General features: G+C 38.3%; 2 protein-coding genes across 4 annotated transcripts; one reads left to right on the top strand and one right to left on the bottom strand.

The window, feature by feature from the left end:
• Positions 1 to 3,022: 3,022 nt before the first annotated feature.
• Positions 3,023 to 7,548, bottom strand: SERP1 (stress associated endoplasmic reticulum protein 1). The gene is made up of 3 exons (XM_016942157.4): positions 7,070 to 7,548; positions 6,721 to 6,796; positions 3,023 to 5,519 (listed from the first exon to the last, which is right to left on the bottom strand). Exons 1-3 carry the CDS (start codon positions 7,151 to 7,153, stop codon positions 5,479 to 5,481), a joined length of 201 nt encoding a protein of 66 aa, XP_016797646.1. The 5' UTR covers positions 7,154 to 7,548; the 3' UTR covers positions 3,023 to 5,478.
• On the top strand, positions 7,148 to 45,343 carry EIF2A (eukaryotic translation initiation factor 2A). Of its 3 annotated transcripts, XM_001143578.7 has the most exons (14): positions 7,148 to 7,848; positions 13,412 to 13,481; positions 19,411 to 19,485; positions 23,581 to 23,699; positions 24,565 to 24,664; positions 25,343 to 25,425; positions 28,724 to 28,797; positions 28,933 to 29,077; positions 29,212 to 29,328; positions 32,996 to 33,567; positions 36,707 to 36,820; positions 42,719 to 42,847; positions 44,305 to 44,370; positions 44,947 to 45,343. In XM_001143578.7, exons 1-14 carry the CDS (start codon positions 7,821 to 7,823, stop codon positions 45,010 to 45,012), a joined length of 1,758 nt encoding a protein of 585 aa, XP_001143578.1. In that variant the 5' UTR covers positions 7,148 to 7,820; the 3' UTR covers positions 45,013 to 45,343. The 3 variants fall into 3 exon arrangements, with proteins under 3 accessions (XP_001143578.1, XP_009444958.1, XP_063663342.1); XM_009446683.4 differs by lacking the exon at positions 36,707 to 36,820 and having other exon boundaries at positions 7,709 to 7,848; XM_063807272.1 differs by lacking the exons at positions 36,707 to 36,820; positions 44,305 to 44,370 and having other exon boundaries at positions 7,709 to 7,848.
• The last annotated feature ends 11,209 nt before the right edge of the window (positions 45,344 to 56,552 follow it).

Below are 56,552 nucleotides of genomic sequence, written 5' to 3' on the forward strand. Positions count from 1 at the left end.
TGAGACAGAGGGCAGCTGACAGCCCACAAGCACCTGCTCTAACAGCAAGTATGGCTGTTTGACTCTTTCCTTATAACTGGACTGACCAGTGTGGTAAAGTGTCAGCTTTCTTTGATAAAGTGCTTTTTTGTTTTCTCAATGACACATTATGAACCGTTCTCAAATACAACTGAAAGACAATTATCACACTGTTGAAGTACTTCCAAATATCAAGCCTATCCTGGAGGAGTTTGTTTAAAGGGTAAAGAAACTGAATTCTGGTGCTGAGCCCAGTCATCAACCAGAGGTCACCAAGCTTGGAAGTAGTTGGGACGACTGTTATACCAGGGTTAGGGGATTTTACAAAAAGACCTGCTTCTTAAAGATTATTCTGATATAAGGCATTCATCGATCTTTTTCACTTTATCCCTCAACTAATATGTTGAACTCCCACTATATGTGTAAAGCTCTGTACTAGCCAAGGGAGTGATGACGGTAGATGAAGAAATAAAGAAAAGATATGGCCTTTGTCCTTGAGGATTCCATGTCTGAGAAACTAAGAAACAAAAATAATAAACATGTGAACGTAATAAAGCTAACTGGTCCAGAGCTGTAAGCCCCAAAGAGAGTCTTCCTGAATCCCACATCAAGAGAAAGCTTTACAGGAGAGGTGAAATTAAAGCTGGAAAGGGTAGGTAGTATTGTAACGCAGGAAAAGTGGGCAAAACAACCTTAAGTTCAAGGTATCTGAAAAATCAGGGCTAGAACAGTTCTATGGAGGGAAGCTGTGGGGGACAAGGCTGATAGGTAGGTTGTGAAGCCTCCTGAAAACCAAGGCAAAAAGAATTATTTCTTCCCAATGGCAGTGGAAAGCCATTTGAGGTTAATAAATGTTCAGATTTTACCACCATGGAGAACTCATTGAGTTTCGTTAGATTAATACATAATCTTCAAAGGTAAAAGGAAAACATTACATTCTTAATATAAGTGTTTTAAATTGCTAAAAAAAAAATAGAGGAGACATGCTTAAAGCATCATAATTCCTTGACATTCAACATACTAAGTGCCAATTTCATCATTACAAAACCAGTTTTCTAATCCTTGCTCTGCCATTGCTTTATTGGTGTTAGGAAGGACAGTATCTCTAGGCCATATGTCCTCAAATGTAAAATAAAAGGCCCAATCAAGATCATTTCTAAAGCTCCTAAATCAATTATTTCAGTTCAAAATAAATTATTCTCATTCTCCGTTTGGCAGGCTTTCTCCATAACACACTGTTAGAAAATAAAAATTTGTTGTTAGTCCATGTAATGATACTGTAATGTTTTAATAATTTAAATACACAGATGTATTCTATCTGCACTGCAAAGTAGAAATCTGCACACTGGAAAATCTTCATTAAACCCTTTGTTATAAAAAGTATCTCTGGGGAGCACATTGCTTCATTTTTCAGACTACTGGACTGCCTATTAAAAATTTTTATTTTGGCCAGGCATGGTGCCTCTTGCCTGTCATCTCAGCACTTTGGGAGGCTGAGACAGGAGGATCACTTGAGCCTAGGAGTTTAAGAGTAGCCTGGGCAACATAGCAAGACCCCACCTCTATTTTTTTAAAAATTAAAAACAAAATAAAATAATTTATTTTACACTTTTCAACAACACAGATTAAAAATTTTTTAATTTTTTTTTTTTTTTGAGATGGAGTTTCTACTCTTGTTGCCCTGGCTGGAGAGCAATGCTGCAATCCTGGCACACTGCAACCTCCGCCTCCCAGGTTCAAGACATTCTCCTGCCTCAGCCTCCCAAGTAGCTGGGATCACAGGCATGCGCCATCACACCCGGCTAATATTTTATTTTTAGTAGAGACTGGGTTTCACCATGTTGGCCAAGCTGGTCTCGAACTCCTGACTTGAGGTGATCCACCCACCTCGGCCTCCCAAAGTGCTGGGATTACAAGCGTGAGGCACCGCGCCTGGCCCAGATGAAAAATTATTAAAAACTCTAGCAAAATAATTTTTAAAAATGTAACCTTAAATGTATCACAGTGGTAACATTACTAGCCCTTGCATTTTTGTGCTGTACAGGGAGCACCAATAGTAAATTTGTCACTAGTTTTTTTTTTTAAATGCACCCATAAAAGGACAGATTCCTTTTTCCTTCAAATTGGCAATTTAAAAAAAATTAAAGAATTTCTGTAAAAGCAGAAGCAAAGAGCTCGTGAAAACAGAAGTGTTCTAAGTGTAAGTTTTGCAATCATTCCTATTACCATAAAGTACAAGAAACTTTGGTTCATTTCTGCTCTCCCCCAATTAGCTCTGTGATTGAAAAAAACAAAAAACAACAAAAAAAATTTATCTGGTTTTACTTGTCCTTTGACATACTTATTACAATTGTAGTTATGCTTTCATTTTGTCTGTTCCTTCTCTACTGGTCTGAGATATTTCAGTGTCAGGACTATGTATTCACAGTTCCATACCTGGCATATAAATTGTTCACTGACTAAAATGCATGTTTTTGTTTATCTGTGAATTGAAGCAGTTGGATTAAATTTTCCATGTCCCTTCTTTGTTTCTGTGATATATATTTACTTTGAATTACCTAAGCCTAGGCAGTTAATTTTTCCCTTAATTTCTAGCCTTTTATTGCTCATTAATCCTCTTTCTAAATAAGGACATGTGTCCTAATTCAATTTGAAAATAAAGTAGTACAAGTAGCTACTGTGGTACTAAGTAAGTTTAGACAGGAAATGCTTCTCTGAGGGAGTGCCATAGAGTTTGCTGTTGAAGCCAATCAACTCCTACCTCTTGAAGTTAGGGTTTGCATCTAAAAAATAAATTAAAAAACTACAAAGGCAACTAAAGGCAAATCAAACTTAAGAACAATTTCTAAATGGAGAATCTGATGCTCTAAGTTTCACAAATAAAGCACAATAAAGTTTTGCTGGTGAACCTACTAAGCCCAGGAACATAATCCAGCTCTCCATGGTCGTCCTTTGTACCAACAGAACTCCAGTAACCTCAGTGAGAAGAGTCATGGCCCTGCAGTTGACTATCCACATTTCTTTAATGTAAGTCAAAAGCCCATTACAATGCATCCTGTTACAATGGAAATCTTATTTTTGGAAGTCCACTTAATTATTTTGAGCAACATTATATACAACCCAACAGATACAATAATTGACAACTTGTTGAAATGTTAGAGCTAAACCACAAAGAGTAACTGAGTAATGTTGACAACCCCAATATTTATTCTCATACTGTGCTCAACATTAGATGATCTATAAAATTCAACTGGCAAAGGGAGATCAAAGAATTGTGCTTCATCTTGAGCTTGAATTGGATGACAAGGAGATTAGGAAATCCTAAGTGGAAAAATATTCAAATCATTGTGCTTTCTATATATTTTTCTTACCACCTATTTCCAGTTATAAACCTTACATCTGTGCCTCTGCATACCATTTAAGTACAATACTAAACATTCTTTAAAATCATTTTCTACTAACTATAAAAGGTACACTCAGATAACTGTAAAATCATTTCCTTTTGGAAGAAAAGCATCAAATATTCAGGGAACTTTATTTTTAAAGAATAAATCAAGTAAGACACAGCTTTCGTTTACCTAAACATGCATAATCCAACCTGAATATAAAATGCACTTAATTGGTGAATTACACATGAAATACAAAGGGAATGCAATTTTACATATGTAAAATGATTGCTAGCTATAGCAATTTAACAGTCAAATTTATCAGAACATTGTACATTAAAAAACACAACAACTTAAAGCCAAATATCTATAGTAAACCAAGGAAAATTCTGATATGGAATGGTTTGACTAAAAGCAAAGAATAAGGCACCTGCTATGAATTTAGCACAACCATAAAACAGAATTAGTTAACCAAGACACTTGTTTCAAAAAGGGAAACAAGTACAGAGACTGATTAACTGGGTGAGAAAGGCAAGTAACAATTTAGTTAAAAACCTGCTGGCCCAAGGTCAGTTGATTCATTTCTTATTCCAGAATAGTTAAGTTCCTGAAAGTCCTTAACCACTCTGCTCCCTTACTGTTCTCCATGTTTGAGGGTATCAGAAGCCCCCTGTGAGGTTCACGCTGTGTATAGACTAGGTAGCAGATTTCCCTTCTGTTCCTCTTAAAACAGCTTATTTTAAAAGAAATATCCTGAGGCAATTAACAAAGCAAACACAAGCAGCTTTCTTTCCAACGCATTAATACATAGACACTGCTCAGGTTTTTTTTCACCAAGTTATGGCTAAGTATACAAACAGCCAATACTTGCAGTTTTCAACAGTACTAGAAAACCCAAAACCTGCCCTATGACCCTCACCCTTACCATTAGTAAAACGTAAATTTGATCAATCATAACCTATAAAGTCATATAACAAAGGGAAGACTAAAGACTGATCATTATCAGTAAATCCATTCAATTCCAGATGCCACTTTAGGCTGATGTGTCTAGTACCCTAATGATTGAAAAAATCATTAATCTAGAAAAAGCACTTCCAAACTAAGGATAACTTCGCAGTTGATGTGCCTTTTTTTGCTATTAAAAGTGCTATTTAACATGCTAAAATGTCTTATGGCACATTGGACTCAACAGCATGTTCTGATGAGGCATCCATTTTTAGCAGTATTTTTCCCTAGAATTTTGTTTGGCATAGTAAACCCCTTTGATATATTAAAATAGTTCTGGTGAAATAAATGTAACATAAACAAACCTTCCCTGACTGACTTCACTCCACCACGGTAGCTTTTAGTGAAACCACAGTAACTGATTAAGTCAGAAAACGATCAAGTTTTTTTTTATGGCATCTTGGGTTACTATACTCATTCATGCAAAATCCAAGGTAGTGTAATGGAAACAATATTGGTAAAATAGATGTTGTGGCTATAAGCATCTCCCTTTATATTAGACATTTAGAAGCTTTTAAAAATTTTTAGATGCTAAAGGTTGTGGCAAAACTAGGCTGTGTAGTTGTTCCATTTATAAGCACCTTATTACAGGACAGTTACATGAACCTATAAGGGAGTGTGCTTTCAGTTCAAAAGAGTAATAAAGTGCCTAGCTATATAAAAACCACAAGACTTCAAATTGTAATTTAAGCTAACTGCAGTTATACATTAGGGTTAACAAAATCTAGACCCTGTCTATGCAGAGTTAGACTAATTGTTCATACTGTTTTAATAACCACATAAAAAAACTTACTCTTAATTGACTGAATAAGTAGGGTCCACTACTGTATCTTAACAATCAAATTTTATTGCTTTATTCATGTGGTGTTTTTTGCAAGGCACTGTGGTATGGACTAGAAAACTTGGAATGACTCATGAAGAAACCTTGGAATGACACATGAAGCATGATAGGAAAGTCATTCTGAGGCAGGATGCTTTACTGAATTGTTTTCAACCAGGGTATCAAACATCAGGAATGAGTTCAAGTTAAAATTCACAGGAGAATGGAAACATCTTAAGGTCAGTCACTTCACATGCCCATCCTGATACTTTGAATAATCTGGAAAATTGCTGTAAAAAGAAAGAGCAAATATTAAAATAAGCTTTGAATAAAACAGGTCTGGTGTCTAACAAATATTTATTAAGGTAGCTGAAGAATCCAAAGGTACTCTTACATTTGCAAATGGTACATAACTTCAGTATAATAAGAAGTGAAGACAGGCCTGTCTGAATAAATAAAACAATGAAATATCCCTGAGTTATTTTTTTATCTTAGCTTCGCTGAACTTTATGTCTAAGTATCCAAGAGAACTTGCAGATAAGTAATCATTTTACAAAGAACTTAAAGCACCAAAGCCAACAGGTTTTTCCAGCATAGAATTATTTTGGTTTATAAGCATCCTTTTAAGGCCTGGCCTGTAACACATGCATGTTTCCTCATTCTCACAAAGCTGAAATTCAATCATCTTCAGGTTATATAAACTGCTTGGCTCTCATCCATTTATCAGGAAAGCTTCCAATTGGTAAGTGAAGAAGAAAGGCAAAGTGAAACGTTAAACAGAAATCTCAGTAATTTTAGAATGTGGAAAACAAACATCTACTTCAATATTAACAGCTTGCATATTAAAATGATAAATGAAGAGAGGAAAGACCTTTTTTTTGTAATCTATTTGCAAAGGCAAGTGTCTGTTACTCTTACAGCAGGCTACCCCGACACTTTTTTTTTTAAACCATGTATCAAACGTTTCTTTTATTAACCTAAAAACATTTGACTCACACATTAAAATGCCAATCAGGTACATTTCCTCTATAGTGAATCAATTCTTTGCACAAGCTTTATTTTATAAAATATACTCAATTTTGACATTAAGACATTAGATTCTGGTATATGTTAAATCAAGTTCTAACATCTATAGTACATATTTATAATTTTCTTTGCAAAGACTGATAATGGAGTTACAAAACATTCTAAATTCTCATTTCGTTAGGTTTTGTCCGGTCTTAACATTTATTCCAACTGGATCATTACCAAGACCTGACCTCCTTTTTGATCTCCTGTGAGTACAAATTAAGCTGGGAGAAGTTTCTGGAGCACCACCCTCTGTGCATATGTGGAACAAGTAATTTGGTTCAGACGAAACAGAATTATGTGGAGTCCTCGGCAGGTGGGTTGAGAACTACGCAGGTAGGACTCACTACTGACCGGTCACCACGTCATCCCAAGTCCTTTCAACCCAAGACTCTACCTGATGGGAGCCCCCAAGCCACTTACCAGAACCACAGACAACAAAAATGAAGAGAGCCAATAACCAGGGTCCTACAGACGCCTTCTCTTCGGGGGCATTTCTCTGCAAAAGCGAAAATCCACCATTTCAGATGCAGAGAAACCACTCGGACCCCAGGCTCCCACGCCTGCACGCCGGTCGCCGGCCCCCTCAACTCACAGGTCTCCCCTTCCGTTCCCGAACCCCCACATTCTGGCGGCTCGCACACTCGGGCCCCTACCCCTCCACGGCACCAGCCCACGGTCGGCCGGATCCGGGAGAAAACGCGACGCGGTCCCAGGGACCCGGACTCAGCTCCGGCTGCGGAACGCAGAGGGGCGCCCGCTCTTTCCTTACCGAGGTCTTGGCGACGTTGCCGCGCTGGGTGATGTTCTTGCTGTGCTTCTCGTTGGCCATACGGATCCTCTGCTTGGCGACCATCTTCGCGGCGCCACCACCTGCCCCGGCCACCCCTCGGACTCGCTCACTCGCCTGCCTCCTCTGGAGCCGCTGCGAGGCGAGGCTCGTGGTGCCCGCACCGCCGGAGCGCCGAGGTTCTCAGGCCAGACGCTAGCTACGGCCGCTGGGCCTGGGCGCCGCAAGCGCGACGTCTGAGCACAAGCCGGGCGCCGGCCGCCGACTGACTGACCGAGCGGGGCAGGTGCGCAGGAGGAAGAGAACTGGCCGCCGGGTCGTTCTCGCGCCGCCGTCGCCGCCGCTTTGGCCGCCGCCGTGAGCGCGGAGTGAAAGAGGAAGGAAACGCAACGCAACAACGGGAATGTGCAGCCCGCCGCCTCGATCTACTTTGGGTTCGGCTGCCAACGTCAGCACTAGACGGACTCCGCCCCGCGGAAGTGCGCGCCCCTCCCGCTGGAGAAGGAGGGCGAAAGCAGGCGCACCCTCCCAAGCTCTGTCAAGCGTCGCCCTAGATTTGCGCGTGCGCGTTCGGGCGCCTTTTCCGCGTCACTCCGTAACCGGAAGTGAATTGGCCCCGAGGCTGATGGCTCCGGAAACACCAATTCGCTGTCTCCACGCATGAGGAGACGTGTAGGGGCCGGGTTCGGCCCTGGTGAACTCTCACCCGAGCGGTTTCTCTTTCCGGGACAACATGGCGCCGTCCACGCCGCTCTTGACAGGTGAGTTCTGAAGAAGCGAGGGACTCTCTTTCTTCAGACTAGTTTCTTATTTTTGTCTTTGCCTTTGAGAACTACCCGAGGAGCCGGGGAGTCTGATCTGCCTTTTCTTGTGGCTTGCGGAAAGGCCAGACTGTTGGCTTTTTTGATGTAGCGTGGCAATCGGAAGTGAAGTCTCCGCCTCTGGGCTTTCGTATTCCCCCTCCCTTTCACCCATCCATCATTCTTGCCTGCGGATTCATCTTCTACAGAAATAGAAGAAGGGGGAGAAAAACAATGTGCTAATTGAATTTGTGGCACATGGGTCTGCAATACTGGTGTTACACAGGCCCTTGTGAAGTCATTTAGGTCTACAATAAGAACAAAGACAAACATGAGTTAGTCCTCTAGAATGATCACGCACTTTAAATACACCTGGACTTAAGTAATTCCAGATTCTGGCCTTCCTGCCTTAATGAGGTTTGTAGGACTGAATAGGGAGAGTGGAGCTGTAATGCAGGTTTCAAATGATGAAGGTGTGGTTGGGAGAGGGTGTAGCAGTGAGCATGATAGAGATATTCTAGCAACATTTGATTTTGAAATGGTTATGAGCATATTAGAAATAGAACATTAGAGGACTCTTGAAATTTTGAAGCTAAAGACTGTAGTGTTGGAGGAGATAATAAACTTAGATTGGAAAATGCTGGGGAAGTTGCTTTACTAGGGTGTGGCTAAGAGTCTGCATATGAGTATTACGTAAGGAAAAGAGAGTCGGGAAGGAAAAGAAGGCTTTGGTTAAGTTCTGATAACTATATAGAAGGAAAAAGTCATTAAGAGAAAGGTTGTCTGCATTTAAGGAGGGAGGCTATTCCCTCCCTTCGCCCCCCCGAAAGGAACCTTAAAACATTTTTGCACTTTTTGCCAGTCTACATTTCTATTTTTACATCTTAAAATCTTTGTTATTAAGCGCCATGCCCACTGATGCTCAGTCTGTCTTCTGCAGTTTAGTCATCATTTATCAAACGCCGAGTATAATCTGCTAGATAATATGCCAGGCAAAGACTGTTTAAAAGGCAAAGTTATATAATAAATTTTTTTTTAGGTTCGTAAAGGTAGCTTGTTATTCACAATTTTTAATACTAAATGCTTATTTGAACTCTAATGAAAAAATTACATTCTAAAATCTGATAAATAACCCCTCCTTTAAAAATGCCTACAGTAGGTAGTTCCTCTCTGCTTACAGGGTAGATTCCATCCTATGTAGCATAGTTATGTAACCATTTATAATCCTTGAATTGCTCTTGAGACTCATTTATTTCCTTGCCATCCCATCTTATTTTGTGCTCCATCAATACTGAACTGCTTCTGAGTCCCTTTGAACAACCTGTTTCTTCAGTCTAGTACTATCCTATGCCTCTTGTTGATTTGGCAAACTCTTTTTCATCTGTTGAAATTAAAATTCATTTTAGATGTCATTGCTCTGTGAAGCCTTTCGTCACTCTACCCAGATAGAGTCAGTCACTTCCTGGGCTATTTTTGTACCTGAAATATATTTGAAATTTTATTTCACTTACTAAGTAGGATAATTAGACATTCACTTGCCTTTCTCCCCTGCTAGACTGTGAGTCCTTCAGTGTCAGCGACAGGGTCTTATTCATATCTGTCTTCTCAGTACTAGTGAAGTGCCTGGTAGACAATAGATACTCTAAATCAGGGGTCCCCAACCCCCTGGGCCGGACTGGTACTGGGCAAGCATTACCACTTGAGCTTCCCCTCCTGTCAGATCAGTGGGGGCATTAGAGCCTCATAAGAGCGCAAACCCTATTTTGAACTGTGCATACAAGAGATCTAGATTAGATTTGTCTGTTTAGACTATCCTTTTAAATTAATGAAGGATAGCCACTTTATAGTAAATTAACCAAGGATGACAATTGTCTTACAGTGCTTAAAATCAGGGACTTTGTAAGAGCTTAAATGTTGTCTGTTCAGTCTACTCTTCATATTCTCATATTCTTAGAGGCCCAGAGAGATTAAGTGGTCCGATTCACACTGCAAATTGGCAGGATTAGGATTATACTTATTCAGATTGTTCAACTCTGTGGTCCATTTTTCTTTCACTAGAACAAACTGTTTAATCTTTTAAACATTCTCAATGTACATATTTCATTCAACAATAGATTATTTTACTTCCAAAATCTTTTGTTAAATTTAGACTCGTGGGATTTTAGAGCTGTGAATAATTTGCAGATTAGCCAGTAAATTTTGTTAACCCCAACTCTTAATTGGGAGTGACAAGCCAAAGCAGGTGAAAAGGGGATTTTTTTTTTTAAACTCGTATAACCTAAAAGCCTCAGTACTGCTAGATCCAGATACGCACATGGCTTCAGAAATCTGTTTTTCTTTCTTTCTTTCTTTCTTTCTTTTTTTTTTTTGAGATAGTTTCGCTCTTGTTGCCCAGGCTGGAGTGCAATGGCGTGATCTTGGCTCACTGCAACCTCCACCTCCCAAGTTCAAGCAATTCTTCTGCCTCAGCCTCCTGAGTAGCTGGGATTACAGGCGTGCACCACCACGCCCAGCTAATTTTGCATTTTTAGTAGAGTTGGGGTTTCACCATGTTGGTCAGGTTGGTCTTGAACTCCTGTCCTCGGGTGAGCCACCCGCCTCTGCCTCCCAAAGTGCTGGGATTACAGGTGTGAGCCACCATACCTGGCCAGAAATCTGTTTTTCTTCATCTGTAGGTTCTTGCTTTCCTCCAGATTAAATTCATCTTTAAACTGACATTCAACCAAATGCCCAGCTCCAAAGGAAAGAACACATTTTTGCCAGTAGTCTCAGCAAAAATCTCAAGGCTAGCTGCCTTTGACTTTGCTTGGCTCACCTTTGTATCAGTCAGCTTTTAATCATGTAGTCAGGACTAAATTATCTTCCCACTCCTCGATACTCCTGAAAAGAAAATGAGCGCCTCCTAAAGAAGAGGAGCTGGGTGCTAGGCACATAAAACAGCAATGTCCATTACGTGAAATTCACATTGTCTAATCTGCTTGACCAGTTGAAGTCACAGAGATAATTTATTCAAAATTGAGTGATTTTCCTAAACTAATACATAGTTCAGTGAATGTAAGAGTTGGGAAAAGTATCGTATTTTAAAGATGACTACACCCCTGCCATGGGATCCTTGTTTATTGAAGCCCTGTGTTTTTCTCTCTCTAACTCAGGCCTAGAGTAATAAATAGTATATGAATGTCTAAAAAGGCTAGTAAGCTTGGAAAAGATTATGTAGATGTTTAATGTATTTCACACAGCTACTGTGTGAAACTGGCGTTTATTTGTCGTCTTAATGAAAAGAACTGCTTGCATTCTAGATTTTTCTTTCTGCTAGAACATATTGCCAATCCTATTTGATTGAAGAGGGAAATCACTAAAAACAGGGAATCACACAAACTCAGAATATACTATATTAAGCTAACTACGCATTGTATTTAGTTTCACAGATACTTGTAACTAAAAAGGATTCCTTGTTAGAAAGTTACATGTAGAAAAAAATTGTTTCAGTATTGAGAAGTTTTTTAGTCCCTATTTATTTTTGCTTTTATTAGTTTAAAACAGTTTATGTTCTGTTATGGACCTGATTTTGTGTTTTTTCTAATAAACTTTGTATCACAGCTTATCAGGAGTAAATTAAACTGTATATGCTTTTATTAAATTTATTTAATAGAAAAACTAATTAAATCTAGCAAGGCATCTTAGAAGTACAAAATGTCAGTTTGGGCCAGGTGGCTTACAGCTGTAATCCCAGCACTTTGGAAGGCTGAGGGAAGCAGATTGGATTGCTTGAGCTGAGGAGTTTAAGACCAGCCTAGGCAATGTAGTGAAACCTCGTCTCTACAAGAAATATAAAACTTAACATGGCTTGGTGGTGGGTGACATGATCATGGTTCACTGTGGCCTTGACTTCCCAAGTCCAGGTGATCCTCCTGCCTCAGCCGTGCGAATAGCTGGGACTACAGGCATGTGCCACCGTGCCCAGCTAATTTTTGTAGAGACAGCATCTCCCTATGTTGCCCAGGCTGGTCTTGAATTCCTGGGCTCAAGCCATCTGCCTGCCTCGGCCTCCCAAAGTACTGGGATTACAGGTGTGAGCCACCACGCCTAGCCTGAGCCCTATTTTGTTTTCCAGCTTCATCATCCTCTAGCCACACAGGCCTTCTTTCCATCCCCTTGACGCTCTGTCATTTTTCTTTCCATGGGGTTTTTGCACTTGTTACTGTTCTCCTTGCTTGTTAACTGCCATTGATCCTTTACATCTCAGTATACAAAACACGTAAGGATGCTTTCCCTAACCTTCCATTTTTAGGTTAAAACTCTCTTTTATACCCTCAGTGGTACCATATACCTTTCCTTTGAAGGACTAAACACAGGTATACGATTCCGTATATTTGGCCAATTATTTGATTACTGTTTGCAAAGTTCAATGAGGTCAGAGACAAGGCTGATTTTCTTTCCTATTATTTCGCCAATGTTCAACACAGGGCCTAGGAGGTAGTTTGTTCGTTTTTTTCCCACTAAGCATTTGTTGACTAAATGAATCTATTTATTTGGTTCAGCTTTAGAAGCATTTAATTCAACCATTTAAAAAAGTATAGTCTAGGCTAGGTGCGGTGGCTCACACCTGTAATCTCAGCACTTTGAGAGGCTGAGGAGGGAGGATTGCCTTAGCCCAGGAGTTCGAGATCAGCCTGGGCAACAGTGAGACTCTGTCTCTACCAAAAAAAAAAAAAAAAAAAAAAAAAAAAATAGCCAAGCAGGGTGGCACATGCCTGTAGTCCCAGCTACTTGGGAAACTGAGCCAGGAGCATCACTTAAGTCCAGGAGTTTGAAGTTGCAGTGAGCCTTGATCATGCCACTGTACTCCAGCCTGGGTGACAGCCTGGGTGACAGCAAGACCCTGTCTCAAAAAAATAAAATAAATAAATTTAAACATAGAAATAAGAAGTATAGTCTAGTTCTGTAGATGATTATTTAATCTTGAACTTTGTTTCCACTTAATTTTTTAGGCTATTACTGTCATTGGGGCCTTAATAAATGAATATGTCTCATTCCACTTGTTCTCTTAGTTTGAGAAATTGTGAATATATTAATATTGCCTTATATTTCTAGAAACTTTAAACATATACTTTTTTTGTTACTTTATATAAAGCATACAGCTATCCTGTGTTCTAATATTTCCATTTTACAGATTAGGTCACAGATTCAGAGGTGGTAACGTATCCAAGGTTCCACAGGCAGTTATAAACTTAGGTCAGGCTCTGAATTCATGTCCTCTTTACCACAAGACAACTGCCTTTCTTTCAGTGGTGACAAAGTTTCGAGTTTTATTTAAAAAGTTACATATTTCTCAGCAATTATATGATTTTATGTAACAGAGTAAGAAAATATGCCCTTTTGTTGCTAATATTCTATAGTTCAATGAAATATTTAATGATTTCATTAATATTTTGACTAAAGCTGCTTTTTTAAAAAAGACATTTGTGTTAACTGAGTCTTTATTAACAAAGTAATTGTGGTTCTTTTTATTTTACTTCTTTAGTCCGAGGATCAGAAGGACTGTACATGGTGAATGGACCACCACATTTTACAGAAAGCACAGTGTTTCCAAGGTATGATTTATTTTGTTAAGTAATGTTATAGGGAACATACAGTACAATCTAAAATGGTTTTGTTGGTGGTGTATTTTGAACAAGAAAGGAAAAGAACAGATGAACTCATTTTTATTGTATAATATTAACCGAAGATGAAAAGAATACATATTCTCTATCAAGGAAAATGATCTTCAGATCTGAAAATAGTAACTTAAGCCTATTTATAAGGTAGGGGGAACAATACTAAGAAAAAGTGTAGACACTAGTGTAATTGAATACAAGCCTTTATTTTACAAGAGTTTTATCTTAAGGAATGAGAAAAACTTGCAAATTTGATAGCCAAATCACGGCCAGTAATCTTAGTGAAATCATAATGAAAAAGATATTAAAAAGGGAGGACATATATATGCACATAGTGTATAGCTAGCTAGATTAATTTTTTTTCCCCAAAGAAACAATGGACAAGTAAACCAAAAACTAGTTAAAAATGCTTATCTATAGGGGGAGAGAGTTACAGGATGCAGGGGACACATCTGTGAAAGAGCTTTGGTATAGTTTTGACTTTGGACCATATAATTGTTTTAAATTTAAAAATTAAATTAAAGGCTGGGCCCGGTGGCTCATGCCTGTAATCCCAGCACTATGGGAGGCCAAGGCAGGCCAGATCACCTGAGGTCATGTTGCCAGCCTGGCCAACATGGCAAAACCCCATCTCGGCTAAAAATACAAAAATTAGCCGGGTGTGGGGGCAGGCGCCTGTAATCCCAGCTACTCTACTCGGGAGGCTGATGCAGCAGAATCGCTTGAAACCCGGAGGTGGAGGTTGCAGTGAGCCAAAATCAGGGCACTGCACTCCAGCCTGGGCAAAAAGATGAGACTCCGTCTCAAAAAAAAAAAAAAATTGGGAAACTAAAATAAGTGATTCTAGCTTTATATCAGTTTGGTGGCATAACCATGTGAAGACCTGCAAAATTCTTTTTTTTTGAGACTGAGTTTTGCCCTTGTTGCCCAGGCTAGAGTGCAGTGATGCAATCTCGGCTTAATGCAACCTCTGCCCCCCAGGTTCAAGCGATTCTCCTGCCTCAGCCTCCCAAGTAGGTGGGATTACAGGTGCCTGCCACCATGCCTGGCTAATTTTTTTGTATTTGTAGTAGTGACAGAGTTTCACCGTGTTGGCCAGGCTAGTCTCAAACTCCTGACCTCAGGTGATCCACCTGTCTCATCCTCCCAAAGTGCTGGGATTACAGGCGTGAGCCACCATGCCTGGCCTAATAGTTTTCTTTTTAACTGAAAGTTGATATTGTCATTTGAATCTACTATAGGATAGAGTAAATTAATTGTATTAATGTCATTAGGCACCAAGATTTTTCAGCATTAGAGTGAAAAGATAGACTTGCCTATATCAGTATGAACTCATGATTTCTTTTCATAAAACATTTGCATTTCCTAGTTCTGGCCAATGAAAAGGCCTGGAAGCAGCGATAACACAGTAGCAGTGAATACCCCATCCTCACAGATTGTGATCTCTAAATACAATTCTTCACTAAAAGGAACCACTTCCTTGGAGAAGTGGTCAACTCTAGGTCTGGGACAGAAAATGTACAAGTTGAGGTAGCGACTTTTGTGCCAGAAAGCAAAGCTATAAAAGACTAATGAGATTTTGTTAAAGGGTTGTAGGAAGCAACTTGAAGAGATTCACACCAACCTAAGATGGGAACATTAAGAATTATGAATAGAAAGATAAAACATGTCAAGTATATAAATGCTCCCCCAAAAAATCCCCCCTCCATTTAAACCTAACTGGTCAGCATTGGTGGTTGATGGAGTCCTCACTCATTACTTTGAAAATTGATAAATAAAGGGAAGGAGTCAAGCATTTATCTTGCCTTTCTTATACAAACTGTTTCTCAGAGTAACCAAGTGGTTGATGAGAAAAAGAATTTTATAGACGAATTCCAGTTAATAAATGGAGAATGGATGCTGGATCAGACAATTACCATTTTGTAATCCTCAAGAAATGGATCTAGGCCACTGGTTCTCAAACTTTACCAAGCATCAGAATCATCTGAAAAGCTCGTTAAAATCCAGATTGCAGCTCTCTTTCCAAATGTTCGGATTCATTAGATCAGCGGTAGGGCCCAATAATTTGCATTTTTAACAAATTCCCCAGTGATACTGATGCTGCAAATCTGGGGACCCCCCTTTAAGAACCACTGATCTAGGCAGATGATCATCAAAAGATGCTGAAACCTTTAGCTGAACTGTTTGATGACTGTTAATGGGGAACTTTATAATCAGGCTGTTGTCATCTGACTACTGACCAATTTTTATTAGGCCCAGTTCTCTAGAACCTTGCTACAGGAAGCATGGGCCCAACCAAGACCAACTATATTGGCATCACTCCTGAGCCAGTACAGAAATGCATCTCAGGCCCTACCCAACTTACTGAATCAGAATCTGTATTTTAGCTAGATCTTCAGATGATTTATATGCACTTTTTTTTTTTTCCAGAGTCTTGCTCTGCCGCCCAGGCTAGAATGGAGTGGTGTAATCATGGCCCACTGTAGCCTCAATCTCCCAGGCTCAAACAATACTCCTGCCTCAGTATCCCAAGTAGCTGGGACTATAGGCGCATGCCACCATGCCTGGCTAATTTTTGTATGTTTTGTAGAGATGGGGGTCTCACTATGTTGCCCAGGCTGCTCTCCAACTCCTGGGCTCAAGAGATCCAACTGCCTTGGCCTCCCAAAGTGCTGGGATTACAGGCCTCAGCCACCATGCCTGGCCTGTATGCACATTATTTATTTATTTACTTATTTATTTATTTATTTTTGAGATGGAGTTTCACTCTTGTTGCCCAGGCTGGAGTGCAATGGTACAATCTCGGCTCACTGCAACCTCTGCTTCCTGGGTTCAAGCGATTCTCCTGCCTCAGCCTCCCAAGTAGCTGGGATTATAGGCACCTGCTACCACACCTGGCTAAATTTTTTTCATTTTTAGTAGAGACGTGGTTTCACCATGTTGGCCAGGCTGGTCTCGAACTTCTGACCTCAGGTGATTCACCCTCCTTGGCCTCCCAAAGTGCTGGGATTACAGGTGTGAGCCACCATACCCGGCCCTGTATGCACATTAATGTTTGAGAAGCACTACTCTAGAAAACCCAGTCTGGCTGGGCGCGGTGGCTCATGCCTGTAATCCCAGCGCTTTGGGAGGCCAAGGTGGGTGGATCACTTGAGCCCAGGAGTTCAGGATGAGCCTGGGCAGTATGGCAAAACCCCATATCTATTTAAAAAACAAAAAACAAAAAAAAAACTATGGCAAAGTTATGTGCTACACTTCATTAGGGTATGCTAGTCCCAAGGCTGCAGGAGTAGGGGAGAAAGGGAAATGAGACAGGGAAGGAGTTAAAGCAAGTATGATGGGATATACTGAGCTGACCACAAATCCACAAAATATAGCCAACTTGCTTGGTCATGTGTGCAAAATGTCTCCAGAATGGCTGTATGGAACATTTGTACTTCAGAACAGTCTGTTGTGTGGAGACAGGGTAAGAAGTTTACTGCAGCCTCTTAGCCTGTTTGGGTTGAATCTGAGTGCCAGAGCTCCTCCATGTGCTGCCGCAGTGCATGGTGGAAGCCATGTGGAAGTATGGCCCTTAACTCTGCAGATTCAAAGACAACCAGTGGCGTTAGGAGATGAGGTCTCTTCATTGAATAGTTGAGGCATGGCAGCAGGAAGAGTTAGGTAGATACAAGGAGGCACATGACTGAATCCAGTACAATCTCAGTATCACTAAGAGTAGAACAGAGAGATATTTATGTGTCTCCTGGTGAGTTACTATACAGTAGGAACTGTGCTGTACATATCTTCTACGAAAGTTAAAAAAACTTCAAACTCAGAATTTAGTCAGTCTTTTACATGAGTAGTTCTCAAATGTGGCTGCACAATAGAATGACCTGGGGAGCTGTTAAAAAACCCAGATATCCAATCCAAGTATTGGGTATTAAATGATATTAAGAAGTTAATTTTGTGAGATGAAGTGGCATGGTGGTGATTATGTTTTTAAAAAAATATACTCACTGGTTAGAGATGCATAATCAAGTATAGAGTAATATGATAATGACATCTAGTTTTTGCGTTGGAATGTTGTGGCATGAAAGATAAAAGTGGGGAATAGATAAACAAAATTGGCTCTGAGTTAATAGTTACTTAAGCTTGATGATGAGTGCATAGGTGGATTATCATACTTTTTCTCTATTTTTTGTGTATGTTTGAAATTTTTCATTCAAAAAATTATACCAGAAGGAAAGAGGCAAAATTTCCCAATTGCCAAGACCAAGAAAATAATCGAATTCTGGATTCTGTAGTTTAGTAAGTTTATAATCATTGCGATAAGGGGGTGTTTATTAAGTCAAAATGAACTTCCTAAGAACAAATTGTTTCAAGCTTATCTTGTTTCCTTTCTGGGTAGAATTTCCAGACAGAATAATAGAATACACATTAGAATAATAGAACTGTAAACATAATTTTGGCAAAATATCTGAGAAATGAGAAAGTCTTTGGGTTGCACGATGATGACAGAATTGTCATTGGTTAAGGTCAGTAAAGTCAGCTGATTAATGAGTTAGTTTTAATTTGAGGGAAGGACTGTTGGTGAGCCACAGGATCTTGTTCAGAGCTCACTGAACAGTCTTATAAATAATTTAGATGATAGCCTAGTAACAGTTTTATAATTTATACATTACATACTTCCGTATGTAATGTAAGGACTGACTAATGTTTTAAAAGAGAAAATCAAGATTTAAGTAGGCCTCAGTAGGCTGAAATGATAGGCCAAAACCTGGGTGGAATTTAATAAAGATAATTGTAAAATTCTGCCGTAAGGTTCAGAAATGAGTTGCATAAGTGTAGGGTAGTATAGGATGGGGAACATCTTGATCATAGCTGTTTATGTGGGAAAGATTTTTTTTATTTTTATTTTTGTGTGGTGGAGTCTCACTCTTTTGCCCAGGCTGGACAGTGGCGCAGGGGTTCACTGCAACCTCTGCCTCCTGGATTGAAGCAATTCTCCTGTCTCAGCGTCCTGAGTAGCTGGGACTACAGGTGCCACCACCACACCTGGCTAATTTTTGTATTTTTATTAGAGACAGGGTTTCGCCATGTTGCCCAGCTGGTCTCGAACTCCCGACCTCAGGTGATCCGCCTGCCTCGGCCTCCCAAACTGCTGGGATTACAGGTGTGAGCCATTGCACCATGAGAAAGAGATTTTAAAAATGTTTTATTATCTATAAACTGAGTGTAGGCTGTCATTATTGTGTGATTGCAGAAGCACAAATGTCATCTTCATTTGTGCAGATGAATTAATGCAAAGATAGTGTAAGGGATGTATCAGTCAGTTCTCAATGCTTTTGTTGTTATTTAGCAATTCAAATTATTTTTTAGCCAGGAAGTTCTCATCTCATGTTGTGACTACACTAATGTACATCTACATGTGCACAGATACAAGTTTCTATTTGGGTATTCATTATCACTGGGTGATGTATTCATAGTAAACATCTTCACTTCGGAGATACAGTACTTAGAGTTTTGATTACTTGATAGAATATTCCCAAGTAGTTAGGTGAAGAGCCTCTTATTTTTGTTATACTTTCTATCTCTACACATGAGAAATTGATGGAAGGCCTACCACACAAACTTATTCACCCAAAAGGGCTCTATTTTTTTCTTAAAATCCATCTGTTAGTATGAAATCATTTTCCAGCTTACTTTACAGTGATAGCATTGCATTTTAAAGTATTTTGGCAGATGAAAGCATTTTGGAATTTTCTGAAATTTGTGCAAGTTCTTAGTTATTAAATTGATAGTGAAATGATTGACTTTATAATCAGATTTTTTTGAAAAGTATTAATGCTTATTCATTTAAACCTTTTTTTTTTGTCATTTTCAGGGAATCTGGGAAGAATTGCAAAGTCTATACCTTTAGTAAGGATGGGACCTTGTTTGCCTGGGGCAATGGAGAAAAGTTAGTGTTCATTTACATAACATATTTTGTGTGTCACGAATATAAACACAACTGGCATTATTTGAATAACAGATATTTGAGTGTCATTAATAAAATCTGTCTTTTAATGTCATGATGTAGTGAGATATTACCTCTCGTTACACAAAATACCTTCAAAGTTGTTCGTTTCTATGTATATGCCATGACTTGTTTATCTAGTTACTTAGAATTAAAAATTAATATATGAAAAATATAATTTAATGCTAAAGAAGTTGAGTTGTTTTAAATAGTGCTCTAAGTTATTGGTTGGAGTTTCCTAAATCTGCAGTAACACTGAGAAAATAATTCTCTTTACTCATTTAATCCTAGATGTAGATACTTTTTTATCTTTGCTGTTAAATTACTAACAACTGCCTGCAGTTATTATTATTAGTCTTATGTATATAAAAGTGTATGTTATTCAAAAGAACGTTTAGTATAATATATGTTACATAAAATACCAGTTTACAAAATTGGTCTTGCACAAAAAATTATGTTGATTAAATGCTTATATTTTATTAAGAAAACCAGTCCTTTTTAATTTTTCAAGAGTTACTACAACATTTTATTTCATAGACCATGCAAATGCCCAAATATTTGTTGCTTGGCTTAAAGTTATCTACATTGTTTTAAACCACATATAATACTGTTAGGTTTTTCAAAGGGGAGAAACTGCATGCATTAGTTTGAAAAGTAAATTTTAAACATTGTTCTTTACAATGGTAATGTATTCAGAAGTGTTTAAACTACCCATTAATACTTGCTTTTTAAAAATTGACTACTAAAGAGAACATGTTGAATTAGTTGATTCACCTTTTATGACTATAAGTAGATGGCAGAATTAGCTTTTATAATTTAAAAAATTTGGTCTTTTATTCTTTTTCTTTTTTTTTTTTTTCAATTTTAATAGAGACAGGGTCTTGTTATGTTGATCAGGTTAGGCTCAAACTCCTGGCCCCAAGCAGTCCTCCTGCCTCGGCCTCCCGAAGTGTTGTGATTATAGGTGTTAGCCACTATGCCCAGCCCTTTTTTTTTTTTTTTTTTTTTTTTTTTGAGACAGGGTCTCACTCTGTCACCCAGAGTGGCATGATCTCAGCTCACAGCAACCTCCGCCTCCCAGGTTCAAGCGATTCGCCTGCCTCAGCCTCCCCAGTAGCTGAGACTACAGGCAGACAACACCACATCTGGTTAATTTTCGTATTTTTAGTAGAGATGGTGTTTCACCATGTTGGTCAGGCTGGTCTCTAACTCCTGACCTCAAGTGATCCACCCGCTTCATTCAGCCTCCCAAAGTGCTAGGATTACAGGCATGAGCCACCTCACCCAGCCTAAATCTACTACTCTCAAATCATTAATAATATAATTATAATGAGTCTTATCTACAATGTTAACAGTTTTAATCTCAGCCTCAAAAAGTAGGATGTGATCTCAAAATTTCTTACTCTTTTTTTGTGTAACCTATTGTGGGTACTTAAATTTTATTTTTTAATCCATATTTTAGTTTGTATTATTTGAGTAATGAGTCAATAGAAATTTACTACCTAATGGGCTATACTATACTTCTTTTCATTGTCTTTTTTTGTTTGTTTGTTTTTGAAGTATTCCTTGTTCTTCTAGCTTAGAGTTTGTTGAATAAGTCTGTTTTTACCTTGGCAGTTATTGTTAATAGTTCACTCATATCCACACTTAACCTTCTATGGGATTCAACTCTGAATCTTTTTAGTATGTCCCCATATGTCATGTCCATGATTTTAATAGATATCTTCTATATTAAGTTCTAGCATTTATTTCATTAAAGTGCTGTGACCACAATGGTACTTATTGTTCTGGGGCAAGAGAACTAGATTTCATGTATTGATTGTGGTCTTTGTTCAGTTTCTGGTTAACTAAGTCAGAAACCGTTACTGATTCTTCCTTAAATATGTTTTTTCTTAATTAAAATAAACATCCTTCATTAAACTAAGAATAACTCTTAAAGACCATCAATTCTGAGTAGGCTCCGGTTGCAAAGCAAAGAAAAAAATAAAGGTTAACAGTAACAACAAGAAAACAAGAAAGCGTCTTGTAATTCTAAAATAGGTTATTTGCAGCAAGTTGTAAAGATTTCCATGTTAGGTGTGTGTGTTTAAATACTATGTGGTAATTTTTCATTCTTTTCAGTGACTGCTTATCTTAACCTCAGTTATCTTCCTCAAACCTGAGTAGAACAAAGTTACTTACAGCAACTTCTGGAATAAGATGGAGAGTCTTTTTTTTAATTTTTTTAAACACCCCAGAGTGTTTAGTACATAAAAGTAAGTCAGGCCAAACTGATTTCAAAGCTTGGCTGTGGCATTTATCAACAGTATGATCTTGAGCAAATCGTCAAATCATTTTATTTTTCTAAGCCTAAATTTCAGCACTTGTAAAACAGAAATGATGACATTTGTAAGATTGTTGTAAGGATTAAATGAGAAAATGTACATAAAGTGGTTAGGTACACAGAAAACATCCCAAAATGGAACTGCTTTTATCATACAATTATTGTCATTTTTGTCATTGTACCATAATAATTCTTAGAATCATATCTTTTAGAGATTGCTCTTGAGATTGTAGTAGACATCAAATGTCTCCTTACTGATTTCCCTAGCTGCTATAGCTTCTATTTATTTAAAAAAAAAAATTTTTTTTAATTGAGAGATGGGATCTTGCTATGTTGCCCGGGCTGGTTTTGAACTCCTGGGCTCAAGCAGTCCTCCCACCTCAGCCTCCCAACATGCTGGGATTACAGGTGTGAGCCACTGCACCTGGCCCATTTATTCAAATTTAAAAGTATACTTTTGCGGGCCGGACACAGTGGCTCATACCTGTAATCCCAGCACTTTGGAAGGCCAGGGTGGGTGGATCACCTGAGGTCAGGAGTTCAAGGCCAGCCTGGCCAACATGGTGAAACCCCGTCTCTACCAAAAATACAAAAATTAGCCAGGCATGGTGGCATGCGCCTGTAGTCCCAGCTACTCGGGAGGCTTAGGCAGGAGAATCACTTAAACCCAGGAGGCGGAGGTTGCTGTGAGCCAAGACTGTGCCACTACACTCTAGCCTGGGTGACAGAGTGAGACTCCATCTCAAATAAAAAATAAAACAAAAGTATACTTTTGCCATTTTCTCTAGCACCTCTGCCTTTCCTTTGGTTTGATAGACCTCAGCTTCTCTATAGATTAGTTTTGTGTTCACTTAAAGGCGTTTTTTTCCTTTTCAGCTGAAGGTGGAATCATCCATGTGTCTTCTATTTTATATCATTTCCCAGCACTAGCCTTATATAGGAGCCTTTTGGTAAAATATACTTTTTTTGTTTTTTTGAGACAGAGTCTCACTCTGTCACCCAGCCTGGAGTGCAGTGGCATGATCTCAGCCCACTGCAGCCTCTGCCTCCCGAGTAGCTGGGATTACAGGTGCCCACTGCCACGCCCAGCTAATTTTTGTAGTGTTAGTAGAGACAGAGGTTCTCCATGTTGGCCAGGCTGGTCTCAAACTCCTGACCTCAGGTGATCCACCCACCTCGACCTCCCAAAGTACTGGGATTACAGGTGTGAGCCACTGCACCTGGCCCTTTTTTTTTTTTGAAGTTAAGGTATTTCCCGCATATTTTCTACAACCAACGTAAAGTTGATTTTTATGAAAAATGAACATTTTGGGCTGGGCATGGTGGCTCACACCTGTAATCCCAGCACTTTGGGAGGCCAAGGCAGGCGGATCACGAGGTCGGGAGAGCAAGATCATCCTCACTAACTCGGTGAAACCCCATCTCTACTAAAAATACAAAAAATTAGCCGGGCGTGGTGGCGGGCGCCTGTAGTCCCAGCTACTCGGGAGGCTGAGGCAGGAGAATGGCGTGAACCCGGGAGGTGGAGCTTGCAGTGAGCCGAGATCGCGCCACTGCACTCCAACCTGGGAGACAGCGAGACTCCATCTCAAAAAAAAAAAAAAAAGTGAACATTTTGGAGTGATCTGTATTTGAAAAGAGGTATGAATGTTTTGGTTAGTGTTGACTACTATAAAACAGTATTTCATTGCTGAAATAATTTCTTTTGAAACCAGAGTAAATATTATCAGTGTCACTAACAAGGGACTACTGCACTCCTTCGACCTCCCGAAGGCAGTTTGCCTTGAATTCTCACCCAAAAATACTGTCCTGGCAACGTGGCAGCCTTATACTAGTAAGTATTTTCTCAGTGTAAAAATACTCTGACAGGATCAATTACGTTTAGTGGGGGGGAAAAAGTTATAAAGTTTATAACCTCATAAAAAAGTAATTAGTCTTTATGATAGTAAATAGTGTTTGTGAATATTTATGATCTACAGTGAATCTTGTACTCTCCAAATAAACAATGTATTGAAAGCAATTTCAAGGTATATGGTAAGTTAGTGTAAAGAGCCATTATGAGCTAAAGGAAAAGAAAAAGCTCAAGGGAAAATTCAGGAAGTAAATAACTGCTGGATAGAGATTTCTGAAGATTAAGAATAATAATGACTTTTAAAATCAAGACTTAAATAATTATTATGTGAAAGGAAGTACAGTAGACAAAACATCTAAGGGATGTGTATGGTATAACAGAGTCGAAAATGTTGTGCCATTTTCCAAAATATTTAAAGAGATACCTAATGATAATACATTATATGAACATTTCATATAACTGTGTTTCATGTAATAAAATAGTTATAGGGGCTTATTTTAAGAAACATTTTCTAATAATGTTGATATTTTTGAATAAGTAAATGATAATAGGTCATTATTGGCTTACAAACCTCCTGAGTTTTTGTTCTTTCAAGAGGTATGAACTCTAATGAATCTAATTTTTCCAAGTAAATGAAAGAGATACTGAGAATCAGTTGAGAATCATGAGTGGGTTATGTAACCTTTTATTTATTTATTTATTTATTTATTTATTTTGGTAACACAGAGGCAAGCTTTCATGATTTAACCCATTTGATAGTAATCCATATCAAACTTAATAAATAAGAAAAATAATCCTTTTACAAATGTTACAAGGCAATTACTGAAAAAAAGAATTTTTATTGCAGCTTCTAAAGATGGCACAGCTGGGATACCCAACCTACAACTTTATGATGTGAAAACTGGGACATGTTTGAAATCTTTCATCCAGAAAAAAATGCAAAATTGGTAAATAAATGGTTTAAAATACTAATTTTTTACATAGTATTTTTAATGTCATCACTGTATAATATTTGTTTTCCTGATATTGATTTAAAAAATAACTTATCAGACAAAAATCTACATTTTTAAGGATTTTGTATGTAGGAATGTAATAGAGCAAAAACTTGATCCTTCTTTCCTTTAGTATTAAGTGGAAAGGAACAATGTTTTCTTTTTTTTGTTTGTTTGAGAGGGAGTCTCGCTCTGTTGCCCAGGCTGGAGTGCAGTGGCCTGATCTTGGCTCACGGCAACCTCTGCCTTCTAGGTTCAAGCGATTTCACCTGCCTCAGCCTCCCAAGTAGCTGGGACTACAGGCACGTGCCACCATGCCTGGCTAATTTTTGTATTTTTAGTAGAGATGGGGTTTCACCATGTTGGCCAGGCTGGTCTTGAACTCCTGACCTCAGGTGATCCACCTGCCTTGGCCTCCCAAAGTGCTGGGATTGCAGGTGTGAGCCACCGCACCTGGCCTTTTCTATTAACATATATTGACTAAAACTATTAGTAACTGACTTAATATCATAAGTGTTTATAAGTGTTTTTCCTTAAATGGTAACCAATATCATAAATTACTTTAACATGTTAATGTGATGTTACATTCTGTCTGAATATTTTTTATACTTTTTTTTTTTTTCATTGACATAGGTGTCCATCCTGGTCAGAAGATGAAACTCTTTGTGCCCGCAGTGTTAACAATGAAGTTCACTTCTTTGAAAACAACAATTTTAGTATGGAAAGATTTATGACATAATTTTATTACTTACTGTAATCGTATACAGTTTCCATTAACTTTTATGACATCATAGGGTTTTCCTAAATACTGTTAATCTATTAATCAATAATTACTCTTACATTCATTTGCATAATTCTTTATAAGTCTGAATTCAGTGAAAATCTGTAACACAAAGGTTTTCTTTTACAATAACTTTTTATTATCTGGTAATTGCTATTGAGACATTTGAATATCTTTTCCTGAATTTAATTGCTATTGAAATTCTGTGACACAAATTTTTTAGATATTTTATCGTGTAGAATTTTAAACTTCAGACACCTAGTTCTAGTAACCATCAGCTTGTGGCCAATCTTATCTCATCCATACATCTCTCCAGCTACCATCTCTCTTACTAAGTGAAAGCAAATCCCAGATATGGTTATACTTTTACATACTTGTTAAATATGTAATTGTAAATATTTCAGAGTAGATTTCTGAAGATTGGGGCCTTTCATTTTTTAAACTTAGCCACAAAACCATTATCACAAATTATTAAATATGTGTTCAAATTTCTACTAATTGCAAATGTTAACAATTTTTTTTAAAACTCGGGATCCAAATAAGGTACTGCACATTGTGGTTGATTGATATATCTTTTGGTCCTATAAGTTCCCACTCTATCTGTTATTTTATTCTTCATAATTTATTGTTTAAGAAACAAGGTTATTTGTCTTTCACGTTTTCCCATAGTTTGAATTTTGCTTTTGTATCCCATGGTATAATTTAACATGTTCATCTGTCCCCTATAAATTGCAAGTTGGCTCTAGAGTTTCAGCTTCAGGTTCTTTTTTAGGTGAGTAAGGGTAAGACTACATTATAAGGTGATGTTCACTTCTTTTATCAAGAAGCACATAATGTCTGGTTGTCTTTAATTTTGTAGGCTTAGCTGACATTAATGTTTCATGCCTGGATGCATTATTTCATCAGTGGTTGCAAATTATTGATACTCTGGTTTTTTCTCCCTCACTTATTTTTCAGCTATACTGCTTCTATAAAGAAAAATTTCCCCTTCTACTATTTGGTTACCTAGTGCTGCATTTATATAGAAAAGGCGGGATAAATATTCTTACTCTTAGCAGTTTTAATATAATGTATTCCATCTCTAGCAACCTTCATTGTAACCAATTAGCTTTTTCCCCATTCTTGTTTTTCGAGAGTGGGCCTCATTCTTTTGTCCAAGCTGAGTGCAATCATGGCTCGCTGCAACCTCGACTTCCTGGGCTCAAGCAATTCTCCTGCCTCAGCTTCCCAAGTAGCTGGGACTACAGGCTTGCACCACCATGCCCGGCTAATTTTTGATTATTTGTAGAGACAGGATCTCATTATGTTGCCCAGGCTGTTTTTTAGTTCCATTCTTTTTTTTTTTTTTTTTTTTTCGAGATGGAGTTTCGCTGTTGTTGCCCGGGCTGGAGTGCAATGGTGCGATCTCGGCTTACCGCAACCTCCGCCTCCCAGGTTCAAGCAATTCTCCTGCCTCAGCCTCCTGAGTAGCTGAGATTACAGGCATGTGCCACCATGCCCGGCCAATTTTGTATTTTTAGTAGAGATGGGGTTTCGCCATGTTGGTCAGGCTGGTCTCGAGCTCCCGACCTCAGGTGATCCACCTGCCTCAGCCTCCCAAAGTGCTGGCATTACAGGCGTGAGCCACCGTGCCTGGCCTTTTTAGTCCCATTCTTAATGAGCTGTGGATTTAAAAGGTATGTGTTTCAGTCCATTGTAGTTATTTTTCTTATTGATGCTCAAATTGTCTCATCTTTGATCAATTAGTCCTTAGTGACTTCTTTGCTATATGGTAAGACAAGTCATTCTAGGATTAACTTGTACATTTCTAACCATTACACCTAGAACTGGCTAATTTTTCAGGAAACCCTGTCTCCTTTTTGGTGTGCTACTTTTGAATAGCTATTGATCTCTGAAATTGAACAAAGAAAAAGTATTAGCTCTTGATCTCATTGAAGGAAACATTAAAAGGAAATAGCGTTTCTTGAAAAATTGGCTGAGTCTAGCAAAAAAAAGGTATTTAGGTTCTAGAGATTCTTATTTGCTGTTGCATTGATCATTGTTTCTAGGCCTTTTTTTCTATTTAAAAGATGTAACAATCATAATTTTATTTAAATTAAAGTTTTATACGTATAGTTTTATTTAAATTGAAGACTACAAGGTTTTTATTTAACTTCTATCTTATTTGTATTGCCTTCTGTCACCACCAAGAATCTTGTTACTCTGGAATACCAGGGATGATAATTTGAGAATATCACATTCACATAAGTATTCATTTGGTTTGTTCCACATTATCCACAGGGTATTCTTAGAATCTTAATACCAAAAAGTAACACTGTTACTGAAAATAATTTTTTAAAAAGGGTTTGCAGTTCTTTTGTCTTTAGAGCATCCCATTACTGATTGTACAGTTTTGAGTATATCATAGTTAGAATAGGAATTGGTAACTTTGTTCACACGTACCAAAGATGGCATGTAGGCTGATTTTGAGCAGCATCCAATCAGTATAGTTATGCATTTTATTTTCCTGTGTTTGAGGTGCACTGTCACCTCACTGTTTCTGGGTTAGCTTGCTTTCTTGTCTTATTCTCCTCTTTGTGAGCATGTCAAATGAAGAGGGATCACCACTTTGACAGTTTGGTGTGCTGCTTTTGAAAAGCCATTGATCTCTGAAATTGAACAAAGAAAGTATATTAGCTCTTGATCTAATTAACTAGGGTGGCAGTTTTATTAATAATAGCATGGCTCAGACTGCCTGGAATAGAGTAAGCTCTTAATATCAGCCATTGTTACTGTGGTTGTGATCATCATTATCATGCATCTGTTTATCACATTAAGTTACAGAATTTCCATATCCACATTCTGCAGTAGCAGGCCAAGGTTGATCTTTTCCTTCTAATAGGCTCTAAGACCACTTTATTTCAGTGATTGAAGAGAGGATAACTGACATTTATCAAATACCTACCATGTGCCTGGCACTCTTCTCTTAAAACCAATTACTGAGAGTTGGGTGGTATAATCCCATTACTTGCCTAAGCTCACACTGCAAGTAAATGACTGAGTAGAAATTGAAGCCTACATTTGTCTTGCTCCTACCCCATGCTTTTTCCACTGTGTTACTGTATCTCACCAGGAGGAGACTACAGTGAGTAGTATTGGTGTGTAGTTATAGTGATCTTTGATAATGTATTCAGAGTTTAACATGTTCCTTTTAGGTTCTCTCATCAATCTGATTTAATTTACTCTTTTTTTAGACACAATTGCAAATAAATTGCATTTGCAAAAAATTAATGATTTTGTATTATCACCTGGACCCCAACCATACAAGGTAATCGCTGTTTTTGTTTATGTGTAATATTATGTGTTTAAACCTTTTCCTAGTTTTTTGTGATTGTAAAAACATGTCCATCTCAGTTTTTATTCTTCAAAAAATTAAGTAATGATTTATGTCTATGTATCTTAGGTGGCTGTCTATGTTCCAGGAAGTAAAGGTGCACCTTCATTTGTTAGATTATATCAGTACCCCAACTTTGCTGGACCTCATGCAGCTTTAGCTAATAAAAGTTTCTTTAAGGCAGATAAAGTTACAATGCTGTGGAATAAAAAAGGTATGTTAAGTATATTTTATCCCTCCCTTTGTTTATCAGTTGTTAATTTAGGCTATATTCCTATGTGTATAACAGAAGAATCAATGCCCATTTAATTTGTGTTTTAAATCTAATTAAAGTTTTTACTGTTATAGCTACTGCTGTGTTGGTAATAGCTAGCACAGATGTTGACAAGACAGGAGCTTCCTACTATGGAGAACAAACTCTACACTACATTGCAACAAATGGAGAAAGTGCTGTAGTGCAATTACGTGAGTATTCCAGCAGTCTTCCTTTGATTAGAAACAATGATAGTAAAAAATACTATGCCATAAAGATGATATAATCTAAATTCTTGATCAAAAGATAGAATTCATATGCCTTAATAACCTTTAAGATAAAATTCTTCTTAATTAAGAAACTTAAAAATCATCCTCAAACATACCTTATTTTGGCAGAATACAATTAGTTATTTGAGTTACACCATCGTTTTAGAAGTGAACTTCCTGAGTGAGGTAATTCCATTGTAGTAGCTCTTTTGGAACTTACTTAGCCAATTATGACGGCAAATTGCTTAATACTGTCTTTAGAATTGTTAGTAATATGCAAGAGGCCAGGCATGGTGGCTCGTGCCAGTAATTCCAACACATTTTGGGAGTCTGAGATGGGAGGATCATTTGAGCCCAGGAGTTCAAGACCAGCCTGATCAACATAGTGAGACCCTACCTCTACAAAAAATAGAAAAAGTTAGCCAGGCATGGTGGCGTATGCCTGTAGTCCCAGCTCCTCAGGAGACTGAGGCAGGAGGATCACTTGAGCCCAGAAGTTCAAGGCTGCAGTGAGCTATGATCATGTCACTGTACTTCAGCCTGGGTGAAAGAGCGAGACCCTGTCTCAAAATAATAATATCCAAGAATGTTACCACTTCATCTGTTGTTTTAATGAACTAAAACTTTAAAATAATAGTTTTAAAATACTGATAGCGTCCTAATTTTCTCATTTTGAATTGAACATGTGTAAGTAGGGTAATCTATCTTTTAAAAAAACTATTTCCATTGAAGTCAGAGAAAAAACAAGGATGGCTCCCCTTTTCACTTTATTTTAATAACATTCTGAAATACCTAGTCACTATAATCAGCAGAAGTAAAATATATACAGTTTTGAAAGAAAACAAAATCATCTCTGCTCATGTAGATGAAGTCACACTGTAACAGCTACTTTAAAAAAATGAAAGATTCCATATATAGCAAAAATTAATAAGAACAAATATATAGGGCCAATGAGAAGAAAACTTTAAAACTCTTCAGAGAGACAAACTATGACCTTTACTAAGAAGAATTATTTCTATGAAGATGTCATTTCTCTCCTGTCAGTCTAAAACTAAATTTAAATGCTAACTGATTTTTTTTTTAACTAAATAAACTGGCTGTAAGGTTGGTGTTGAAAAATGAACACACAAGAATATTTTGGAAACTTGTGTAAAAGAAGAGCAGGGCAGGGGAAGTTATCTGGAGTTCTGACACTACCAGATATTAAAATGTACCCAGCACTTTGGGAGGTTGAGGCGGGCCGATCATGAGGTCAGGAGATCAAGACCATCCTGGCTAACATGGTGAAACCCCGTCTTTACTAAAAATACAAAAATTAGTTGGGTGTGGTGGCACATGCCTGTAATCCTAGCTACTCGGGAGGCTGAGGCATGAGAATTGCTTGAACCCAGGAGTGGGAGGTTGCAATGAGCCAAGATCGCGCCACCGCACTCCAGCCTGCTGACAGGGTGAGACTCTGTCACAAAAAAAAAAAAAAGTAAGCCAATTGTAATTAAGACAGTTTGGTTGTGGTATATGGATATACTGGTAAAACTGATAAATCAGTGGAAGAGAACAGAGTCCAGAAGTAGATCCATACTTTTGTAGACATTAATATATAATAAAGTCAGCATTTGAATCAATGGAGGAGAAAATATTGATCATTTAATATGTGGTTTGGGATAACTGGCTAGCCATTCGAAACAAAAGGTTATTATCTTCTTCACAAAATAAATTCTGGTTGGGTCAAAAACTTATACATAAGACTGCAGAGGAATTAGAAGAATATATGGGAGAATTTTTTTTCTAATCTTAAGAGTAGAAAAAGACTTTTTAAACAAGATAGAAGTACTAAGGGGAAAAAATAATGAATTTGACTAGAGAAGAATAATGGATTATTACAATGAGAGAAGAAAAGAGTCCATAAATTAAGCAAAATGAACAAAAAGTTGGGGAAAATATATTTTTTAAATAGTCAAGTGATGAGTATGAGGAAGGTCAAATTTTCTTAATATATCAAGTAAGCCAAGTAAAAGACCAATAATTGGAGAAAAATAAAATAGGCATAGGATAGTAAAAATTAGTCCTCAGAGCCGGTGCGGTGGCTCATGCATATAATCCCAACTATCTAGGAGGCTGAGGTGGGAGGATTGTATGAGCCGAGAAATTTGAGGCTGCAGCGAGCTAAGATCCCACGGCTGTACTGCAGTCTTGGTGACAAAATGAGACCATCTCTTTAAAAAAAAAAAAAAGAAGAAAAAAAATCAGCCCATAGAAAAAGAAATAAAATTACTTACAGTAAAAGATGCTTAACTTATAATTTAAAAAATAGAAATGAAAACAAGATAGACATTTTCACTTAGTAGGCTGATGAAGATAAAAATATGAAACTACACAGTATGGTTGAAGTATAGTGAGGGGGAAGCCTGCATCATCAAAAACTGCTGACAGAGGCTGGGCACGGTGGCTCATGCCTGTAATCAATCCCAGCACTTTGGGAGGCTGAGGCAGGTGGATCACCTGACGTTAGGAGTTCAAAACCAGCCTGACCAACATGGTGAAACCCCGTCTCTACTACAAATACAAAATTAGCCCGGCGTGGTGGCTCATGCCTGTAATCCCAGCTACTCAGGAGGCTGAGGCAGGAGAATTGTTTGAACCTGGGAGGCAGAGGTTGCATTGAGCCGAGACCGTGCCACTACACTCCAGACCGGGCAACGAGAGTGAAACTCCATCTCAAAAACAAAAAAAATTCTGAAAGGATATCCAAGAAATATAACAGAGGGTTGCCTTTGTGTAAAGTGACCTGTGTTTGTGGCTTTTTTTTTGAGATGGAGTCTTGCTTTGTCACTGAGGCTGGAGTGCAGTGGCACGATCTTGGCTCACTGCAACCTCTGCCTCCCAGGTTCAAGCTCTTCTCCTGCCTCAGCCTGCTGAGTAGCTGGGATTACAGGTGCATGCCACTGTGCCCAACTAATTTTTCTAGTTTTAGTAGAGATGGGGTTTCATCATGTTGGCCAGGCTGGTCTCAAACTCCTGACCTCAGGTGATCTGCCCACCTTGGCCTCCCAAAGTCCTGGGATTATAGGCGTGAGCCATCACACCTGGTCTTATGTGGCATTTTTAAAAATATAGGGCACAGTGGCTCATGCCTATAATCCTAGCACTTTGGAATGCCAAGGCAGGAGGATCCCTTTAGCCCAGGAAGTTGAGGCAGCAGTAAGCTGTGATCATGCCACTGCACTCCAGCCTGGGCCACAAAGTAAGATCCCATTTCTATAAATAAATAAATAAACAAATAAATAAATAAAATAGTTTGTATTTTGATTACCATCTGCACGTATTACCCCTTCCAAAAAAAATTTGTTTATTAATAGTAACAAACTATTACAATAAGGCCATATTACCAAAATGTTTAAAAGAAATTAAGATTCAATAGGGGTTCTTAAATAAATTTATGATTATACATTAATCCCCCTAGTATATAATGTAAGAGTATTTTAATGTTAACATTCCTTGAAATTTTTTTATCTGTTTGATGTGTTTGTGAGTACTATATGATGGTAACTTTTGCTAACAAATATTTATATAGTTCTTTATTGCTAATTTGGGCTTTATATTCTTTTTCTAGCAAAAAATGGCCCCATATATGATGTAGTTTGGAATTCTAGTTCTACTGAGTTTTGTGCTGTATATGGTTTTATGCCTGCCAAAGCGACAATTTTCAACTTGAAATGTGATCCTGTATTTGACTTTGGAACTGGTCCTCGTAATGCAGCCTACTATAGCCCTCATGGACATATATTAGTATTAGCTGGATTTGGAAATCTGAGGGGACAAATGGAAGTGTGGGATGTGAAAAACTACAAACTTATTTCTAAACCGGTGGCTTCTGATTCTACATATTTTGCTTGGTGCCCGGATGGTGAGCATATTTTAACAGCTACATGTGCTCCCAGGTTACGGGTTAATAATGGATACAAAATTTGGCATTATACTGGCTCTATCTTGCACAAGTATGATGTGCCATCAAATGCAGAATTATGGCAGGTTTCTTGGCAGCCATTTTTGGATGGAATATTTCCAGCAAAAACAATAACTTACCAAGCAGTTCCAAGTGAAGTACCCAATGAGGAACCTAAAGTTGCAACAGCTTATAGACCCCCAGCTTTAAGAAATAAACCAATCACCAATTCCAAATTGGTAAGTAAAGTTTTACTACTTTTATAGAAAAAAGTTTATTTTGGGCCAGGAGTGGTGGTTCACATCTGTAATCCCGGCACTTCGGGAGGCCGAGGTGGGAGGATCACTTGAGGTCAGGAGTTTGAGACCAGACTGGCTAACATGCTGAAACCCCGTCTCTACTAAAAATAACAAAAATTAGCTGGGCATGGTGGCGCATGCCCGTAGTCCCGGCTACTCGGGAAGCTGAGGCAGGAGAATCACTTGAACCCAGGAGGTGGAGGTTGCAGTGAGCCAAGATCGCACCACTGCACTCCAGCCTGAGCAACAGAGTGAGACTCCATCTCAAAAAAAAAAAAAAAAAAAAAAAAACCAACCTTTCTCTTGGACTAAACAAAACGTATGACTGGTCTGAAACTTCTTAATTTCCATCGAAATGTCCTATTTAACCAGTATTGTTTTATTTATGTAAAATTATATAAAGACATAACACATGATATTTATTTGTATTTATCATATTTATTTAGATTTAAAAAGAAAGTATATAGTAGACTTCAGATTTTTCCTATTTCTGTATTGGAATTTTCCTTACCTCAGATAAAAACAAAAGTAACTCCAACCCATCCTGCTTTCTGAATCTGTGCATGATGGCACAATTATTTGATCCATAAAAGTAGTAGGTTTATTTTGGTGAGGGGGAGAAATTGATACAGAAAATAATACTTTGAAAATGGTGATGAAATTAGGTAAGAACTTAAAATCAGGATTTTTTTTTGAGACAGAGTCTCACTCTGTCATCGAGGCTGGAGTGCAGTGGCGCGATCTCTGCTCACTGCAACCTCCACCTCCTGGGTTCAAGCAATTCTCCTGCCTCAGCCTTTTGAGTAGCTGGGATTACAGTGCCTGCCACCAGGTCCAGCTAATTTTTTTATTTTTAGTAGAGACGGGGTTTTGCCCTGTTGGCCAGGCTGGTCTGGAACTCCCGACCTTAGGTGATCCACCCGCCTTGGCCTCCCAAAGTGCTGGAATTACAGGCATGAGCCACTGTACCCGGCCAGGATTTTTTTGTTAACATTTAAGATTTCTACTAAATTGTTGCTTTTTTATATGGCGTGATGATTGTGTGGTCCTGTCAAATCATTTTAGTTGAAGTAGCTATATGCCCAGTAATTAGAAATGTTTACATGTATCTAATTCCAGAAACGAGCTAAATTACAAAGAAAATACTGTCAAGAAATTACTAGAAACAAAGACAGCGTAGTAGATAACTTCACAAAGGAGGAGAGTTACACAGCAGTAGGGGAAAAAAGGTGTTGGGGTTCGTCCCTCACAGAAAAAAGTTTTTTATAAGTAAAAATTTATATATAAATTATACTTAAAGAATATTTATTAGCTTTCCAAAAAAACCTTCACCTTTTAAAATGTGTTCGTTGGTCCGGTGTGGGGGTTTCCATCTGTAATCTCAGCACTTTGGGAGACCGAGGCGGGTGGATCGCCTGAGCTCAGGAGTTTGAGACCAGCCAGGGCAACATGGTGAGGCCCCATCACTACTAAAAATGCAAAACAAATAGTTGGGCATGGTGGTGTCTGCCTGTGATCCCAGCAACTCGGGAGTGTTGAGGTGGGAAATTCACTTGAGCCCAGGAGGAGGAGGTTGCAGTGAGCTGAGAAATTAAAATGTGTTCATCAAAAACAGTCCCATAATAATTGATATAACTGAATAAACAAAGTTTATTAATAAGAATGAAATTATGCGTAATGAGCACATAGTACCAAAACCAGAAAAAACTCATGATTTATAGTAGTTGTGTGGATTTTTTTCGTCTCAAGTGAAAGGCTCTCAGTGGCTACATGATGCTCATAAGTGTGGAAGAGACTTGTAACTTATCTTTTCTTCTTGTATCATTTTTCATCAAAGTTCTGAGCAGAAACTTTTCGGCCAAAGTAAACTACTACAGAAGAGCCCACTATTGAAAGAATTTTCATATTATGTATAAAACAAATGTTCAGCAAATATTGTATAACTTAAGTAGCATTTTATGCAACATGGATAAAAATGAAATGAAAGAGCCTTGCACTCCAAATTTGTCTGCTGTTCTACAAATGTGGGTTCTCATAATATTCAGTTTGTTTCAAGTAGAATATGAACATACCCAGAACTTTGATGACCTGAAATAGTTAATGCATTTGCTAAGATAAGGTCACTTTATGGTTTCTTATTTATTACTCTGCATCTTAAGTGTTTGAGCTCTGCTCATTTCCATATAGGACTTATAAGTAAAATGCGGATCTGAGACCTAGTACTCAAGGAGAGCTGGTACTCATGGAGAGCTGGTACTTTTGATGTGCTGAGTTATAGTAGAGTCTAAGAGACAGTTAACATTAAAATAATAGCAATATAGATAGAAATCAGTAAGTACCTGAATCTGATAGAGAGTTGTAGTGCCATCACTTATACTGTATGTTGTCTAAAACTGTTCTGGAGATACATTGAACCTATAATTCACCATCTTTTCTATTGTGGAATATAGTTGTTACATGGTTACATGAATATCTGATGTTGGAAATGATTGTCTTCATTGTGTAATCTGACAAGCCATGTAATTTTTTTTTGGTCTCTTCATATGTCAATCCCAGATTTGTAATTATCTAGTTAATTACTCCTTTCTATTTCATTTATTTTCTTATAATCTATTCTTGTTTTTTCATTTGCTTTTATTTTTAATCTTCTAATTTCTGATTTTACAAGTAAAGATCTAGCAAGTAATTCTTTGTGTGAAGAAAACAAGCGACGCAACTGGGTTTCTGTTGACAATAGTTAGAACCAAAAAGGCCTCAGAAGAAGCTGTTGTTGGTATCTAGTTTTCATAAGAATCATGTGTCTGTAGTAGTGCTAAGAAAAATTCTGTTTGAACAAAACTAAAGTGAATTTTGCCAGCTCTGATATGATTGAAAGATATAGCAACTAATAGGAAGACCCTAATTAAATCCATCCTGACAGTTGGAGTGTGCCACTACCAATGAGTTTCAAAATAATCTTTGCTAATGATCTTAAATTTGATAAAATAAGTTTATCCTATATTAGCAGAAGTGTATAATTTGTTGTTGTAGGTGTTTACAACATGGACTCCATTTCAAAATTATTTTACATTTTCCATAGCATGAAGAGGAACCACCTCAGAATATGAAACCACAATCAGGAAACGATAAGCCATTATCAAAAACAGCTCTTAAAAATCAAAGGAAGCATGAAGCTAAGAAAGCTGCAAAGCAGGTATTTGGGGCACTAATCTCATAACAAAACAAATAGTCAGTTATGGCCAGGTGCAGTGGCTCACGCCTGTAATCCCAGCACTTTGGGAGGCTGAGGCCAGTGGATCACTTGAGGTTAGAAGTTCAAGACCAGACTGGCCAACGTGGTGAAACCCTGTCTCTACTAAAAATTCAAAAATTAGTTGGCCATGGCTTATAATCTCAGCTACTCAGGAGGCTGAGGCAGGAGAATTACTTGAACCTGGGAGGTGGAGGTTGCAGTGAGCCATGATTGCGTCACTGCACTAGCCTTCCAGCCTGTGCGACAGAGAGAGACTCCATCTCCAAAAAAAAAAAGGCAGTTAAGTTAGCTTTAAGCCTTAAAGTTTAAAGAATTGTGGTCCTAAATACTTGACGGTGACCAGGTGTGGTGGCTCATGCCTGTAACCCAGCACTTTGGGAGGCCAACGTGGGAGAATTGCTTGAGCCCAGGAGTTCGAGACCAGCCTGGGCAACATACTGAGACCCCCATCTCTACGAAAAATTTTTTGCTGGGCACAATGGCATGTACCCCTTAGTCCCAGCTACTTGGGAAGCTGAGATGGCAGGATCACTTGAGCTTGGGAGGTTGAGGCTGCAGTGAGCTGTGATTGTACCACTTCAGCCTGAGTAACAGAGCAAGACCATGACTCGAAAAAAAAAGAAAAAAAGCACAAAAAACCTTGGCTCTTACGTTATAAAATGTAGTTGGAGTTAGACTTAAATAGGCAGAATATCTTTCTTTTGTCTTTGCCTATGAATTTCTAAGTAATCCTGTCTATATGATGGGTGACAAAAGAAACTGGACTTGACATCATAACCTGAGACACTAATGGTATTATCTAAGCATGTTACTTGCTGTAGACCCTTTTGGTGGCACTTGTGTGAAGTGGTGTAGTTTGCTTTCCTTGAAGCATGTATTTACTAAGAGAAGCTGGAAATTACATGACTAGAAAGCCATTTGGGCACTCAGTATTATAGACTATATGAAATTATTTAACTGGGAATCAAAATACCAGAAGTACCCAAATAATGGGATATTTCCAAAATAGTTTCTTATTTGATTATGTAGTTGAAAAGCCACACCAGTGTAAATAATTGACAAATTGTGATATTGTATAGCTCATGGTGATAATGTGATTGGCTGGGCTGGGGATGTCTGGTTAGTGAAGTTATGGTGATCACATTTTTGCAATTCAGGTAGAGTACATGTCTCAATCCGTTCAGGCTGCTACCTTATACTAGGTAATTCATAAACAAATTTATTGCTCACAGTTCTAGAAGCTGGGGCGCTGGCAGATTTGGTATCTGGTGAGAACCCGTTCGTCATAGATGGCACCTTCTTTCTGTGTGTCCTCCCATGGTGGAAGGGGCAGTGGAGCTCTCTTTGGTCTCTTTTATAAAGCTACTAATCTCATTCTTGAGTGTGGAATCCTCATGACTTAATCATTTTCCAAATGCCCCACCTTTTAATACTATTACATTGGGTATTAGGTCCCAAACTATGAATTTGAGGGAAACACCAATATGTCAGACTGTAGCAGTGGGGTAGGGTTTTTGGATGTTTTGTTTTTGTTTCTTTTGAGACACTCTGTCTCACTCTGTTATCTAGGCTGGAGTGCAGAGGCATGATCACGGCTCACTGCAACCCCAGACCCTGAGCTCAAGTAATCCTGCCTCAGCTTCCCAAGTAACTAGGACTGTACATGTACACCACCATTCCCAACTAATTTTTTTATTTTTGTAAAGAGAGGTTATCGCTATGTTTTTCAAGCAGGAAATGGGGGTAGGTTTTTTTGGTTTGGTTTTGGTTTGGTTTTTTTTTTTGAGACCGAGTTTTGCCATGTTGCCCAGGCTAGTCTCAAACTCCTGAGCTCAAGCAGTCTGTCCACCTCAGCCTCCCAAAGTGCTTGGATTATAGGCGTGAGCCACTGTGCCCATCCTAGAAAGGGCAGATTTTTAACAGCTGGTTGCTATATCAGTATAGTCTTGCTGATAATTCTTGAATTTTGACAGGTCTAGGCTGGTTATGTGTTTTGGGAGGCAGTTACTATTTTAAGGTGTAGAATTGTATTATGCAACCATATTCTGCTAAAATCTGGACTTTTAGAAAAACCATTCTGTTCATTTGTGGTTAATATGTTTCATCCCCAGAAGTATCTTAATTGGTCAGCTTTAGGTTATTCCAAGTAAAAATGATCTATTCCATGCATTTGATATTAGATTTGTATAAAAGCAAGTCTTGTCCCTTCATCAGTACAAGTAGGGACCTCTACTGGCCCTGGATATTACAACTCATTAGTAGTATCCTTACAACTTGATAACTAAGATGCCCTTTGAGTTTTAGGGCCTCTCTGAAACACACTCAACTTAGAATTCTATTTTTATAAGCAAAGTTTCTTCCATTTTATCAAAAGATATTTTTAATATGACCATTGGTGATACTGGACTAAGATTCCTTTATACTTATTATATAAATAATTACTTACATAATTACATATGATTATAATTATTAATAATTATAACCATTAATATACTAAATTATAATTGTATTAATTATATAAATAATATACAAATTCTATTAGTTTATACATTTTATAATATAAATTATTTGATAATTATTTCACATTTAATTAATATAATGAAATTATTATAAATAATGGTTATTTGTAACTCTTATAAATGTGTAACTCTTTATAGCTCATGGTAATAGTGTGATCAGCTGGGCTGATCAGTTATCAATTTACAACTCTCAGTTATATGTTTATACCTGTCAGTTTTTTTTAAAAGAGCCAATACAGTCATCAAGCACCTACACACGTTTTTTACTAAAGATGATACCAAAGGTGATACCAGTAATCCCTCATTGTGGAATTGCTTTTTGAGTTGTTTTTCCAGTAATAGCAAAGGTTTTCAACTTGCAAGATAAACTATTCAGTATGTATTTTGGGGACGACTGGCTGAAGTTAGTAAAAGTTGTGGCTGTGTGATGGAACAAAGCTAAATGGCCCTTGACAGAATCTCACCTTATCCAGACCTTCTTAGTCCTGACTCTGAAGTAAATAGTCAAAGATAGAGCAGTCAGATATATGTAATCTAACTAGTATTTTTGTAAACTGGTGATAATTTTATAAGTTTGTTGACTTTACCAAAAAAGAGTTGAAACATAAGAATTTAATCTTACCATATATACGTCCTTTCTAGAGAATGGCTAGAATTTAAGTATAATAATGCAGACATTTCAACTTGTTCTTGGTTAGTTTGTGGGGAAAAATAAATTTTATATATCACTTAATTTTAATGGTTTTTCACATGATAACATTAACCTTTCTTCCTAGAGAGCTATATTCTTAGCTCATTACAAACAACTAAAATTTTATATTTTTAAAATCTGATATCAAAAGTGAATTTTGATAGGCAGAATATCCCCTCTTCTTTTATTTACTCTTCTACTTTAATTTTATATTGTGAAAAATATAAAACTGCCTATTACCAGAATTTACTGGCTCCTTAAGAGGAGAAACTTAATATTTTCTTTCGAATTCTCAAAGTGCCCAGTAATTTGTTTTCATGTAGAAGGTAAATAATTGTTTATTAAATAGTACCAAAAAGTGAAACCAACATGACTTTAAAAAGAAAAATTGGCTGGATGCAGTGGCTCACACCTGTAATCCCAGCACTTTGGGAGGCCGAGGTGGGTGGATCACCTGAGGTCTGGAGTTCGAGATCAGCCTGGCTAACATGGTGAAACCCCATCTCTACTAAAAATACAAAATTAGCTGGGTGTGGTAGCAGGTGCCTGTAATCCCATCTACTTGGGAGGCTGAGGCAGGAAAATCGCTTGAACCCAGGAGGCGGAGGTTGCAATGAGCTGGAATCGCGCCACTGCACTCCAGCCTAGACTCTGTCTCCAAAAAAAAAAAAAAGAGAAAAATTGACTTCAATTCTGTATTTTCTAAAAACTCTTAGGCAGACTTTTAGAGTTGAATATCTAGAAGTGATACCCTATTCTATGTTCCCTGAGGATCTGAGGATGCTTTAAAAGTTCAGAGTATCCTACCCAGAACTCTGAGTAAAAGGTTATGGAGACCTGGAACATTATATATATATTCCACTGGAAATTCTATAAGAAGTAGAAACCCTACGTTGGAGCCAATAAATACTTACATAATTTTTTTCCCCTCTTACCAAAATATATATCTTGTCATAATTATAAAGGAAGAGTCATTCCTTTATTTTTTATTTATTTAGCCTGTGCAACGAAGCAAGTATTATGCTAGAGGCTCAGTTCTAATGGGGAATGGTAGAATATGGTGTTACCGTAGGGAAAAATACTGGGCATTATGAGAGCCTGGGAAAGGTGCGACTATCCAGTCTTAAGGTGGGGAGATTTTCCAGAAGACTTAAAGGATAAGTAGGGTTCAGCCAGGTGACTTGTGGGGGAAGGTGTTCTAGGCACAAGGAACAATATATAGTAGTCTCCCTTTATCCTGGAGGGGCAGAGCTATGCCTGAAACCACAGATAGTACTGAACCCTATAGAGACTGTGATACACAGTAAGAGATTAACAGTAACTCATAAGAAAATAGAGCAATTATAATAATATACTGTAATAAAAGATATGTGAATATGGTCTCTCAAAATATCTAATGGTGTTGTATTCACCCTTTTTGCGACAATGTGAGATGGTACAATGCTTGTGTGGTAAGATGAATGACCACGGCTATAACCTGCAGTTCGAGGCGCAACTGCAAAACTAGCACTATCTCTTTTTTCTTCTTCCCAAGTTCATGGATAGGTTTAATCTTACTGTAAATCATAGCAAATCAGCATACAGTATTTTTTATTCCTTATTAAGAACTTTCACCTTTTCACTTAAAGGGAGCACTTTACGGCTTCTCTTTGGCATATCCGAATTGCCAGCATCACTACTCTGCACTTTGGGACCATTATTAAGTAAAATAAGGGTTACTTAAACACAAGTACTGTTGATACTGTGACAGTCGATCTGATAACCAACACAGCTACTAGTGAAAAATAGGTGGGGAGCGAATACACTGTGGATACACTGGATAAAAGAATGATTCTCGTTCTAGGCAGGATGCTGAGAGATTTCATCACACAGCTTAAAACTTATGAATTGTTTATTTCTGGGATTTTCCATGTAATATTTTTGGGCTGCAGTTGACGCTTGGTTACTGAAACCATGGTTAAGGGAGACTGCTGTACACAAAGGCCAGGGGCAAGAGTATACAGCACCTTAGTGGAAATAAAAGTGATTCAGAATCAGTGAGGAGGGGCAAGGGTATACAGCACCTTAGTGGAAATAAAAGTGATTCAGAATCAGTGAGGAGGGACAAGAAAAGTTATCAGAGGTCTGATCATATTGGAAGCATTATGTCATCCCTTTAAGGGGAAAAAAGTTTTGTGGTACTTTGTTGCAGAGCTGAATTGATCTGATTATAAATTAATATCTGTAGGATTCTTATTCTTGTAGCATAATCCATTACAGGTACTTGATCATACATATTCTTTATAGTTTTGGAGAGAGCCTTGTAAGAGTGAAACTTTAAACACCTTAAATAGAAAAGCCCTCTCATATGTTCAAACCGTCTATCTACTGGCACATCTCAGAATATGCAAAAGTTTGGAATGCTTGTTGGCTGGTACAGAAACCTCCTGGTTTACTCTGATAAGGTCATTTTATTTCTAACATGGGAGTATAGCATACTTCATGAGACCTTTAATTCAGATTCTTTATATAAAATGTAGATAAAATCACATATTTAGTTTCTGTATTTCATATGCCAAAGCTATGTTGATTTAAATACTGTAATGTTTTTGGTTTTTAAAATTGAATTTAAAAAAATATTTCCTGCAGGAAGCAAGAAGTGACAAGAGTCCAGATTTGGCACCTACTCCTGCCCCACAGAGCACACCACGAAACACTGTCTCTCAGTCAATTTCTGGGGACCCTGAGATAGACAAAAAAATCAAGAACCTAAAGAAGGTGAGAGACTTAAATGAAAAACAGACGTGCATATTGAAAGGTATACATGAAAATTATATAAGTAAGAGAGTACTTAGATGCCTAAAGACAGGTATCTAAGAAGTTGGTATCAGCAGTTCTTGTTGTTTTCTCACTATGAAGCACTGTTCACTTAGGAATGGTATTGATTTTAGTTCTATTCATAAATGTCTGAAGACTCTTAGTACTTTGATTTTTGGAGTAATAAAATTCAGTGTGCATCAGCATAGAAATATACTGAACACTTTTTTTTTTTTGAGACGGAGTCTTGCCCTGTTGCCCAGGCCGGAGTACAGTGCCACAACCTTGGCTCACTGCAACCTCCGCCTCCCAGGTTCAAGCGATTCTCCTGCCTCAGCCTCCCGAGTAGCTGGGACTACAGGTGTGTGCCACCACGCCTGGCTAATTTTTATATTTTTAGTAGAGACGGGGTTTCACCATGTTGGCCAGGCTGGTCTCAAACTCCTGCCCTCAGGTATTCCACCCGCCTCGACCTCCCAAAGTGCTGGGATTTGTGAGCCTCCTCGCCTGGCCACTGAACACTTTTTAATTTAATTTAATTTTTTTTTTTGAGACAGAGTCTTGCTCTGTCGACCAGGTTGGAATGCAGTGGCGTGATCTCGGCTCACTGCAAGCTCCGCCTCCCGGGTTCAGGCCATTCTCCTGCCTCAGCCTCCCGAGTAGCTGGGACTACAGGTGCCCGCCACCACACCTGGCTAATTTTTTGTATTTTTAGTAGAGACGGGGTTTCACCGTGTTAGCCAGGATGGTTTCGATCTCCTGACCTCGTGATCTGCCTGTCTCGGCCTCCCAAAGTGCTGGGATTACAGGTGTGAGCCACTGCACCCGGTCACTCAATACTTTTATACTCAGTATTTCATTAGATACCTTGTGATAATTAGGGGCAGATATTTATCCTAGTTTTGTAGATGACGAGACAGAGACAAAAAAGAAGTGTATTGATTTGTGATATTGCAGCCAGTGTGCTGGGGTGGCCCTGGGGATAAAAAAAAGGTCTCTAGAGCCCTTCACAGCTGCATTATGAGGTTTCTCTTTCATTCACTTTTTATCGGGCAGGACTTTGGACCAACAATCTTTCAGAATGCTCTCATTGAGATTTCTCTCAAAGCCAGAAACATCACCCAGGTCCAATGGGGCATTGAAATGTGCCATTACTGATACATTTATATATACACATGCATACATGATAACATTAATTAAAAGCCTGAGAATAATATTTTGCCAAATCTCATGTTTTTAACATTTACAATTTTGCATTTAACTTTAAAAAACAGTTTATCCTAGCATTTTAACAGACCATTGTTGATACAAATCTAAGATAATTAATCTCCTTACTTGAGTTTCACATTCTTAATAAGGAAATTTGCATTTGAAGTGACTTTTCTTCCTTGCTCTTGACTCATATTTGATGTTTGCAGAAACTGAAAGCAATCGAACAACTGAAAGAACAAGCAGCAACTGGAAAACAGCTAGAAAAAAATCAGGTTCTTTCTGCATTTTTCATTTAGGCTTGTGGTGACCACCAGCCTTCCCCCTTTTATTATAAACAAGTATTTAGTCAGGTAAAAGAGCACATGGAGTTTAAAAACTTATTTTGAAAACCATATGCCATATTCTTTTTAATGTTTTTACTTTTAAATAGCTTTACTCTTAAATAGAAGAGATATGGTATTGATCATGTGAATGAAAAAGTCAATATTCCTAAGAGGCATACTATGTTATTACTGCTGAAAATAATAGCAATTTGTTATATTAGACAAATATAAGATTCTCTCAAGTTGTACTGCCCTGTTTGCCTTTTCCCTCCTCCTGTCAACATGTTTAAGCCCAAATATAGAATTGAAAATTTTGGGGGCCCAAAGGGATGCAATAAGACAGTGTCCTTTTCACCCTCGATTCATACCAGATAACAAATTAGAATTTGTTTCTAACCTGTATTTTAAAATCTGTGTTTACTAGTGAACATAATAAATTGTCAGAAATACCATTTTTTCTGTATTATTTTGGTTACATATCCAGTAATTATTTCATAATAACTTCATTGTTTCAAACTTTTCTAGTTGGAGAAAATTCAGAAAGAAACAGCCCTTCTCCAGGAGCTGGAAGATTTGGAATTGGGTATTTAAAGATTCACGGAAAGCAAGTTGATGACCAGAAATCAGTGCAAACACATCTTCTGTTAAACCCACTGGTATACACAGAATATTCCTGTGCCCACACTTAATGTCAATCTATAATTTTAACCATTTATCCAAGATTCTACTAAGTGTAAAATTATTTAATAATGTCTATTAAATTGATATTTATATCTTGCATCCTATATCATGTCAATATGTGATATAGAAAAGAGATACGTGAATTTTTTAGCTAAGCTTGACAGATTGAAAGACAAGTGTCATTTTTTTTTGTAGAGGGTGATATATACCATGTAAATGAATAAAGACATTTTAAATTTAATCACTTTGTTTTTATTGTAAGTTCCTTAGTTCAGATATCCTTTATTAATTTATAAGATGTGTAAAACTACTTAATTCTCACAAGACTCTATGAAGTAATTCTTTTAATCTCTATTTTATAAATGAAAAAAACTAAGGCCATAAAATTAAGAAATTTGTCAGTGTCTCAAAGCTAGGAAATGGCCATCTAATCCCAGAGCCTATGCTTTAGGTCACTATGATATACTACTCCTGTATCCTCAAGTAATGTATCATTTAGTAACACTAAGCACCCTGCTTAGTTTTCATGGATACTGCCAAATTGCCCTATCTCAAGCTTTATACCTGCACCATTTAAAGTTTTCCACACTGTTGTCAATATCAGAAGTGATAAGGCTTTGAAATGTTCGCCACTTTGATAAAGAGGAAATGATAGTTCGTTACTGTTATATACATGTATTTTTATTAGAGATGGGTTATGAACTTTTCCACGTTTGATAGTTGGTTGTATTTCTTTAGTGAATTGATTTTTCTTTTCCTTTGCCCATTTTTCTGTTTGGATGTTTGACTTTCTTCTTAATTTGTAAGAGTATCCTATGTAGTAACAAAATCCTTTTTAAAAAATTTTTAAAGAAAAAGTATACACACAGGACTTTTTTTTTTCTGATTCAAAAAATACAAAGGCATGCAATGAAAACTAAGTCTGTTCCACTACCACATTTTCCAGTTTTTTGTGTATCTTTCTAATGATAGATACCATATGAGTATTCAAATATACATACACATACACTTAAAAAAAAAAAGATGGCATATACTCACTGTTCTGTTTGGGGCTTTTTGGTGGTGGTGTTTGTTTGACAGGGTCTCACTCTGCCTCCCAGGTTGGAGTGCACCTTGAACTCCTGGACTCAAGTGATCCTTCATCTCAGCCTCCCAAGTATCTGACACTACAGGCTTGCATCACTATGCCCAGCTTATACTCACCATAGTGGTTCTGTACTCCCTTAAAATATTCTGGAGGCCAGGCATGCTGGCTCACACCTGTAATCCCAGCACCTTGGGAGGCCAAGGTGGGTGGATCACCTGAGGTCAGGAGTTCAAGACCAGCCTGACCAACATGGTGAAACCCCATCTCTACTAAAAATACAAAAGTATCCGGGCGTGGTAGCACATACCTGTAATCCCAGCTACTTGGGAGGCTGAGGTAGGAAAATTGTTTGAACCCGGCAGACAGAGGTTGCAGTGAGCCGACATCGTGCCATTGCACTCCAAGCCTGGGCAACAAGAGTGAAACCGTCTCACACACACACAAAAAAATATTTTGGAGCTCCTTCTATATGAGTCTCTCTCTCTCTCTCGGGATGTGTGTATGTGTTTGTTTCTCTGGAAAACCCTGACTAATACAGATTAGCTATGTATTAGGTAATACATAATGCCTAATACATAACTAATATATGGACAGGAAGTTAATAGACTGACTGTGCCACCTTAAAACTCATATGTTGAAGCCCTAACCTCCAACGTGATGGTATTGGGAGATGGGCCTTTTGGAAGGTAAGTGTGTTTGAATGAGGTGAAGAGGTTGGGGACTTCGTGATGGGATTAGTGTCCTTACAAGAAAAGACACCAGAGAGCTTGTTCTGTCTCTTTGGGCCATGTGAAGACATGGTGAGAAAGCAGCCAGCTGTAAGCCAGAGAGTCCTCACCAGAACCTAACCATGCTGGTGATATCCTCATCTCAGACTTCTAACCTCCAGAACTGTGAGAAAATAAACTTCTTTGTTTAAACCACCTAGTCTGGTATTTTGTTATGGCAGCCTGAGCAGACCAATATAGATTGTATAAATTTCAGTTTGTTTAAAAGGACAGGCAGGGCGTGGTGGCTCACGCCTATAATCCCAGCACTTTGGGAGGCAGAGGCGGGCAGATCACAAGGTCAGGAGATCGAGACCATCCTGGCTAACACAGTGAAACCCCATCTCTACTAAAAATACAAAAAATTAGCCGGGCGTGGTGGCGGGTGCCTGTAGTCCCAACTACTCGGGAGGCTGAGGCAGGAAAATGGCCTGAACCCGGGAGGCGGAGCTTGCAGTGAGCCGAGATCGTGCCACTGCACTCCAGCCTGGGCAACAGAGCGAGACTCCGTCTCAAGAAAAAAAAAAAAAAAAAAAGTAAAGGACAACTAATGAATCAAGGAAGACTTTATGGGAAAAAGTAAGATTTAACATGCTCTAAATAGAAAAATGGTTTGCTTTTTTTTTTAAGGTTTAACGTGTTTATCATGGTTGGCAGCTAAGTAGAGGAAGAGCCAAGTCCAGAATCTAACATTTGGACTTCCCCTCATTTAAACAGTGGCGTTTTGCCACGTTGCCCAGACTGGTCTCAAACTCCTCAGCTCAAACAATCTGCCCACCTCGGCCTCCCAAGATGCTGGGATTACAGTCATGAGCCACTGCAGCCAGCCTACATTTTTAAATGGTTGGAAAATCAAAAGATTATTTGATGACATGTGAAAATGGTATAAAACTGTGAAATCTATTGTCCATAAGTAAAGTTTTCTTTGAACACATCCATGCTTACTCATTAACTTATTTTCCATGGCTGCTTTCATGCTGCAACTGCAGAGTTGAGTATTTCCAACAGGTCATGTTTTTGCAATGCCTAAAACATTTACTCTCTGGCATTTTACAGAAAAATATTGCTAATTCCTTTGTATTCTGTAGAAGAATAAAAAATAACATGGAAATAACCACATAATTATGTTGCTTCTTGTATTCTCCACTATATAAACTCCTAGAAGTGGAATTCTTGAGTCATGTCACATTAGAAAATTTAGGCCAGGCACTAATTTAGGCTCATGCCTGTAATCCCAGCACTTTATAAGACTGAGGCTGGAGGATCACTTGAGCCCAGAAGATTGAGGCTGCAGAGAGCCATGATCATGCCACTACACTCCAGCCTGGGTGACAGAGAAAGACCCTGCCTCCAAAACAACAACAAAATGTAAATACTTTTTGTTGTTACTATTATCATCATCATCTTTATTTTACTTGCTGATTTTCTCCTTCACTATGTTTGGGGTTTTTTTACTCAATTTATTTTCACATTTGGTACTGTTATTACTCTGAGACTGTTGTTTTTATTTAGTGGAAGCATAATCAAGTTAAGTGAATCAGATGTGACTCCGCAATTGGCATTTTAACATCTAAATTTGGGACAGAGTCTTGCTCTGTTACCCAGCTCGATCTCAGCTCACTGCAACCTCTGCCTCCTGGGCTCAAGCAATTCTCGCACCTCAGCCTCCGAGTAGCTGAGATTACGGGCATGCACCACCACGCCTGGCTAATTTTTGTATTTTTATTAGTAGAGACGGGATTTCACCATGTTGGCCAGGCTGGTCTCCAACTTCTGGCCTCAAGTGATCCGCCTGCCTCGGCCTCCCAAGCTTAGGGATTACAGGCATGAGCCACTGCTCCTGGCCTTAAACTTTGTTTAAAAAAAGAAATAAAGCAATGGGCCAGATTGGTTTTGACACAGATTGAACAATTTAAACACTTATTGCTCAAAAGATTAATGAAGATCATGGGCCACTAATCTGCTTCAGACAAACTGTTAAACCAGTTTTTAAAAAACTAAATTGAACATTTTCTGAATTTATACCCCTTGCCAAGTAAAACATAATACACATAAATTCCAAAATAAATTTAATATCAGAAATTCTGTGATGTTTATGTTGCAATCCAAAAAGGTGAAAAGGTAAGATGTTGAGTTTTCCAAAAGTAAATTATAAGGTGAACATTTTATCCTTGGCTTTTCAGCTCTCTATGGAAAGACACAATCCATTAATAGTCATAGACTTGCTGACTGTCTGTAACCCCTGCATCAGATCAGTGGTAAGTCATAGGCCCAGCCATAAGATTACACCTCTTCAGGGACAGCTTAGCCCTGTAGAGTCGATGAGGTTAAGTGGCAGGCGTGGACACGGCGGCAGTTGTGAAGAGCTGCTTACACCAAAGCCTTGCCCGGAATGCAGGGCTGATTGCCTGCTCACAGTTGGTCTTGTGACTGGCAAGTGTCCTGTTAGTGTCGTTGTAGGATGACAGGGGCCTCACAATTTCCAAAAAAAATTATTCTGTAGGGGAGGAGCATTTTTCTACTCTTCAGGACTTTGAGGAGGTCTACATCATCTGAGGCTCAGTACTGTCTTTGGAAAGCAGTTTGCAGGACTGCAACCAGAGGAAATGCTTCAACCATTTGTTCTCTGCACCTGGGGGAAGAAAGTCTTTGCCCTGAAGTGTGATAGCCAGTGATCTAATCAGCTACAGTTATGTGCCACATAAAGACGTTTTTGTCACTGACAAACTGCAAATATGATAGTGGTCCCATAAGCTTATAATGGAGCCGAAAAATTCCTATCTCCCAGTGGCACGATAGCCTTGTAATGCCCTAGCACAACACATTACTCATTTGTTTGTAGTGATGCTGTTTGTAAACAAACCTGTGCTGCCAGTCCTATAAAAGTCTAGCACATACAATTATGTACGGTACATAATACTGGATAATTATAAATGACTGTTACTGGTTTATGTATTTACTATACTATACTTGTTATTTTAGAGTGTACCCCTACTTTAGAAAGTTAACTGTAAAACAGCCTCAGGCATGCCCTTCAGGAGGAGTTCCAGAAGGCACTGTTACTGTAGGATATGACGGCTCCATGTGTGTTATTGCCCCTGAACACCTTCCAGTGAGACAAGATGTGGAAGTGAAGACAGTGATATTGATGATCCTGATCAATAGCCCCTACATGGCTGGGGCTAATGTATGGGTTTGTGTCTTTAAAAGTTAAAAAAAAAAAAAATTAGAGGAAAGCTTTTAGAGCAAGGACATAAAGAAAAAATATTTTCGTACAGCTGTATAATGTGTGTGAATGTGTTTTTTGGTTTTTGTTTTGAAACAGGGTCTCATTCTGTCACCCAGACTGGAGGGCAGTGGCACAATCTTGGCTCACTGCAACCTCTGCCTCCCAAGCTCAAGCAATCCTCCCAACTCAGGCTCCCAAGTACCTGGGACTACAGGCATGCACCACCGCACTCAGCTAATTTTTTTACTTTTTGTAGAGACGAGGTCTCAGTATGTTGCTCAGGCTGGTCTTGAACTCCTGGGCTCAAGGGATCATCCCACCTCAGCCTCCCAAAATGTTGGGATTATAGGCTTGTTCTGGCCACCGTGTGTTTTAAGCTAAGTGATATTGTGAGTCAAAAAGTTATATAAAATTAAAAGTTTATAAATTTTAAAAGTTACAGTAAGCTAAGGTTAATTGATTATTAAAACAAGAAAAATATTTTTAGCATAGCCTAAGTGTACAGTGTTTATAAAGTCCATAGTAGTGTACACTAATGCCCCTGGCCTTCATGTTCACTGACCACTCACTCACTGACTTGCCCAGAGCAACTTCCAGTCCCACAAACTCCATTCAAGTTAAGTACCCTATATGGGTGTACCATTTTTTATCTTTTATGCCATATTTTTACTGTACCTTTTCTACGTTTACATATGTTTAGATAGACAAATATTTACCACTGCTTACAGTATCAATACAGTAACATTGTATTGCTTAGGAGCAATAGGCTATACCATCTAAGTTTATGTAAGTACACTGTATGTTCACACAGTGAGGAAATCGCCTAGTGACACATTTCTCAGAACCTATCCCTGTTAAGTGACACACGGCTGTTCTTGAGCTGCTGCTTCATAGGCCACTCCCTCCCTCTGTAATGCTCTGTTTTGTTCTTGGAATCTCTCGAGTACTTCACATCTCCAAACTTCATTTCACCGCTGGTATATTGTGGAAATTATAGGTAAACCAATTAGTATGAATCCATCTACTTTCTGTTTTCTAGAGTTTTTAATACAGTTTCTGAACCACTGGTCCTTCTTTCCTGGAGGTATTGCAGTTTCTGGACCACTGGTCCTTCTTTCTTTTCAGTGTTGCCACAAAATTATTGCTTGTACCACTTTCCTGTCATGTCACTCAGATCCTAAGAAGGGGGAGGCAGATGCATGTGCTTAGTCTGTTGTCTTAAATTGGAAGTCAGACAAGCACACTTCTAAAGGTTTTTTGTATTTGATAATATATGTATACATTTTGAGACTGGGTCTTGCCTTGTTGCCTAGGCTGGAGTGCAGTGACATGATCACGGCTCACTGCTCAAGTGATCCCCCACCTCAGCCTCCCCAGTAGCTGGGACTACAGGCATGCACCACCATGCCCAGCTAATTTTTGTATTTTGTAGAGACAGGATTTCGCCATGTTGCCCAAGCTGGTGTCAAACTCCTGGGCTCAAGCAATCCACCGATCTCAGCCTCCTGAAGTGCTAGGAGTACAGGCATGAGTCACTACATCCAGCATATATATATACACACATATATGTGTGTATATATATATGTATATGTATATATATGTGTATATATATGTGTATGTATATGTGTGTATATATATATATTAAAAACATGAATGTAAAAATTAAAAGCATTTTACTTGGTTCACCTAAACCAATTCCTCATACGGACACTAGAGGGTTCTAAGGATCTGGAGTATGGGGAAATTAATGAGGAATTCAAAATTTTAGAACATAACTGGAAAATATGTTCGCTCACTTAAAACTTGCCATTTTAGTAGCCTGGATTACTGCTATTTATTTATTTATTTAGAGACAGGGTCTTACTCTGCTGTCTAGTCTGTCTTTTCTCATTGTCAAACTTAACCCTCTTTAGCCTTTTGCCATCAGACTTATTCCCACCCTCCTGCTAAACTTGTTCTGTAATAGTGGTCTCTTATTGGTGCAAATGAATCATATTCCAACAGTTTGTTTAGAAGTCAACCATTTGCAGAGAGGACTATGTTTTCCCATTGAAAGAATATTATAAATTGTCATTGGTGTTGAGGTGAGCCTGTGAAAACCTTAAATGCAAAAACTGGGTATAGGCTCATTAAAAAAAAAAAAAAAAAGTTGAAAATCACTTAAATTTTCAAGAGAATGAGAAGCCACAGAAAATATTTGCAAAAGATGTATCTGATAAAGAGGTATTATCCAAAATATACAAAGAAATCTTAAAACTCCACAGTAAGCAAACAACTTTGTATATTAAAGTTGAAAATTCATTTAAAAATATATAAAAGTTGTTTAATATATAAAAGTTTGATTAAAAATGGGCCAAAGACCTTAACAGACATCTCATCAAAGATGATATACAGATGGAAAATAACCACATGAAAAGATGCTCCACATCATACATCATCAGAGAAATGCAAATTAAAACGATAGTCAAATACCTCTTTACACCTATTAGAATGGCCAAAACCAAAAACACTGACAACATCAAATGCTAATGAGGATGGGGAGCAGCAGGAACTCTCATTTATTGCTGGTGGGAATGCAAAATGGTACAGCCACTTTGGAAGACAGTTTGGCAGTTTCTTACTAAACTAAGTATAGTTTATTACTATACTTTTAACATACAATACAGCATGTCACTCCTTGGTATTTACCTAACGGAGTGGAAAACTTAAGTCTACACAAAAACCTGCATACATCGATAGCAAACGTATCTATAATTGCCAAAACTTGGAAGCAACCAAGATGTCCTTCAATGAGTGAATAAACTGTGATACATCCAGACAATGGAATATATTTAGGACTAAAAAGAAATGCGCTAACAAGCCATGAAAAGACAGAAGAAACTTAAATACATATTACTAACTGAAAGAAGCCAATCTGAAAAGGCTTCATACTGTATGATTTCAACTACATAATATTCTCAAAAAGACAAAACTATGGAGACAATGAAAAGATCAGTAGCTGCCAGGTATTAGTGGGGAGGGTAAATATTTAGGACAGGGAAAATATTCTGTATGATGCTGTAATGATGGATACATGTCATTAAACATGTTTCCAAATCCACAGACTATACAACACCAAGAGTGAACCCTAATGTAACCTATGGACTTTGATTATGATGTGTCAAGGCTGGTTCATCCTTTATAACAAATGACACATTCTGGTGGGGGATATTGATAGTAAGGGAGGCTATGCATGCAGGGGGTATGTGTGAAATGTGTACTTTCTGCTCAATTTTGCTGTGAACCTACAACTCCCAAAAAATTGTCTTTAAAAAATTATTTAATATTTAAAAATTAATGCCACAATAAGAAATAAGAAAATAGAATGAAAATTCTTGTTGAAAGTTTGAATACTTTTTTATTTTAGAAAAAACAGATTAAAATGAAGGAAAAAGTATGGGAAAATAATTTGTAGGAGATTCCCAAGGATGCTTTTTGTGCTTTAGATACTGATTCTTTAGGACAAACATATAAGCTTATCTTCTCTTTTCCCTGGTATAAATTTCACCATTCTCGAGCTTAACCATGATTGAGGTAATCCAGCATTTACAAACAAAATGACGGAAGGGAAAGAAAACATATTTTTCTAAGATCATTAAGCAAAAATTGGAAATGAGGAGAGAAAGAGAGAAAGGCATTATGGAGAAAGAGATATACATAAGAGGGACAGAGAAAGAGAGAAGGAAAGGGGGCAGTGAGGGAGAGATAATGCAATTAAGTGGGAGCCATCACCCAGGACACCACCTCAGTTTCTTGTTTGAGGATTTAATGGGAGAGCTGGGAATGAGTACTCTTGGAACTGAGAGGAACTGGCAACCAGGAATGGGTAACCCAGGGATTTACCCCAGAAGTAGTTGCAAATCAGGCACTATACGATTGGGAATACATCCACAAACCTTCTAGGACTTAAATTCCTTTTTAAAGTAAAGTCAGCTGTATTTTTTTAGAGTCTCAGGCCTGGCAAAGCAGAGGTTTTTGCCTTTACACTATTGGGCAAAATTACTTCCAGGCACAGTTTTGTTTGACTATGTTCATTGAAGCTAAAGAGCAAATCCTAGAATTGTGATTTCACTGGAGAGAATCTTTGTGCCTACTCTGTTTTGTTTTTGCATCTTCTTCCCTCTTCCCAGCAGGGACATCTAGTCCCCATTTAGGGAAACTGAAGTCCCTAGCTTGTGGCGCTTCTCTCACTCCCCTAGTCATATCTGAGACAATACACTCATACTTTTTTTTTTGAAACAGGGTCTTAGTTTGTCATCTAGGCTAGAGTACAGTGACATGATCATGGCTCACTACAGCCTCAACCTCCTGAGTTCAAGCGATTCTCCCACCTCAGTGTCCTGAGTAGCTGGACTACAAGTACATGCCACCATGCCTGGCTAAATTAAAAAAAAAAAAAAATTGTACGCCAAGTGTGGTGGTTCATGCCTGTAATCCCAGCATTTTGTGAGGCCAGGGGAGGTGGATCACTTGAGGCCAGCAGTTGGAGACCAGCTTGGCCAACATGGCGAAACTCTCTCTCTCCTACAAAACACAAAAAAAATAGCTAGGCATGGTGGTGCGGATCTGTAATCCCAGCTATTTGGGAGGCTGAGGCAGGAAAATCACTTCAACCTAGGAAGCAGAGGTTGCAGTGAGCTGAGATCGTGCCACTGCACTCCGCCCTGGGCAACGGGCAAGACTGTCTCAAAAAATAACTTTGTGTTGTTGTTGTTGTTGTCTGTAGACACAGGGTCTCATCATGTTGCCCAGGCTGCTCTTAAACTCCTTGGCTCAAGTGATCCTCCCTTCTCTGGCTCCCAAAGTGCTGGGATTACAGGTGTGAGCCACCATGCCTAGCTTATAGTTTATTGATTGAAATAATACATTTAGATCACAAAGTTCAAGCAGATATTTGGATTTTAAACACTGGCAGTGAAAAATTTTTTCAAGGAATTTCAAATGGACAGTTTGGTAATATTAACAGTGGTAGAGAAGCAATCAGCCTTGGGCATAGAAGTAGGACCGGCTTCATAATTTGCAGCGCCCAATGCAAAATGAAAATGTGAAGTTCTTTATTCAAAATTATTAAGAATTTCAAAGCTGTGACAACAGAGCATTAAACCAACTACAGGGTCCTGTGTGACTGCATAGGTCACATACCCATAAAGCCAACCCTGCATAGAAGCTACTGAAACTCCACCTCCCTCTGACCTATAAGAAGTTCTTTAGTTTGTTTCTGGACATCCCCCTGTTCCCTAGAAGAGGAAGAGGTAGTGGCCAATCACACCAAGACTGCTGGCTCTGGATTGGTAGCCGCTAAGAACTGAGGAGATTTTCGTTTTCTACTTCTCTATTTTTTCTTTGTAAATTTTTATTTATTATTTTTTAAAATTCGTGGGTTTTGTTGTTGTTGTTGTTGTTTTTGAGACAGGGTCTTGCACTGTCACCCAGGCTGGAGTGCAATGGTGTGATCATGGCTCACTGCAGCTTCGAACTCCCTGACTCAAACGATCCTCCTGCCTCAACCTCCTCAGTAGCTAGGATTACAGGTGTGCACCACCATGACTGAATAATTTTTGTATTTTTTGTAGAGACAGGGTTTCATCATGTTGCCCAAGCTGGTCTTGAACTCCTAGACTCAAGCGATCCTCCCCTCCTCAGTATCCCAAAGCGCTGGGATTACAGGCATGAGCTACCGCGCCTGGCCTATTTGGTACTTTTTTTAAAGATGGGGTCTTGCTCTGTCACCCAGGCTTGAGTGCAGTGGTACAGTCATGGCTCACTGTGGCCTCAACCACCTGGGCTCAAGCAATCCTCCCACCTCAGCCTCCCGAGTAGCTGGGACCACAGGTGCGTGCCGCCATGCTCAGCTATCTTTTTTTTCTTATTACCAAAATAACATATGTTTAACAGGAAATATAGCCAAGCAAAACATTTTGATCCATATCTTCCTATTTATGTACTTTAAAAAATACATAAATAATAATGTGATAACACTTTACTGTTTCGTAATCCAATTTTAACATTCTATGTTGAGCACTTTATTTTTCATTGAATTCTAAAACATATATTTACTTTTTGAATAAGTATTACAAGACAACAGCACACAATTTTAAAATACAAAAGTTACTTATGCAATAAGAATAACTTCTCTCCCATCTTTGTTCCCTAGTCACTCTGTTCCCTGTTCTCCTCTCAGGAATCAACCACTTTTTGGTTCCTTGTATATTATTCTTTTTTTCTGAAACAGAGTCTCACTCTATCGTCCAGGCTGGAGTGCAGTGGCGCAATCTCAGCTCACTGCAACCTCTGCCTCCCAGGTTCAAGGGATTCTCCTGCCTCAGCC

The sequence above is a fragment of the Pan troglodytes genome, chromosome 2, assembly GCF_028858775.2.
Source record: "Pan troglodytes isolate AG18354 chromosome 2, NHGRI_mPanTro3-v2.0_pri, whole genome shotgun sequence".
NCBI lineage: Eukaryota > Metazoa > Chordata > Mammalia > Primates > Hominidae > Pan > Pan troglodytes.

What these genes read in the sequence shown, in the direction of transcription:
- SERP1 (XM_016942157.4), bottom strand. Translation starts at nt 7,153, where the DNA reads ATGGTCGCCAAGCAGAGGATCCGTATGGCCAACGAGAAGCACAGCAAG. An exon ending in GCAACGTCGCCAAGACCTCG is followed by an intron (nt 6,797 to 7,069) that starts GTAAGGAAAGAG and finishes TCGCTTTTGCAG; the next exon opens with AGAAATGCCCCCGAAGAGAA. An exon ending in TTTTGTTGTCTGTGGTTCTG is followed by an intron (nt 5,520 to 6,720) that starts GTAAGTGGCTTG and finishes TTCTTTTTACAG; the next exon opens with CAATTTTCCAGATTATTCAA.
- EIF2A (XM_001143578.7), top strand. Translation starts at nt 7,821, where the DNA reads ATGGCGCCGTCCACGCCGCTCTTGACAG. An exon ending in CAGAAAAAAATGCAAAATTG is followed by an intron (nt 24,665 to 25,342) that starts GTAAATAAATGG and finishes TCATTGACATAG; the next exon opens with GTGTCCATCCTGGTCAGAAG. An exon ending in CTAAGAAAGCTGCAAAGCAG is followed by an intron (nt 36,821 to 42,718) that starts GTATTTGGGGCA and finishes TATTTCCTGCAG; the next exon opens with GAAGCAAGAAGTGACAAGAG.